The 67,095-nt window shown below is 33.9% G+C and overlaps 7 protein-coding genes across 8 annotated transcripts; all 7 read right to left on the bottom strand.

Annotated features, from left to right (window-relative positions):
* Positions 1 to 12,999: 12,999 nt before the first annotated feature.
* LOC107175010 (uncharacterized) lies at positions 13,000 to 15,833 on the bottom strand. The gene is made up of 3 exons (XM_015526310.3): positions 15,581 to 15,833; positions 15,439 to 15,482; positions 13,000 to 13,318 (listed from the first exon to the last, which is right to left on the bottom strand). Exons 1-3 carry the CDS (start codon positions 15,786 to 15,788, stop codon positions 13,181 to 13,183), a joined length of 390 nt encoding a protein of 129 aa, XP_015381796.1. The 5' UTR covers positions 15,789 to 15,833; the 3' UTR covers positions 13,000 to 13,180.
* Positions 15,834 to 24,945: 9,112 nt separating this feature from the next.
* On the bottom strand, positions 24,946 to 27,764 carry LOC102616379 (ETHYLENE INSENSITIVE 3-like 3 protein). Its single transcript, XM_006494662.4, has 2 exons — positions 27,552 to 27,764; positions 24,946 to 27,018 (listed from the first exon to the last, which is right to left on the bottom strand). Exons 1-2 carry the CDS (start codon positions 27,584 to 27,586, stop codon positions 25,269 to 25,271), a joined length of 1,785 nt encoding a protein of 594 aa, XP_006494725.1. The 5' UTR covers positions 27,587 to 27,764; the 3' UTR covers positions 24,946 to 25,268.
* A 2,021-nt stretch (positions 27,765 to 29,785) lies between these two features.
* On the bottom strand, positions 29,786 to 35,761 carry LOC102618132 (uncharacterized). The gene is made up of 2 exons (XM_025094140.2): positions 32,812 to 35,761; positions 29,786 to 32,616 (listed from the first exon to the last, which is right to left on the bottom strand). Exons 1-2 carry the CDS (start codon positions 35,455 to 35,457, stop codon positions 30,019 to 30,021), a joined length of 5,244 nt encoding a protein of 1,747 aa, XP_024949908.1. The 5' UTR covers positions 35,458 to 35,761; the 3' UTR covers positions 29,786 to 30,018.
* On the bottom strand, positions 35,474 to 37,600 carry LOC127900033 (uncharacterized). The gene is made up of 7 exons (XM_052434396.1): positions 37,399 to 37,600; positions 37,107 to 37,309; positions 36,567 to 37,014; positions 36,130 to 36,489; positions 35,875 to 36,053; positions 35,601 to 35,787; positions 35,474 to 35,553 (listed from the first exon to the last, which is right to left on the bottom strand). Exons 1-7 carry the CDS (start codon positions 37,598 to 37,600, stop codon positions 35,474 to 35,476), a joined length of 1,659 nt encoding a protein of 552 aa, XP_052290356.1.
* A 5,534-nt stretch (positions 37,601 to 43,134) lies between these two features.
* LOC102615790 (FT-interacting protein 3) lies at positions 43,135 to 46,988 on the bottom strand. 2 transcript variants are annotated; one of them, XM_006494660.4, is made up of 2 exons: positions 46,739 to 46,988; positions 43,135 to 46,136 (listed from the first exon to the last, which is right to left on the bottom strand). In XM_006494660.4, the coding sequence occupies exon 2, from the start codon at positions 45,757 to 45,759 to the stop codon at positions 43,441 to 43,443; it is 2,319 nt and encodes a 772-aa protein (XP_006494723.1). In that variant the 5' UTR covers positions 45,760 to 46,136; positions 46,739 to 46,988; the 3' UTR covers positions 43,135 to 43,440. The 2 variants fall into 2 exon arrangements, with proteins under 2 accessions (XP_006494723.1, XP_024949907.1); XM_025094139.2 differs by lacking the exon at positions 46,739 to 46,988 and adding an exon at positions 46,535 to 46,686.
* Positions 46,989 to 51,011: 4,023 nt separating this feature from the next.
* LOC102615486 (hypothetical protein) lies at positions 51,012 to 56,113 on the bottom strand. Its single transcript, XM_006494659.4, has 12 exons — positions 55,769 to 56,113; positions 55,536 to 55,676; positions 55,391 to 55,439; positions 55,209 to 55,226; positions 53,984 to 54,099; positions 53,802 to 53,915; positions 53,366 to 53,416; positions 52,373 to 52,461; positions 52,217 to 52,277; positions 52,058 to 52,135; positions 51,824 to 51,928; positions 51,012 to 51,396 (listed from the first exon to the last, which is right to left on the bottom strand). The coding sequence occupies exons 1-12, from the start codon at positions 55,883 to 55,885 to the stop codon at positions 51,268 to 51,270; spliced, it is 1,068 nt and encodes a 355-aa protein (XP_006494722.1). The 5' UTR covers positions 55,886 to 56,113; the 3' UTR covers positions 51,012 to 51,267.
* Positions 56,114 to 57,144: 1,031 nt separating this feature from the next.
* On the bottom strand, positions 57,145 to 62,769 carry LOC102615212 (DNA topoisomerase 6 subunit B). Its single transcript, XM_006494658.3, has 19 exons — positions 62,585 to 62,769; positions 62,430 to 62,482; positions 62,162 to 62,259; positions 61,981 to 62,086; positions 61,571 to 61,708; positions 61,362 to 61,413; positions 61,157 to 61,221; positions 60,463 to 60,569; positions 60,211 to 60,313; positions 60,025 to 60,110; positions 59,702 to 59,898; positions 59,076 to 59,191; positions 58,846 to 58,931; positions 58,603 to 58,675; positions 58,312 to 58,403; positions 58,044 to 58,182; positions 57,874 to 57,968; positions 57,618 to 57,792; positions 57,145 to 57,486 (listed from the first exon to the last, which is right to left on the bottom strand). The coding sequence occupies exons 1-19, from the start codon at positions 62,658 to 62,660 to the stop codon at positions 57,340 to 57,342; spliced, it is 2,004 nt and encodes a 667-aa protein (XP_006494721.1). The 5' UTR covers positions 62,661 to 62,769; the 3' UTR covers positions 57,145 to 57,339.
* Positions 62,770 to 67,095: the final 4,326 nt, after the last annotated feature.

Raw genomic sequence — 67,095 nt, 5'->3', positions numbered from 1 at the left:
AGGCATAAGGCCATTCCGGCTAGAGGTCGAGAGGCGAGGAGACCCGGTTGACGGCAATTGGCAAGACATGCTCTCCAGCCCGAGAATCTAAACCACGACAGCCACGCTTTCCCCAGAACCGTGGTGTAACACGCAAGATCCCACGTTTGCCCATAACGCAGCATAACGCAGCAGTCGGAGTCCCATACCGTCCCCCAAAAAAGCGGAAACAAGATCTCACAAACCAACGACAGCCACGCTTTCCCCAGAACCGTGGCGTAACACGCAAGATCCCACGTTTGCCCATAACGCGGCAGTCAGAGTCCCATACCGTCTCGAAGAAAGCGAAAAACTGGGATTCAGAGGAAGCCTATAAAAAGGTAGCCAACGAAGGTAAAGAGGTTAGCAATTTTGATTCTAAAAGAGAGAAAACAACCTAACAGCCATAAGATTTGTGGCAAGCGTTCCCCGAACCTTCATATCTGACTTGAGCGTCGGAGGGTTTGCGCCGGGGAAACAACCGGCGTACTCTGACTTGTCTGTATGCGCATGAACCTCTGGAGAAGAAGCCTTGCGAGGAGACCCCCTGGTCGTGATGACGTTGATCGAGCAGAGATCCTGGTCGTAGAACGAGGAGAACCGGAATCCCGCATCAATAAGCTTCCCACCAAACAAATTTAATGATGATGCAGGGATCTGAGATCTGACCAACTTATCCAGATTTTGGCATCAACATATATTTTTCCTCATTTACACTTCTGTTGATGGAACAAAGTTTCAATGAATTTTTAATACATTTGGATAAAAGCTTAATATTGGTCGAATTCCTCTTGACTTCCACCATCTAATTTCATCACTTCCAATTTCTCTGAACTTGATAATGAATTCTCTTCCCAGTTAGTAAGCTTTCTTCTATATAAGAAAATGAAAAAAAAAAATGCAAGAACGGTTGCAATTACTTGAATTTTTATTTACTATAAATATATAAGTAATTTTGTTTTTTTTTTTTAATTCTTTAAGGACGTGTTTTGTACATTGTATTATAAGGTATTAAACACTGTTCACATTAAAATAATACCAAATTCATGTTTGGAACAAAATTGTAAAGAATTAGGGTGGGGGGCTAATGCGTCAATTAGCTAAACCCGACCGTGACGCATTAGCTTTGCTCTTTTTTTTTTCCGTTTTGCTTTTGCTTTTGACTTTTCTTTTTGTTTTATTATTATTATAATACTAAAATAATAAATAAATATAGTTTTAATATAATATAATATTTTTATTTTATTTATTTTTACATTATAATTATTAATAAATTAATAATTTATCATTCAATAATATTATTTTTTTATTTTTACATTATAATTTATTAATAAATTTATAACTTATTATAACTAATAAAAATATTTAAATTTGAATAATATTAATTTAAAATTAATAATAATATAAATAATAACATAAAATATTAATGCAATTTAAATATATTAATATAATATAAAACATTAATATAATATAATATTTCATTTAAATTAATTAAAAAATAATACAATACAATGTAGCACGAAACATTGTACAACATTATTATAATACAGTGCTAATGTAATACATCATAATACAATATACCAGCATTAAAATAACGTAATACAACATAATATAATATAGTGTGCCAAACGCACCCTAAAGGTATTGCTCTAGACACATGAGATATCAAGGGAAAACACCAACTAAAAAAAAAAAGAGAAGTTTAAGAATTTAGGATAAACTAGTGATGGGTAGAAGTCCATAAATGAAGAAGAAAAGAATGAAGGAATGGACAAACGGTGTGAAAATAAAATGAATAAGAGAAATTATAATAATTTAGCTTAATAAAATGGGTTTATAAAATAAAATTGTATATTTTAAATTTTAGAAATGTGTTTATTAAGTAAGTGCATATAATGAATAGTTTAATAAGTTTAAATAGCCCAACTCTTTAATAGTTATCTAATTTTTAACTTGAGTTATCACGTAAGCCCTAGCTACATTTTAAAAAATATAATAAAAAATGAGATAGTGAGGTGTAAGTAGTAAAGTTTAAAGACACATCTTTTGGTTTTGACTTTACTTTTTCCAATCTAAAATGCCTCTCTCTCTCTCTCTCTAAAGCAACTCCATTCCATTATTAGACTACATTATTATTTGTTTTTTTTTACAAACAATTGGCAACAATTATTTTAAAAAATATATAACATCATCAAACTTTCTTTTGCATTAGACAGAGGCGTATGTTAACAAAAGACTTCAGTATTTAGATTAAATTCATCTAGAAGGTCACTTTTAAAAATAATCATTCGAGTAATAAAAATAATTAAAAAAAAGAGTAAAAGACTTTTATTATTATTATTTTGACAATTGCGGGCGGTCATCGCCCGTCATGCCACACCATTCACCAACTCTCCATAAATTAATACAAGCTCTAGCTAATATACGGCAGTGATTTTTTGACTCATTAATTATCATGGTCAAACTAATCACGTGGTGATGATTTGAAATTCGTCGTCCAATTCAAAGTAAACTAACAGAGAGACAAGAATTCCGAGAGTACTATATCATTTGCTTTAAAGAGAATTTGATTTGCATTCTGGCACGTGCTGGTTGTGTCAATCGACGGCAACGGCGACATGAAGTCGGCAGTGCCAAGGTTTGTCCATTTCTTTGTTTATTTCGAACTTATATTAACTGTGTAAAGAAAACTAGCTAGCATCAGTCGCCTGTACATACAAGTGGCTACGGCTAACATTTCTTCAAGAAAATTTAATATGTCATCTCTTACAAATAATAATTTGATCGACCGATTTATTGCGAAAAAATTCAGGCTAATCAGGCAATGTGAATTATAAATTTCTAGAATTATAAATTATTTTTATAAAACAACTTTTGAGGGTATTTTTATATTTTTAAACTTGGATCGTTTGAGTTGGTCACTGTAGAGCAAGTGGTGCTTTGCAGTGTTATACAAGTATGACATAGTAAGAAATAAAAAATGGGAGGATAAATAGACATCCGAATCCATAGTCTATAAATATTCTTTCTTTCCCTGTAGGGTTAATTTTGTCTTTTAGCCCAAACGTTTTGACAATTACGATAATCCCTCCTCGTTTTAACTTCTAGAAACATCAAGTAAACTTGGCCGTTTACTTGAATGCACAAAGACTTTATTATACATTCAGGAAATTAAAATAAAAAGAAAAAAGTAAACGGCCAAGTTCTCAGTCTCAACATGGAGTGATTCTTTAAATCACATGATAAAACAAGGCGGTGGCTACAGTGGAGATGCGCCACCGTGTAGTACCGATAATGATCGTTAAATCATAACAATCCTTTAATTAAAAAATCATTTTATTAAAGATTAATAGCATACTAGCGGACACAATCCTTGCCAATCTCCCACAGAACTACCGTCAAAGATTCTTTTTCAATCCTCTCATGTCTTCATAGAACAAAATATATGAGCCACGACGAGTTAAGGGTCTCTGTCAGAAAAATAAGTCATTCGGTTTTTTTTTTTAAAAAAAAGTTAAAATGGGTGTTGAGGTTAGAAGAAATAAATTTTATAAAACGGGAAATTCCCCGGCGTTGGTGATTAATTTCTTAATGAAGAGACGGTCGCCGACAAAAGAAAGTGGAGCTAATGGAAACTTGGGAAGATTCTAAAGCTCCATTTTTTGTAAAGAAATTGATTTAACACCACTATCTCCGCAATCAATAATGAGAATGATGCACTCAACTCAACGAATATTAAATTCCACCTAAACCCACACAACCACCGTAAAAAGGGGGATTTTTTTTTTGAAAGAATTTACTGAGAGGATGAGATATTTAGGTGTCATATGAGATGGTTTTGTTACAAATCGGCATGTTGTATGTGATAATTATTTATTCTGATGGCAAAAAAATTGTTAACCTCGTTAAAAAGTAGTAACAAAATTGTCATTTTTCTGAAATTTTATTATTCATTGTTCTCTTTAGTCCTCCAAATTTCTTTCCATTTTCTCCATCAACAAAACGGATTTCTATTAAAAGACGAGAATTATTACTCATTTCATGAATAAATCTTATCACTTAATATTTTTTTAAAAAAATTTTAATAAAATTTAATATTTGGATTAGATTTTGTATGTATATAAAGTCTTCTATTAAGCATCCTTGCACATGCTGGATGGTCAAATTTGGAGACCATTATATCATTTGCTATTAAGAGAATTTGATGTGAATTCCAGCATGTGACGACAACGACGACATGAAGCCAGCGGTGGTGACTGCCGCCGGCTGTTCCGAGGTTTGTCCATTTCTTAATTTATTTTGAACTTAGGCTACTCTTGGGAGGTAGGGTTTAAGTGTAAGAATGGACTGATTTTTGAGATAAAATATTAATCTTATATCTGGCATACTTACTTAGATTAGACTAATGGACGAAATTCAAATTTTAATCTTAAATTTATGGCATTAGAAATCCCAATTTTCATGTGGGTTTAGTTAGGATTAGATAACGGAAAGAAAAATATTTACTCACTTATGATATCTTCCATAATTTATTACACTATTTTTATTTATAACTTAAAATTTATTTATTTATTAATTGTTATTACTTAAGTAATTTATTTTTTGTTATTCATGATTTACTTAAAAATTATTAATTAATTTACTACTTGAATAGCTTTATTTATTTTATTTAATAAAATTATATCTCATATAAAATTACTTATAATTTAAATAATATTTTATAAACTTGTTCAAGGGTGCACAATTACATTAACTGGATCTAATGGTTGAAAGCAACTGTAGTACCATGCCACAATTGCAACATAACTGGACCCTATGTTAATACTGGAAAACACAATTAGCGACCTCGAAACACAATATTGTGTTTCTTCATTCTTTTTGGACGAAATGACTCACAATCACAAAAACAATAGAGGAGTTGTGTAAACCCTCTAGAGTTTCTTTCGATATCAACGTTCGACCAGAAGATTATGCACGGAGAAAAAATTAGAGCAGACGAATCCTATTCGAATCGAATTGTAAATGAATTGGGTCAAAACTCTATTGATTCGGATTCGATTCGTAAGAATAGTAAATGAATCCAGATTCGATTTGATTCTTTTATTAATTTTACTAAACGAATTAAATGAATCAAATCAAATATTCATTGGGTCAAAACTCTATTGATTCGGATTCGATTCGTTCATTCAATGAATATTTGATTTGATTCATTTAATTCGTTTAGTAAAATTAATAAAAGAATCAAATTGAATATGGATTCATTTACTATTCTTTTATTCTATAATGAATCCATAACGAATCGAATTGACTATGAGTTCGTGTACAAAAATATAGTTAGTAAACAAAAATTAAGCAAAATAAAATATAAAAAGATTACAAATTTAACGTCCTACAAAATATGAACTTATTATCATTTATAATTATTATATTAGCCTTCAAATTTTAAAATTTTTCATACAAATTTAAGGATAAATAAGCAATTTAATTACATGAATTGATCGTATTCGATTTATTTATGACCCATTTATTAAACATATCCTAAATGAATAAATAAATTAATGTCCTCAAATATGAATTCAATTCGTTTAATTAAAGGAAACAAAATTTTCAAACTCAAACTCGCTTAATTCGCATTGAATCGAATCGAATAAATGAATCACGATATAAATTACCACCCCCAGTCTCTGTATGTTGAAAGGCAACTGTTTATAATCCAATCACCAATTGAGTTTGGTAATTTCGTTATTTTCTGTTTAAAATTTATGTTAAGTGTCCGATGGTCTTAGTTCCCATTTACTGGTAATTTAGTTTGTTTAAAGAAGGTTTGAACTTATTTTTCTTATTTACTCTGCCATTTGGGTAGTAATTTACTGGTAATTGCAATTTGCTGGCTGCCTGGCATGCTAGAAATTTGTCTATTTTTGAAGCAAAACAGGTGGATCCCTTGATTACTTTACCTAAGGCTGAGGCTATCATAGATTCTTACAGGAGGTTCAATATCCCAAGCTCAAACCATTTGGAGAAAAGGAAAAAAACAAGCCAGCCAAGCTGGTGCCGCCCACCAAGGGGTTTTTCGAAGATAAATGTGGATGTAGCAAATAATGCTGAAAATCAGGTTGCTGGCTTAGGAGTTGTGGTGAGAGATTGTGTGTAAGGAAGTTTTGTAGCTGCTGCAGTAAAGAAAGTCCAATTCTTTGGGGATGTTCTGCAATCTGAAGCAATCCTGTTGCCTGGGGAATTCAAATGGCTAAGCAGAACTCCCGTTTTCTGGGTAATATCTGATATTCGAGATCAAATTAATGAGTTCACTGAGTGGTAAGTTCACTTTACTCCCAGACGCTGTAATGCTAGGGCTCATCAGCTAGCCAAATTTGCTTTGGAGTATGAAAACTCTGCCATTGGGGTGGATTCTTTCCCAGCAAGTGTAGTGTGTATTCTTCAAGTTTCGAATTAATGAAGGTTATAATTCCATTTAAAAATAATTAATGAAAAGAACTTATTTTTCCGAAACAAGAAGGCAGACCAGAGTTATAGCTTCTGTAGATGATAAGCTAAGAACAACATTTTAAATGCCCTCATCAAATTTTCTTTCAGAATTCCCCTTTTTTTTTACTTTTTTTTTGGCCACGCTTCTAATTTGTCTCTTCAAAACCTGCAGATTTTACATCGTCGGCCGTCCATGTGCCCTCTCCATTTGTTGCAAGAAAATGGTGATTCATTTTTACTGGAAAATCAGGTTCATCTTTAATATGTAAAGTGCTGAAATACGATATATCCATTATCATAAACAGCAGCTTAAGTCTATGCTCAATGCCAGAATATTTTCTTTTGCAGCTTTAGTACTACTCCCTAATCTTCTTTTTCAATCTTCATCGCTTCCTATTTCAATACAATTTTTTTTATGAGCTCTATTTGTGGTGTTGTAGTTGGCAGCTGGAACTTTTCTAATTAAGACTTAAATAGTGTCTGAAATCATACACACCAAATTGTGTCTAGAATGAACTAATATGTCAGTTAGGGCTATTAGATGCTTGGATTTAATTTATAAGAATTCATACATAATTTGCAAAGAGGAAAAGATCGTCATACTAGCTTTTTGTATCTTGCGCTTCTTTCAGCCCCAATTACTACTCAAGAGTGATCTCAAAATGGAACTATTGCTGCCATTGATCTCACCTGTTCGAAAATGTTGAATTGTGATCAGGTACTCCCTTGTGACTATATATATTCTGGTATTGCTTCTTTGTGGTGGGGATGTGATTTATTGTTTTGGAATTTCATCCTCATAGTTTTCAATTGCGGGTAATAAAATTGTTTTATAATATTAATGATTCAAGCTTGAGGTTGATTTTAAGTCTCTGTCATCAAGCATAAAACTCAACTCAGACATAACTCGGCCGGCCATGAAAGTGCTTTGCACCCATGGTCAGCCTGTTAAGCAAGCTGACCAAGATTACCAAAAGGAAAGTCATCAACGGTCAAGTCAACAAAGGGTTTATCACTCCACACAGCTTGCTCACGTCAAAGCTATTTGTCAAGGAATATCTCCAGCACGATTTTTACACTTGAATGCCAATATCATGTAGGAATATTTCATTCCTATTTTATAAAGATATTGTGCAATAGTTTAGGAAGTTACTTATTTTTCCTTTAATATTATTAAGCCTTTCAACGGCTACTTTGTCTTTATTTTGTATAAATAACTCTGTAAATTTCATTAAAATGATAGAACAAGAATTATACTCTTCATAGAATTTCTTTCATGGTATCAGAGCTAGCCATGAGTACTAGCAATATAACCTCTTCATCCTTTATCAAAGAGCCAAGTCTAAATATTCAGTCTTTTCATCAATGCTCAAGTCTTGTGTCCATTAAACTAGACAACACGAACTTCTTGTTGTGGCGCTCACAGGTTCTCCCTTTGGTCAGAAGCCTTGGCATTCTGCACCATATTACAGATGCTGAGAGACCCGCAAAAGAAATATTATTGTCTGATGGGGAAAAGGCTGGCAACGAAGATTTCACCATGTGGATCAACAATGATGGGCTGTTAACATCTTGGTTGTTAAGCCTGATGACAGAAGAAGTGATGAGTGGAATCGTTGGAGTAGAAAATGCTCAACAAATTTGGTCATCTTTGGAGGATCAATTACTTCCGATGACTAAGGAAAAAGAGGTACATCTCATGGACAGATTGGCAACATTAAAAAAGGGATCTCTATCAGTTGAAGAGTATGTGCGCAAATACAAGCATATTTGTGATTGTTTGGCTGCAATAAATAAACCAGTGAATGACTTAGATAAAGTCTTTGGTCTTGCAAGAGGTCTTGGCTACAGGTATCAAGACTTCAAACTTGCTCAACTTTCAAAACCACCTTATCCCTCATTTAAGCAGTTTGTCATGGCCCTCGAAAATCATGAACAAACTCTTATTAATTTTGAAGAAGAAAAGAAGAATACAATCAATCTGGCTCAAGCCTTTTTTAGCCAACGAGGTAAGGGAAAAGGTCGTGGAAATGGAGGTTTCTTTAACTCAAAAGGTCGTGGTTTTACAGCAGCAGGAGGACAAAATTTGGCTGATTCAAGTGGTCAAAAAATCAACTACAATGGTGGAAAAAGTTGGAATAATAATGCAAGTCAGTCATGGCAAAAATCAAACAATAATCCAAGTCAACAAGGGCAACAATCATGGCAAGGAAATTCGGGACAACAGTGGCAGCAACCTCGGCAAAATAATTCTGGACAGCCTTGGCAGAAAATTCAGAATCAATCCAAACAACAAGCTGAGGAAGTCAATGAAGAAACTGTCATATGTCAAATTTGTCATTTACCGAAACATACAGCCATTGAATGTCGACGTAGGTATGACTACTCACATCTTACTGAGGAAATTCCACAAGCCTTAGCTGCAATGAACCTGGATGCAAATGATGCCAAATTATATGCTGACTCAGGAGCAACTACCCATATGGTCAATGATCCAGGTAAAATTTCTGAACTTAAACCTTATGAAGGGAATGATGCCATTGTTGTTGGAAATGGCGATTGTCTTAATATTTCACATATAGGAAACACCTCCATAGACACTGGCATTAGTAAACTATATTTAAAAAATGTGCTTGTGGTTCCAGGCTTGAAAAAGAATTTACTTTCGGTAGGGCAGCTCACACATGATAATTCATGCATTATTGAGTTTTCATCTAACAAGTTTGTTGTTAAGGATTATCAGGGAAACATCTTGGCAAAGGGAACTAAGACAAAAGGGCTTTATGCTTTAGATGAAGGACATCATGCAGCCCTATACTTATCTGAAGGCAGGAAAGCACCTTACAACATATGGCATCAAAGAATGGGACACCCCCAAATCAAGTCCATTAAGTTTTTGAATAAAAACAAACTTATTGATATTTCAAATTGGATTACGAAAGATTATGTATGTTCCAGTTGTCAAATGGGAAAGAACTGCAAACTTCCTTTTAATTTTTCCAATAAAATTTCCAGCGTTCCTTTGCATAAAATTCATTGCGACTTGTGGGGTCCTGCTCCTATTTCTTCTGTTCAAAATTTTAGATATTATGCTGTCTTTGTTGATGACTGCACACGTTATACATGGCTATACCCTTTGAAAAATAAATCAAATTTATTTGATGTTTTTATCAAGTTTCAGAAACAGGTTGAAAATCGATTCGACAAGAGGATAAAATTATTTCAAAGTGATGGAGGAGGTGAATTCATATCAAATGAATTTCAAAGTCATCTCAGTCAATGTGGAATACAGCATCAATTGTCATGTCCTGCAACTCCTGAACAAAACGGTGTTGCCGAAAGGAAACACCGACATATTGTAGAAACAGGTTTGACAATGCTCTTTCATGCAAATATGCCATTACAATATTGGGTTGATGCTTTTTCTACTGCTGTTTATGTTATTAATAAGCTACCTTCGTCCACTTTAAATATGAAGACTCCCTTTTACAAACTTTTTGGTATAAATTTTGATTACAAAGGGCTTAGAAGTTTTGGGTGCCGATGTTTTCCATATCTACGTATTTATAGGAAAAATAAATTCTCACCAAAAACATACCCTTGTGTGTTTATTGGATACAGCCCTTCACATAAGGGGTATCGATGTTTGTATCCACCAACAAACAAGGTGTATATCTCACGTCATGTAATTTTTGATGAGAATTTGTTTCCCTTTAAAACTAATAGTCTGCCAAGTTTACCTATACAGGTCAGCCAAGAAATTGTTACATTTCCTGATGTTGAGAGCTGGACTAAAAAGGAGAAAGCAACAAACAAGCCATATCATACACATCGTTGCCATGATATACTTAGTTTAGATGAAAATAGCTCCCCATTTCAGCAAGCCCAGCATGAGTTTCACGTAAACCAACAACAAGTTGCTCATGCAAATCCAAACTCTATAGGTCTTCAAAACACAATGAACTCAAACATGCATGACTTGGACACAAGCCAACAAGTCCCACGTGAAATTCATGATATAGTCATCCACACCGATTCATCCTCTACAGATAATCAAGCCAGCTTAAGCCCTAGCTCAGCATCATTTGAAGAATTTGATATCACTTCAACTGAGCAAGATTCAGAGAACAATATAGGAACAGGCAGCACTCATTTGGAGTTAGAAACTAATACTCCTCAGTCAACTAAAGGCATTGATATATTTGTAGATCTTCGTATTCCAAAAGAGCCGGAAACAAGCAACACTCATCAAATGATAACTAGACACAAGTTGCGTCATCACCCTGAGTTGGTTGATAAAATGGCTCTTACTACAACAATAGAGCCAAAACACTTCAAAACCGCCATTCGACAACCTCATTGGCGCACAGCTATGTTAGAAGAGCTTGATGCTCTCCATCAGAATAATACATGGAGTTTGGTACCAAGGCCAGTGAATACAAACATAGTGGGATCAAAATGGGTGTATCGAACTAAGTTTAAGGAAGATGGGTCCATAGACAAATACAAGGCGCGTCTTGTAGCACAAGGATACACACAAATTCCAGGTTTGGATTTCGAAGAAACCTTTAGTCCTGTGATTAAACCTACCACAATTCGGTTAATTTTTTCTCTTGCTGTAACATTAAATTGGACCATGAGACAACTTGATGTTAAAAATGCTTTTTTACATGGTTTTTTAAAAGAAACTATTTTTATGGAACAACCTCCTGGTTTCTCTAATCCTTTATATCCTGATTATGTGTGTAAGCTTAACAAGTCCTTGTATGGTCTTAAACAAGCACCCCGTGCTTGGTTTGATAGGCTTTCTCATTATTTACTTCAATTGGGTTTCATATGCAGTAAAGCCGACTCTTCCTTATTTATATTTCATAATAATGACTCATTAATCCTAATGCTAATTTATGTTGATGATATAGTGGTGACAGGCAACAATACTTTTTTAATTGACCAACTTATTCATCAACTAAGCATTGAGTTTGCTTTAAAGGATTTGGGACAGCTCCATTTCTTCTTAGGACTTGAGATTCGGTATTTCTCTGGAGGTATTTATGTTTCTCAAACCAAATACACCAAAGACTTACTGACCAAAGCAAAGATGCTAGAAAGCACTAGTTTGTCAACTCCTATGGCCATCAAAGAACAAGCCAACCCCATTGATCACAAGCCCGTCAATGCAACCGAATATAGACGATTAGTTGGAGGGCTCCAATATCTCACTCTAACAAGGCCGGACATCGTTCACGCAGTCAATAAGGTATGTCAACATTTTCAAACACCCACTGAGGCTAATTTACGTGCTGTTAAACGTATTCTCAGGTACTTAAAAGGGAGCTTGGATTATGGGATCAGATTTCTCCAACAAAGCTCTCTTAATATTACTGCCTTTTGTGATGCTGATTGGGGAGGCTGTCCAGACACTCGGAGAAGTACCACGGGATATTGTGTCTATATGGGTGCAAATTGCATCTCATGGTCTTCAAAACGACAGCCAACTGTCTCTAGATCCAGTGCTGAAGCTGAGTACCGAGCCCTTGCTTCTACAGCAGCAGAACTCACATGGATCACATACCTGTACCGAGAAATTGGCATTCCTCTTGCTCAACCTCCACAACTTTTAAGTGATAATTTAAGTGCCTTGCATATGACTATTAACCCAGTCTTTCATGCTCGCTCGAAGCATATTGAATTAGATTATCACTTCATTAGAGAAAAGGTTGCTGATGGTGCCTTGGTTACGAAGTTTGTCCCTTCTTCGTTACAAATTGCAGACGTTTTTACTAAGGCTTTGTCAAAAGCCATGTTCCGCGATTTCAGATACAAGCTTGGCGTTCATCAAATGTCACTTGCCAGCTTGAGGGGGGATGTTAAGCAAGCTGACCAAGATTACCAAAAGGAAAGTCATCAACGGTCAAGTCAACAAAGGGTTTATCACTCCACACAGCTTGCTCACGTCAAAGCTATTTGTCAAGGAATATCTCCAGCACGATTTTTACACTTGAATGCCAATATCATGTAGGAATATTTCATTCCTATTTTATAAAGATATTGTGCAATAGTTTAGGAAGTTACTTATTTTTCCTTTAATATTATTAAGCCTTTCAACGGCTACTTTGTCTTTATTTTGTATAAATAACTCTGTAAATTTCATTAAAATGATAGAACAAGAATTATACTCTTCATAGAATTTCTTTCACAGCCGAGTTTAATTCACAATATAGATGAAAAGGGTTAGTGTTTTAGCGGGTGAGGTTTCACATCCCCATCCAAATGGTTGCTTTTCTGGGCTGTTTCGGAACACAGCCCAAGGACAGCTGAATGAAGTTGCTCAGGAGCTGCTTTCTACATAACAGCCAGGAACAAAAAGTGGCTATCCTGGGCTGTAAATGCAGAAAACAGACAGAAAATCTGCAGAATGTAGTTTCAGGTGTTGTTTTCTATATAAACATCTCAGAACAAACATTGTTATGCAGAAATTAGTCAAAATACTAGTAGTAATACAAATTAAGACCAACTTTTAATTTAGAAATCAACTTTCATCAGTCTCAGAAACAAAAAGTTAAACTTAACATGAAATTGTAAAAACATAATAAACCCGTTCAAGACAAATACTAATAGAGAGATGATAGCTAGCTTTTAGCTAGCTAGAGTCGAGTTTCAAGGCAAGGCAGAGTGCTCAAGGTTCAGATTCAGGGGCAGGAGGATGACTAGCAGTGCGAATGGCAAAGTTATGTTGGATTGGGTTAGGACCCGATGCCACTGGTCTCGCACCCACAAAAGCTGCTCCTCCTGAGTTGGTTCCTTTCTCAAAGTCCTTTAAATTCCAAAACACAGAAAGATAAATAAATAAATAAAGAAAATGAGAGATATATAGGAAAATATAAACACATAAGAAATCACTCACCCACCCACAAACCATTGAAATGCAAATACATTATGGGTTTCCAATTCAGCCAAGATAGCAAACAACTCTCCAGGTCTCTCTCTGTAATCAAACTCAAAATAGACTACATTCAAACAACTCCAAATTCAACACCCCACCCCCTATCCCAACCCTTCCAATTGAAATCAAACTCTTCACATCTCTCTCTATAAACGAACTCAAAATTGAGAAACAATCCACCTTTTTTTCTGGTTTCCAAAGAACCCAAACTCACGCGCCCCACAGGCCTCAAACAAAACATACAATTCATAACCCAGATGTCATATTCCTAATATCCCTAGGGTGATGTTTCGCTATGAAAAGACTGGAATGAAATTGAATTTCATAGAAGGGGACACAAATCAATCATATTTTTCTTAGAGAACTTAGAAATATCAAACTGTTTAATGAAATGCCTCAATGAAGAAAAAAATGGCGGGAAAGCTCTCATTAAAAAGTAGAAGCTAATTGATCAGAGTCAAAAGAACAAGGGAAAGAGTCTTGAAGATTCTAGAAGTCTGGGATCAATTCAGCAAATACGAGGCCACATAGCGTTCAAATATACTATTTAGGATAACTTATAGCTCTAGGACGAGGCGCAGCAACAAAGAAAATAAAATAAATAATTGTTCACTACCAATTTCTAATAATTGAAATAAAACTGTTCCACACATTATAGGGTCTAATATTCAGATTTTCAAAAGAGAAACACTATGAACAGTAAAATAATTGATAAAATATGAAATATAAATTAACTAATCTAACAATTATATTATTGAAATAAAAATAAAATATTTCAAAATCATTTGATAACAGTTGAAATAATTTTGAACAGGTTATACATATATTATTTGGTTAATGTATTAATATTTTATAATAATTTTGAAGAACTATTAAATCAAAGATTGGCAGTATTATATGATAAAAGAAATATAAAATAATCATACGACAAAGCGATCGGAGCGGTTCATTAAGATGCGGCGTGGGTCGATAGAGGAGCATGGCCCGATTCGAGGAGTATTGTGAGATGGTTAAAGTCTTGTGACGACCTTTACGGCCATGCGAGACAACGATTTTCGAGCGTTACCGTCGCCATTTGCACCGTTGGAACCGCCGTACGGCGATATTCATTACACTCCAAAATAGACGGTGATATTTTAACCCAAAAAAAAAAAAAAGGAAACACGCGCCGCTGCGGGTTCATTCGCGATTTATTGCAAACAAAAACAACAACTATTAAAGCAAACGATGCCGTTGCATTAACACTTAAAAATTATAGAAAATAAAAAATTAATTATAAAAATAAGTTTATAAAAACCCCATATAGTTCCCCCTTAAAATGGGATTGAGAGTTGAGACTAGGCTTGAAAAAAATATAAATTAATTAATTTTAATCTTGCAAACTTATTATCGAAATAATAATAAAATAATTCAAAAATCATTTGAAAACAACGGATTTCAATAATTTCGAACACATTATACATAAATTATTTGGTTAATAATAATGTATTAATATCTTATAATAATTTTGAAAAACTATTAATTCAAAATTTGTGCAGGATTATATATAAACAAAATGGAAATATAATAAAAATAATTGATAAATGCAAATAATATAATAAAAATAAAACATTTTTTATTATTTTATTTTAAGAACCGCCGGGTGCCGATCGCCCGAAAAAACGAGAAAGCTCTTCGGTTCATTATAAACCAAAAGATAATAATACGACAAAGCGATCGGAGCGTTTCATTAAGGTGCAGCACGGTTCGATCGAGGACCATGGCCCGTTACCGCCGTACGAGTCAGCGATTTCCGCGCGTCATTGTCGCCGTTTTCGCGCGCCGCTCTTTCCAGAAACGACGTGCGATTTATTACGAACAAAAACAAAACAATGGAAGCTGCGCATGTTGCTAACACACGCTGCTGCCGATTCATTCGGGATTCGTTGCTCGTTCGCAATACGGTACAAACAAAAACAAGAAAAGCAAACGGTGCCGTTGCGTTGCATTACCTGTGCGTGTGTACTAATGCTTGTGTCCCCTCTGACACCGAAACCTGAATAGCGACCGTAAATGAATCCAGTAAGAAAAAAACAAAAATAAATTGAAAGAAAAAGAATTAACCAAAACAAAACAAAACAAGAAAATACGTACCGGGTCGAGAACAGCCGGCTAGCTGAAACGAACTAATGAGCCAAAATGAGATAACAGAGATCAAAACAATTTTGGTTGTTGCGGCCATTTTGAGATGGTTAAGGTTAAAGTGTCTGTTTTTCTTTGTTTGGTTCGAAGGAAAGCAAGAGAAATTTTTTTGCGAGAAACGTTTTGTTGAGTGATGTTGAGTCGGTTGTGAGATAAACATATTTTAAAATAAATTCGAATCGTTTTAAGACTAAATATTCAAGCTACGCTATCTTATAGCTGATTAGAAACTGTGAAAGGTCGGCTAGTTATACACTCAGTGGTTGACTAGTAAATTGTCCCTTCCTCCCCCATATCATATAATAAACTGCCACATGATTGGGTATATAGGAATTCAAATATGACCATCACTCATGTTATGATCTTCTAAACCCTAAAAAAGAACAAAAGAAAAAACGTTATTGTTAAATATTTAGTTTTATAACTTATATAATTCAGTATTTTCAAATGAAACTCAATAATTTTTCAACATCCCTCATGAATAAATAGTATAAATTTAAAGGTCAACAAACCTTATGAGATATCATGTCACAAAAATATTTTGTTAGATTAATACTTAAAGTTTAATGATTATATAAAGACAGTCGTTTGATAAATCATTTAGAAATATAAATTTTATATATAAAAGGAAAAATTGCCTTATTTTTAGATCCTAGAACCATGCTAAAGATGATCTCTCCCCTTGGATTGGTAAGCTACGGTGTGATCATTTTTGTCTTCCAACAAAAGTCACCACCACCACATAAATCCCTCGGCAACGGTGCTCCTGACAGCTCGTTGAGTCGGACCTCCACTCGTGCAAAAGAAAGAGTGAATCAAATTGCTCTTTGAACTCTATAGCTATTTAATTTAATTTTAATTGAAACAAGTGTGGGTGCGAGATACGGCACAAGATTCTTTACTGACATCTCTTGAAATAGCATGTATCGCGTAATTTTAGGAGATTGAGGCAATGTAAATATACGCGCTCTTAGATTTGGAGCTTATCACTTTACCATGCCTGATGTTATCCTTACTTTCTTTTGAATTTAGATACTCAAATGGAGATATTTATTAATGTGCCATCCTCTGTATCAATTAATGCCATGTACATATATGTACATGACACTAAATTATTGGTGACACATCCATAAGTATCCTGATTAAATATCTAAACTAAATAAGTATACAATATTATCTTTGTATGTATATGTGTGTGTGTATAGGCTGCCATAGCCCCTACTTATCTTTTGTAAATTTTAAAACCAATTTTAATATGAATGAAATTATTTGAACCTACTAAAATATTCATTAAACCTAATGTTCACACAGAAAGTTACTATAATAGATAAAACTATATAATTAAATTCTATAAAAAAATTACAGTTTTCCTCTTATAATCTTAGTTATTCACTGTATTGTGTTCACAGTCGCTAAGTTTTTTTTTTTTCTCCCACAAATTGAATATATTTTTCCTCATTTACATTTCTGTTAATGGAACAAAGTTCTAATGAATTTTTAATACATTTGGATAAAAGCTTATTGGTGGTCGAATTCCTTGGACTTGCACCATCTAATTTCATCACTTCCAATTTCTTTGAATTGGATAATGAGTAGTTCTCTTCCCAGTTAGTAAACTTTCTTCTACACAAGAAAATGAAGAAACTCATGCAAGAACGGTTGCAGTTACTTGAATTTTTATTTATTATAAATAAATAAATATATATATATATATATATATGTAATTTTATTATTAGTTGTTTATTTAAATTCTTTAAGAGTATTTGCTCTGGACAAATGAAATATCTAGGGGAAAACAGCTACTAAAAATAAAAAATAAGAAGTTTAAGAGTTTAGGATAAAATAGTGATGAGTAAAAGTCCATAAATGAAGAAATGGATGAACAATAATGTGAAAATAAAATGAATAAGAGAAATTATAATAATTTAGCTTAATAACGTGGGTTTATAAAGCAAAAATTGAATATTTTAAATTTTAGAAATGTGTTTATTAAGTAAATACATATAATGAGTAATTTAATGGGTTTAAATAGTCCAATCCTTTTAATATTTATCTAATTTTTAACTTGATTTACCATAGAAGCCCTTGCTAAATTATATATATATATATATATATATATAGTAGTTTTCTAATAAAATTAGAGATCTCTAATTGGAAAATTACTATATATATATATATTAAAGCTTTAACTTTTAAAGATACATGTTTTGGTTTTGACTTTACTTTTTTCAATCTAACATCTCTTTCTTTTTGTACAGCAATTCCATTCCATTATTACCATTCACGAACACATTGTTGTTTGTTTCATTTTTTTTTTAATTGAAAATTTCAGGATACATAAAATAAATTGAATAAGTAAAACACATATTATTTTTACTAATTATACATTGTATAACACAATTTTTATTCAATGCCTCAAAATTTAATTGAAAAAATTAGTTTAATTGAATGTAATGAATGAATTGATGTCCAAACAGGATGGAAAACCAAATATTATATTTTGTAATGTTGATAACGAGCTTATAGAAACATGTTGATGGCAGTTGCAAGGGAATGGAATGAAATATTTTAATAAATATGGATTTTAGTACTGTATTACATAGATATTTATGACTGCTATTAGAACAGACATTACACTGATATTTACAATCAGATATATAACTTGAGACTTATATTATTATATTAATTCTATGAAGTACATGCCCAAATATATTACCCTCACAGACGAGGAATATCTCTATTCCACTCGCATTTTATAAGGGAGAAAGACTTATAAATTAACTCCATATAATTTTTTATTTAATTGAGTGAGGTTGAGCTTATGGAGATTCGAATCACTATTCTCATAGTCATTCTTAACTTTAAAAGTAGTAGTTCACAACTAGGCTAAAGAAGTGGCGCTTAGGCTTGTACCTAGCTATCTAAACCTAAGTTAATTTGACCAAGCTAGAACATTGTTGCTACTTGCTAGCTAGCGACAAGCTAGTGATGTTTCTATGGGGAATATGATCTTGGCCAATGTGAAGGCAACTTTTTCTCTTTTGGATATCTTGTGGCCAATGATACACTAATGTCAAGTCTCATGGATATGATCATCATCAATGCATGACTTTGAGCTAAAAGTGTTCATTAACAAACTATAAGCAAAATAAACAAAGTAATGCTAGATGTAGAGAAGGATGAAAAAAAGATGAGAGAAATTTGTCCTCCCTCTCTCTACCCACCCACTCTCTCTCTTTCCTTTTTTTTCTTTATTTCTCTCATCTTTCTTTCATCTTTCTCTACGCCAAGCATTTTCCAAATGAATAACGCATGGAAAATCTTTTGAACAAGAGAATATGAAATAAGAAGAGTTCTTTACGGAAGGGTTTATCTTGCTGGTGAACAATGTTAAGCTATATCTTGCATTAGCTAAAAATAAAAATAAAATAAAAAATAAAAAAACAAAAAGGTTTAAGATTTGGATTCAAACATGTGAAAAAAATATATATGAAAATCATTTATTTTGACGATCAAAATTCTCGCTCAAAAATGTTAGTTATATAAAGTATTGTTACGAGGTTGACTCAACGAGCAACAATAAACATATTTTGCAATACTACTTTGAGTATTAAGTTTCTAATGCAGAGCAGCATGAACCAATAATATAAATTGTAGACTTTTGAGACAGAGTTGAGATTTATTAAATTTTCAATTTTGGACTCTTTTGTCAGAATATAAATATTTATAAACATTGAAATTGCGTTTTGTAATACTCTATGAAAATTGAAATTTTAAAAGAAGAAAATAAATATTTATCGCATACAATGAGAGAGTTAATTAGACCTTCAAGTTTTCAACAGTTCAAACGTGCATCCGCTTGCTGTCTTTTGGTGAGACTTTATTTTCTTGATTATCGTTATTTTGCTCTTTTCATGTAATGAGACAAAGGAGTTTCAAGCCAAGCTAATTAGTCAGAGAAAGCTGCACCAAGTTGAGGAAAATGACAGGGAAATATCGTAACACACTTTTCTTCTCCTTTTAGGGTCAATGCGTTAATGTTAACTAATTAATGACATAAGGATCAAGTGTGACGATCATATTTAAGTTCAAACATAAATGAAAAATAGAAGTTAATATGAATATGATATGTGAATCTTTTAAGCTGCTTTTACAATAAGTAGTTTGATATTATATATAAGAATATGGATAAATACTTATTTTATTCATATATTTTAACTTAAGATTTCGTTTAATTTCTTTATGAAAGTATTTTAAAACATCTTATAGTTAAAAATATTATATCATTACCCTTGATTTTTCTTTACTTGTAGAATAACACTCCTACAACAATATTCTTAACATTGATTAATTTATTTATAAAAATCTAATTTGCAGATTAACTAATAACTATTTATTAGTTAATTAATCAATAAATATCAATATGAAAGAACTAATTTTTTTTTGTACCTGTATAATGATCTTATTAATAATTTATTTATAAATGAATTAATATCAGTCAACTTAAAACAATGTTTAATATCATTGCAACAATTTTATTAGTAGTTATTTTATAAAATAATTAATTTACCAAATTAATTCTAAAAGTAAAATACTAATACAAAATTTTGTAGAAATTATTATGTTACTTCTAAGGCTAATTTAATAAATCAACATTTTTTCCATTAATATCCTAAAAAATGTAAGGATATTTTTGCAAGAGTATTATTGTAAAAGGAAAGAAAAAACTAAGATTATGTTTAATTTATTTAACACTAGGGATGTCTCGAGATATTTTTTAAAATATAAAGATTATTCAAGCAGCTAAGTCAAAGTGTAGAATTTAATGGGTCATTTACGTTACACTATAATACAAAGGGAGGAGGGTTAATTTTGGTCTACCCCCTTCGTGAAGTGACGATATTCAAATCGCCCCTTTACTATTGAAAACATCAAACTTTCCCCAAAACTCGTTACCTTTAATCATTGACCGCCGTTTATTCATAAAAGTACGAAAATACCTCTATCTTAATAGAATTTTTTTGTAACGGCATTGTGAGGATAAGAAAAGGTTGATGTGTGACTAGTAATTGGAAAATGAAAAAAGTAGTTGATGTATGACTAGTTGTTGAAAAATAAATTAAAAAATAAAGTGTTGAAATGACTTAATGAGCCTAAATAAATTAATAGTTTTCCTAAATCAGACATGCTAATTAAATAAATTACAAGATATGTCATGATATTTAAATTACGATAATGTTATTTTCGTCTTTTTCGTTCATTTATCTTTTTCTTTTCTTTTATTTTTTTCTCATCCTTACTCCTTTGGCTTTTCCTTCATTTATTGTTTCCTCATCCTTACTCCTTCTTCGGTTCTTTTTTTTTTTTTCGTTTTTTTCTTTTCTTTCATGACTCTAGTAACTTTTTTTTCCTTTCATTTTTCTCATTCTTACTCCTTCCTCTTTTTGTTTCATTTTTTTTCCTCATTCTTACTTCTTCTTCGTCTTTTTCTTTTATGTACATGACACCAGCAACATTTTTTTATTTTCTTTTATTTTTCTCATCCTTACTCCTTTCGTTTGTTTGATGAAAGTCCCCAGTAGCATTTTTCTTTTGTTCTTTGATTTTCCTTTTTTTATATCTATATTTTCTTTAATTACCTTTACAAAGTGAAAAAAGAATAATAATGATAATAATAAAGAGGCAGACTTATAAACTCCACGAATTTTACAATAATAATGATATTTGGGATTACTTAATATTAGATTATGAATATTATTTAATCTTGAATTAACCATATTATTAATAATAGATTGAATTTACTTTATTATTGTTTATTATTTTCAGTTTGGTGAATAAGCAAGGTATTCGAAGAGTTCTGGGTTGTGTATGATGACAATGATTTTTAGTGAGAAGGGTTTTGAAACTTTAGATTAAGTTTGTGGTAGCATTTTTCTTTGTTCTTTGATTTTTTTTATCCATATATTTTTTTAAATACCTTTACAAAAGGAAAAAGAATAATAATGATTATAATAATAATTATAAAATGTAAAATATTATTCTTTTTCATTTATAACTCATTAATTTCTTTATTTATTTTTAAAATAAAATTTTTAAATACAAAAAAATTAAAATTTAATCAATTCGGACAAAATTAGATGCATAGATGCAAAATAAAAATATTTTAAAATATCAGGGATACATATTATAAATATTTAAAATATTTGTGTGTATTTTGAAAAATTTAAAAGGATTTGGGCCCATAAAAAATAAGCGTAACGAAGAAGAATTTCCCTCTTTTTGCAATCCTTACAGTCAAACACATGCATGCATGACATTTCCACGTCCCAACCGTTCTCTCAAGTTGATGGAGGCCACACGGAGAACCATAGAAACATTTATTTTTTATTCTCCAAATTTCTTTCCACTTTCGCCATCAACAAAACGGACTTCTAGAATATATATATATATATATATATATATATATATATATATATATATATATATATATGGATTATCACTTCATATTTTTTTTAAATTTTAATAAAATTTAATATTTGGATTAGATTTTATATGTATATAAAATCTTACATTAAGCATCCTTGCACGTGCTGTATGGTCAAATTTGGAGGTATTATATCATTTGCTTTTAAGAGAATTTGAGGTGAATTACGGCACGTGACGACAACGACGACATGAAGCCGGCGGTGGTGACTGCTGCCAGCTGTTGCCAGGTTTGTTCATTTCTTAATTTATTTTGAACTTAGGCTACCTTTGGGAGGTAGGGTTAAGTGTAATATTGGATTAATTTTTAAAATAAAATATTAATCTTATATTTGGTATGTATACTTATATTAGACTAATGGACTAAATTTAAATTTTAATTCTAAATTTATGGGATTAGTAATCCCAATTTTCATATAAATTTAGTTAAGATTAGATAACGAAAAAAATATTTGTCCACTTATGATATCTTTCATAATTTATTGCATTATTTTTATTTAAAATTTAAAATTTAAAATTTATTTATTTGTTCATTGTTATTAATTAAATAATTTATTTATTTTTATTCATGATTTACTTAAAAATTATTAATTAATTTATTAGTTAAATAGTTTTATTTATTTTATTTAATGAAATGATAGTTCATATAAAATAATCTATAATTTAAACAATTCGTATTAACTGAGTAGAAGGAACAAATAGTGCTAACTAGCTAGCATCAGTCGCTTGTACGCACAAGTGGCTGCCGGCTAAGGCTAACGCTTCTTCGAGAAAATTTTAATATTTTAAAGAAACATTTATTTTTTTTTCTTTTGTGTGTCGTCCTTTTCCTTTGTACCAAAAGGCGCCGCAAAAAGGCATGGAGACTATGGTTTAGCAGCTTTAGTCAAGGAAAAGAAATATGTTTAAAATCTCGCTTGTCTCTTGCCACAACTAGAGTTGGATGTATCTGTTTTTATTTTTTATTTTTTGATACATATATATTACAAAAGAGATGTCTACTGATATTTACTTATAATTAAATATTTTCAGAAACAAAAATTTTATTAATTCTAAACTCAAATATTTATCCTCACTAATAGATAAATCGAGTACGTGTTTGAGCTTACTAATTTGTTTATTTGTTCATTAAACAAGTTATATTCATGTAGAATCAATTCATTTACAACAAGAATTCGTTTAATCAAATTAGTTATTTGCACATTTATAATTTTAAAATTATAACATAAAAATGATTAAGGTTCAAGGTAATTTCGTAATTAATTGACAGAAAAGACAAAAAAAAGGGTATAAACTAGTCCCCAGATCTCAGGGTGTTTTTTTTTTTTTCCTTCAAATTTGAATTTAATGAACCAGATTTTATCTAAATTCAATTTGATTCTTTTATTAGTTTTGTTTTAAAAAAATTAATGAATCAAATCCAAATACGTATTATTTAAATAGTTCGATTAATTAATTAGTAAAAATCCGGATTCTACAAGTCCAAGAGATAAGAGCAGGCAAGGAAGGCGCATGTCTCGTAACGCCACGCCCACATTTCCTCCGAACAACGGAAGCATGTGCAACTGCTCGTGACCGTCCAAATTTTATCTTCTTTCATCAAGTGTTAAGAACCGACATCCCATCCAAAGATTCCAGAATATACTGTAGAGTGAAGAGTTACGGGAGCTTGCGATACATACGATGAGAGTTTTTTACCTTACGTTATTATATAAGTTACATAAATTTTTTATAATTATTTAATAAAAATTTAACAGTTGTAAAAATATAAAATAATAATTATTTTATTTTTAATTAAATTTTTACCAAACGACTGCATAAGAATTATGTACCTTAGATAATAATATAAGGTAACTAAAGCCATACAAATGTAATAGTACATTTGACTCGATTTTCATTTCGTGCTTACTTTTTCCCCGATTCTCATTGCAATTTTTCCTCGAACCAGACACTACTTTTAGCTTCTTGGATTCAATCAATGGCATCAAAACACAAAATTGTCAACTGCGCTTTAATCTCCGTCTTTGTTTTACGGCTCATTTTCATTAGGCCCAGCCAACTCTGGTCGTGGCTGTAGACTTTTTTAATTTGTATATTTATTTATTTATTTATTTTATTTTGTCCTTTTTACTTGTGTAGTTTGTTCTTATTGTGGAAGATTTCCTTTCGTCAGGTTTCACAAAGTCTCAGTCTGAGTCTCAGAAACAGGCAGAGGTTACTTGATTTATCATTTAAAAATTGACACTTGAAAGTGATAGTCCATCATGAAGATATGCTACATTGACTTGGGTGGGACAGTCAGATTTTGGTGTGTTCATTCTGTTCTGCCTAAAAAAAAAAATATTTCTATTCTTCTTACTTTTGGAATTAATAGGATGAGTTTGACAAAGGACGCAGCAGCACAGGCACAGGCTCAAGCCCAGGCTCAGCAGGTGTTTTGGGGGCGAGACAGGTGCCACCAGCACCCAACCCTTTCCACCACCACGGCTTCGGCTGTCCCGCACCATCTCCCTCTGAATCTCGAACTTGAGCTTTGCTCGTTGCTTTGACTCTAAGCAGCTACCCATCAATCATTTCTATATAATCTTATTACGATCAGTCTTAACTTGTTCATAACAGAAGCCGAGGGCTTGTGTTCTTTTGTTTCTATAAATTATAGCTCTATGAAGGAAGAATATGTATGCAGAATCTCTGTAGAAAGAAGTTTAATGAGAAATCCTCCCCCTTAAAATGTCACCTTTTAATGTCTTTCATGCAGTATAATTGCATAATAATTATCAGCAGCTCTCTCTTTTTTAATGGAAGAAAGATCTATAATTATTGAAGGAAGAAGATCACAAAAAAGGCAGTGAATTGGCACATCAGGCGAGCCTAACAAATTGAATCATTTACATTAAACTGCCAGGCCTTCATTTGTTCTGAGACCAATGACTTGTAAAACAGAAAATGAAATATGTTCATAAACCTTACAGTCTTGAAATGCATGAATGATAACACCTTGACTGCATAAGATGATTGGTAACAAAATGTTCTCCACCAAGGTCAACAATGAGTGCCACATCTTTGCAACCCCGAACGTAACAATTGAACGGTAAGCTACAATAGGTCAGAAAGAACTTTGCCACCGATGAAAGATCAACGTATAAATATTCACAAACTATGCCCCGAAGTATTTGAGCAAGTCGTCATCAAAGTCATCAACTATAATGTCATCAAAAGAGCCTTCCATCCATGGCATGACATCCAGTGGAGATCCAAACTGATGATCAAAATTTCTCTCTTGTTCACTGTGAAATGTGTTGTTTATATAATGGGGCATTTCTCCTCCATTAGTAGTAATCTCATTTTCATTTCTATGAAATGCCGGAACATGAACTCCACCAACCTCTGGCCTAATCTGCGGTACATTTGTTTCAATTTGACCATGTTGCCCATCATTACTGTGCCCAAACTCAAATGACGGATTGTAGAAATTGCAAGTATCATCATGCTGCAATTCAGTATTTTGCATCATTGGATATACTGTAGGTCTCCCATCCACATACATGCTCTGAGTAGCCATTATATCGACAGAAGGAATAGCAGAAAAATTGTTGAACTCAGATGCTGAAATTTGGGAGTGGCCAACAAAACCTCCCTCCACAGGCCTCAACGCAGTCACTGCATTGTTTTGTTCCTGATTACCTTGCATGTTATAGTCAATCAACAATACATCGCTATGGTTTATATCAAGCAAAGTTTTTCTTGGTTCATCATCTTGATGCTCATTGACAGACTCTCCAGGCTGTTGATCAGCACTACTGGATGTTACGCGCGGTCTTTTTGCCCTTCGTCGTTTTTCTGGTCGTTCTTTGTCTTGGAATGAATGGATAGTTGCATTGTGATGACTTATTACTGGCTCCACGTCCACTGGTTGATTTGTCCTGTTATCTTTGGATGAGACAGAACCCACAACATCGTCAATGCCATCAACATCATAGTCGCTATCACTGCTAATAGCTGGCTGCTTCTTATTACCATGAACTCCTGAAGGCACTTCAGTAATCCCAGAAGTTCCATTGTCACTGCTAGGCTGTCGAATAAGAGATTCCTCTCGGCTCAAAACCCCTAACCAAATAGCACTCTCCTTGGCTGTCATCTTATCTTGTAAGCACTTTGATTGGCGCACATGTCTCCTGATCTTCGCAATATCAGGTGACATGTGTTTTATTACAGCTGTTAACACTCCGACTTTCCACATCTTTTTCAGGTCATGAGGCTTTTTATACGGAGGAATCTGACCCTTGGGTAGCCCTAATTTTTCCCACCAATCTTCATTGCCGGATGGCCACCAAGGAGGCGGAACTCCTTTCTCCAATGGGTACTTCCTTTGAGGGGGATCACAATGTTGCATCAAAGAAGACAAGAGAGACCCTAGAGTTGCATCTTGTAGGTCTTGTAGAATGCTCTGCGAGTTACCATTTCGATTATTATTATCAGCCTCACTCATGGCTAAACACTCTGCTTCATACTTCGCTATGGCTGCTGGTCCATTCTTATCAAATTTCACCTTTTCCTTCCACCAAGCTCTAATATTATCAGATGAACCACTAACTGGCTTACCTTTCTCAGGAATGATTCCATAAACAAATCCACGAGCTTTGCAGACCTCCATTAGCTTCAACATATACTTAAGAATTCCATCTTGGGCCCTCGACATTTTCTTCCTCCGAGCCTGATCAGTAGTTTGCTTGGGTTTTTGCTTCTCCGCAGCTTGTTGGGCTGCAAGCTTCTCTTTCTCCTTAATCCTCTTAAGTTTAATACGATCTTTCCACATTCGCCTTTCCAACTCCTCCGGTTCAATCTCTTCATCACTAACATCTTTCTCTACTAAATTTCCACACCTTTCATCAACTTCAATATCCGAGCTGTCACCCAGGGGTTCCACAAAAATCAGAAGATGGTAATTCAACAGAATCGATAACTATTATCTATCTCTAAAAGACAATTCATTAAATTGAGCTCAAACTTTTTATGTTAATAATTATTTCACTTGGAACTAAATAAAGTAGTCGAAAAACCTCTCGCTGCACTTACTCAGTCAAGTGAATGTTCAACAATCACTCACTCAAAAATCCAATTCATTTACTTTTCCTACATTTTCTCACCAACCAAACAACAAATAAATACAAATAAGACATGATCTCATATATTCTCACAAACAATCATCCTATCTTTATTAAAACAAAACCCATATCACAAAGAATTTCTGTATATTGACGTAACTGAAACTCTTCAAAATCAATAACCCTTTTTAGCAATTTGATCAACAATCAATAAGAATTTCAAAAACTCTATTCCCATTGGAAAATGAAACCAACCCAGAAACAAAAATGGAACCATGTGAAAAAAAAAAATTGATTAATATCAAGAAAAATAATAGGAATCATACAAGTCTTACCAAATATCAGCTCCAATCTCCTCAAGTTCACCCATGAAAGAACTGTTCAAATCGTAGAACTCTCCAAAATTCCTAAAAATCGATATTTTTTTTATTATCTATAATCAGCAAAATTCAAAATATTTTTATTAGAAGATGACAAAATTAAAGCTGGGCAGCGATAGATATGAATCGCCCCAAGAAAAATTATGGACCCAACAAGGGATTTTGCCAGAAAAAACGATTTCGTAAATTTATTGCGAAATTAGGAAAAACCTTATAACGTTTTGGTCCCCGTAGTTTTATGTTTTCTGAAATAATAGTGTTTTTCTATTTTGTGTTATTTAAATGGAATAGGTTCCTGTGAGAATTTATTTTCTGTGTTTCCTAGATTAGGCTGCAATTATGTATTTCTAACCTCATATATATTGGTTTATAATTAGGTATTTTTGTGAGCTTATATATTGTAAATAATTTTAAAAAAACCCTAAATAATAAACTTTTATTTATGCAGCATAATTATAAAAGTATTTAATGTATTTATCCTTAAAATCATAATGAGTGTGAAATAAGGTTATGAGGTTAAAAAATGTCTATAGGATTATAAAAATTATATTTAAATTTAGACTTAGTATTAAGTGAAAAATAATTTAATTTTATTCAGATATAATTATCAAATTTCCAATGTTAAGTTGAAAAAAAAAAGGGCTTTTAAAGCATCGGAACGGCAGAAGGTAAATTAGATTAATTTGGTCAGGTGATCTGGGGTTACTTACCCTTCCTTTAGGGACCTATTTGACAAATGTGGACAAACGTACGTGCTCATTACGAAAAAAGTAAAACGGATAGGGATCTATATGTTATTATAAAAACGTGGAGATTGTGCGGCGGCCAGCAGGAGTAACGAGTGGATGAATACATGTCAGACTTGGCCACTCGGGATTACGGGTAATCACCTGTATTTATCCCCATTGGATGCTCACTAAGCCTTACCTTATTGGGCCTTTATTGATTTTTTAAATTGAAACCATCTCCGTCATAAACGAGGATTCTCTCACCGTACGATCTCATCTTCTATTCAAATAAATATAATCATGTGATTAGTATTTCATAATGAAAAAGCAATTATACATACTATAATAGAAAAAAAAAAGATCTTTTAAATCTCATTTATATACTCGGATTACAAGATCATCCCTCGTAAAAATTGGAACTAAATTTATGAGAACAATAATTTGGGCTTTGTTGATAACTGTTTCACCGTGTGATGGGATATATCATATATCGCCGTCATATTTTTCGTTTTTATTATAATCTTGAGGCATGTACAGGTGCACTGTATCTGGTACATAAATTTGGTAAGTCCAAATTGTAAATAATCACCGTGACCAATATATTTTTATACAGATCTCATTTTATTGTTATTCAATTTATTGTCGTCCTAACAAAATAAAGATAAATTTTAAGTTAATTAAAAATTTGTTTTAGAACTTTTTTGTGTCTTTCGAAAAGTCGACAAATCTGGGTTAAAAAAAATCAAAAGACAGTAAAAAGACAAAAAAAAGGTACCGAAATCTTTAAGCAAAGAAACCATTTTATCTTGTTCTTATTTATTCTTAAGTAGTAGGAAAAAAAAAAAAAGACCGATAGTAAAGAAAAGTTCAAATGAGGGTGATGGCAAAGGAGAGTTTTTTTTTTTTTTTTTTTTAAAGCTTCAATTTCTTGAGAAAATTGTACAGGTTAATAGTGCTAATTTCATCATTAATTTTCAGTTTCATTTCCTGAATACCTAATTTATTATTTCGTTTATTTATTTATTTTTTTAAATAAGTGATCTATCTCTAATCAGTTACAATATCTTAGAAATTTCAACTATTATTTCTACAACTTATCTGTAACTACTATGTTATCTAAACATGAAGTCATTAATATTTATTAAATTTTCATCAATTATATAATCCAACCCCCCTATAAATATTAATAACGGACTAATAAGCGATAGTTATAGATAAACAGTCTTATCAATTAGAACCCTAGTGCTGCGATTTTAATGGACATTCCTACACAACTTTTTCAATTAATCAGAGAAGGGTAATTATGTAATCTTATTTCACTTAACATATAGTCAGAAAATTCGCTTCCTATTTGACCATTACATTTTGAGTAATATTTAATGTTCATTTTTTTTTTTAATCTCTTACTTAAATAACAACCAAAATCATCAACCTGTACTTAAACTTCGGTGAAAACTGAAAAATTTACATAAAAATATCTATCTTTAAAATCATCAACTATTATTATTATTATTTTTTTAGCATCCTTAAAAAAAACCAAAAAAAAAAAAAAAAGGGAGTGAATATAACTTAAAAATACTTCTTATATTTCTATAAAGGCTGATGATTTATTCAGAAAAATTAACCAGCCAAGTGTTACATTTTGATCTAAATTTGAGGCATCTAGTTAGCAAATCAAGCTAGCCAAAAACCCCTTACCTTGACCTAACAATTTCTTCTTTCATGGCCAAAGAGAGAGAACTAAGACTCCCTCCATTTTCAATTCTAACTCCAGGCATCGCCGCTGCTCTGCTCCCCACAAATCCCCCTTCACCAATTCTTATTTTCCCGAACTTCACCTTCCCTCCATCACCTTCGTAAATGTGCCCAAATAACAAAGCCTCTTTGCCCACACACCCACCATTTCCCTCCATTTCAACCATTTCAGGATTCAACACAGCCCCCATGCTGTCCACATAAGCCCCTTGGCCCAATTCAATTTCTGCGCCCATTAGCTTCATCCAAGCCACAAACAAAAATGACCCACTTGTCATTTCAACAAAATATTCACCGACCAATGTTCTAAATGCCTGCCATACTGTGTCCATGAGCACCCCTTTGCTCCAAATTTGTACACTCTCACCTTCTTTCTTTTTTCCTACAAGCACCCATTTCGCTGCTGCACATGCCAATGCTGCCAAAATTCCTGAAGATACCCAAAACATTGGGAGCAACCAATGGAGTGGAAGGATTTTGTTTTCTTTCAGGAAAAGAGTCCATTTTAGAGGAGTAAAGATTACTAGGCCTATCAGGAAATAAGGCAAGACTGTTTGTAGCAATGGCTGAGCAAAAATGGACCATAAAGTTTGATACCAGGTTCTTTCCAGGGTCACTTTATCTTCAGTTTTTTCCTCCAGAGCGGCTGCCATTGGACAGCCTGAGAGGTCCACTTTCACATCACTTTGCTCTAGGAAAATCCTCCAGGACTCCGGAAGTGGCTCACCATTTCGGAGATGTTGACATATTTCATAGATTAATGAACGGCCGTGATCAATTGAAGCACTCTGAGAGCTAGTCGTTGCTGGAATGACATCAATTTCATTGCACTTAAGATAAGGATTAAATTCAAGCTTTTCTGATTCTTCCGTTGAGAGATTTTGATCAATGCTAATCTCCCCAACGTCGATGTATGGGTACTCTGCCTCATCCCATGGCTTGGTGCAGTCTAGTGCAATGTCCTGCATAGCTTCGTCTTGTGGGATTGGCCGAATTTGCAGCTGGAAAATGTAGCGAACGCCAGAGGGAGAACTCACACGGCGTTGGAATTCATCAGCAAGGAAGAGCAAAGGCCTAGTGTCATTATCATCTCGCGGAATTGCTCCTGTTTCTGGTGGGAGAATCCCTCTAGGCTCAACCTCACCAGAATCTTCACCAATGGATTCATCATAAGGTCTCAGCTTGAATTTTACATACATTTCCTGTCCATCTGTGAACCTGAAAAGTCTGCAAATGTTTGAGTAGTAATGCATCTCAGCATACGAGTCAGATAGCCTGAGGGATTTCCAGACAGCGTCACGTATGTGAGGAACTCGCTTCACATGCTCCTCCCTTGCAGCAAGTCCACACACTAGCCATGTTGCAAAGTCTCCAATTGTGCGGGCATAGAATGCGTTGCCTGTTTTTAGTGTCAAATCAAGTAGAGAGGAGGTGTTACCATTTAAATCCGAAAATATTCTGATTGCTGCACCGCGAGCATCTATCCTTGCATCATCATCAGCACTCAAGCTGTTGCTGTGCCGAACTATGACAGGGTAACATTTTCCGGGATGGAAGATTTTGTGATCTGGCAAGCCTTGAATGTTGTCGTAGATCGTCAATTGTCCCCTCCCACTTACTCCAATGCGGTGGAAGTATCTTGATTTAACCTTCAAAGTAGTGGCAGCCAAATTTGCTGACAAGTTGCCGACAATTTTCTTGTATTTCATGTCCATTTCTTCTATCCTGTCATCCAAAGCATGCATTGTGTTCTTGATCATGACTGGGGATTGAGATCCAATGTAAATGCCTCCTCTTTGGAGAACTGAATGCATGGGAGCAACTGAAAGTGCACCGAGAATTACATCTCTTGAAACAACTGAATTTGGCAGGACTAGGCTTTGGCTGCCAATTACTGAATTGTCCTGTACCTCAACTTTCCCGAAAATAAACCCAATAGAAGAATAGAAACCAGGAATTATCCGGCTAAAGTCACCAAGATGGACCCCAGCACCAAGTGTGACTTGTTGTGGGCATGAAACTGGATTGATGGCTCTTATCGAACAATATCTCCCAATCTTTGCACCCAAAAGGCGTAAGTAGATACAGAATGCTTCCGTTCCGGAGAGAAGCTTGGCGAACCGTAGGTGGCAAGCAATGGTAATCCGGTGGCAGAGCCAAGCCTTCAAGTGGGTTTGCTTTTCCTCCTTTTTACCAGCAAGAAAGTGGGTCAAAATGCATGTGAGGTAGCTGAGTACTAGGCCATGAAATAAGTAAGCAACCGCAGTTGAAATAGCGAAGTAAGCTGGGTTTGCAGGAACACTCGCAAACATGGTGGCGTATGCAATGATGGTGAATGGAAGCCAGTGGAAGGCTCCAGATATGCAAAGAAATGCAAAGTGCCGCGGGGAAGCAGGCTTTTGAGATAGCCAAATGTAGAGGAAGTAGGTAATGGCTGCCGATAGAGTGCTGAGGAAACTGACTATGTAGATGCCTATAAATTGGTGAATGGCTTCATCTTGAGTTCTGTGAGTAGAAATTTTTGAAACTGCACCACCCTGAAATGACAGCGGAAAACATAAGGTATGCTAATTTTATAACTTCGATCCCAAGAAAAAAGGAGTACATACATGTATGTAACAAGAAGAAAGCAATCTATGATATTTCATGAATCTAATTATGTACATAATCCTAAATTAAAAGAAGTTGCCAATGGTTCAATAGAAGAAATTAATATATGTATATACACTTACCTTTTGTACATAGTTAGCGTTAGTGGATTTGAGAATAGGTTTGCCTCCTTCACTCTTTTGCAAGGGTGCGACTTCAGCTTCTTCTCCGATTACACTTCCTTTTTGGATCACAGCATACGGCCCAACTGAAACTTTTCGGGCAATTTTAATTGGTTGAAAGCTCAAGACTCCATTCTTTACCTCATGGCTCTGAATTAGAGCCCCTTCTGAAATCACAGCTCCATCTCCAATTAAAACAAGAGATGGGTCTGTTATATCGACAGTGTCAAGCAGCACTGATGATCCAAGCTTGGCTCCAAGCATCTCAAACCACCAGTTTAGGAATACTGTTCCTCTTAAATAAACTGCAAGTACTTTACAAGAAACTTCATGGACCTTGTAAAGTGCCCACCATTTAACGAAATCAGCTGACCAGATGGAAACTTCAGGATTCAATGTATAGTTTGGTCTCAAGAAAGAATTTCCAAAAATAGTTATGGAAATGCAAGTAGCAAATATGCAAAGGATCCAAGCAAGAGGAGCGAAAGTCAAGGAGAACATATAGTTCAACCAAGGACGTTCATCCAACAGTGTCTGTGGGGCTGAGACCAAAGTTGTAAAAGCAGAAACTGATAGATAAGCAGGAAGTATCAGCATGACTGAGACATAAACAAGAGCCAGCAATTGGAAAATCCAGATACCGCATTGGCGAGCTTTTGAAACTTCCATATCAAACTCATCGAAATCTGTCTCGGGTTCTGGTGTAAAGGAGGAATCTGTCATGAGTTGAGGCTGAGACTTCATGACAAGATTCTCCGAGAAGCTTGCCAAGTCTGCGATGCAGGTTGCTGTGAAGATATCAACTGCTCCAACTGGAACTCCTAGGAAATCTGAGAGTTTTTGAGCTGCTCTGACCACACCAATTGAATCAATTCCATAAGACACCAAGCTATCAGTGGCAGAGACTTTGGTAATGGGAATCCCTGTCTGCTCGGAAACCAGTCCTTTTAGGAACTCCACAATGTCTTTGTTACTCATTTTTTTGCTTGCCACAGGAGAACTCACAAGTTGAGGCCTAGGCGTTCTTCCCTCTTTACAAGTGCCAGTAGTGAATGACCTGGTCAATTTCCTTTTTGTGAAAAGTGGTTCTGGTACTGTGTTTAGAGTTCCATCAACAAACTGTTTGAGGCATTCAAATCTCTTGATTTTCCCTGATGTTGTTTTGCTCATGGTCCTCGGCTTGATCAGCTTGACAGAAGCAACAGTAACACCGTGTTCTTCTACAACGCGAGTTTTAATGTTTTCAATGACATCCTTATCAACCGGCTTCCCATCTCTAACTTCCGCAATCACAACCAAGCCAACCTGATCAGAGCCATCTGAAACTGAAATTCCTTTGGTTGATAGGACTTCCTCTGGCACACCAATGACAGCACAGCAACCTGGGCGTATATGTTCAGTTGAGCTCTCCACGGTCTTTTCAACATCAGCTGAGTAAACGTTCCTTCCTGCGACAATAATAAGATCCTTGATTCTTCCTGTGATAAAAAACTTTCCGTCGATAATTCTTCCAAGGTCTCCGGTTCTCGTGTATTTTCTTCCACGGTTATTTTGAAGCTCATTTCTGAAAGTTATCTGGCTAAGTTCTTCTCTACCCCAATACCCAATTCCAGCACTGGGGCTACTGATCCATACTTCTCCTTCCTTTCCAGGCTCTCCAATCTCCTCACTAGTCTCCGGATTCACAATTCTGATGTCAACATCTGGATCATTTTGATCTACATACCCACAACAGACTCTTCCTTGCCAGTCAAGAATTATAGGCTTCCCTTGTCCATATGCACAGCTGACAAATACACAATTTTCTGCCAATCCATAACCAGGAGCCATCACCCCTTGAGAAAGGCCAAAAGGACGAGTCAACTCTACAAATCTTTTCACTGTTGTTTGCCTTACTGGTTCAGCAGCAACCATAAGGAATTTCATTGAAGAAAGATCAAAACTCCTAACCTTGTCCTTGCTAGATTCCAGTCTTCTAACCATGAGCTCGAAAGCAAAGTTTGGGCCGGCGCTGTGAGTAGCCCGGTATTTACTCATGGTTTCAAGCCATAAAAGTGGGTTCTTGATGAATGTCAATGGGGAAAACAATATTGCTGTGCTTCCACCAACCATAGCTGTAAACAGTCCACCAATTAGCCCCATGTCATGGTATTGAGGAAGCCAGCTGACTAATACTGTCTTTGAGGTGCTCTTGTATCTCTTTCGCATTAACTTTACATTATGAATGAGCCCACCGTGAGTTATCATTACTCCTTTAGCGTCACCAGTTGATCCTGATGTGAACTGAAGAAAGCAAAGATCGTCCGGCTGAGATTCAGTAAAGCAAACTACATTTTCTGCAAGCAAGTTTTTGGAATTTTTGACCCAAGAATCTGTGTGGAGCCATGGTAGATTTGGCCACTGAGCACTGGCTTGGCCATCTTTTCCTACCAATGAGATCAGACTCTTCACAGATCCTACTCGAACTGCTGAATGATAGCCAATGGTTGATAAAATTGCCACTGCACCACATGATTTAGAAATGTTTTCAATCTTCAAAAGTGCTTGGCCACCTCTTTGCAAGGGATCTGGAGGAAGAACTGGTACCGGTAAGACTTTGGCTCTCATGCAACCAAAGAAGGCATCAACGAAATCCAGACCCGGTACATAGACAAGAAGAACCCTGTCCCCTGGCTTGATAACTGGTTTTCGGCTTGTCAAGAGCTTATGTGCAATGCGAGAAGCATTTGCATCAAGTTCTTCATAAGTACTCTGGTTCACTGCTACACCTTCTTCATTAATCCAAGTAAAGAGAGTTTTCTTTTGAGTAATTCTATGAGTTCCCCAATGCTTCAAGTAACCATCAAGACTTGACAGTTCCGGAAACTCAACTCCTGGCAGTTCTTCTAATTCTTTGAAGTTCCTAGCCCAGTTATCTGATTGCAACGGGAACAAATTCTGCAAGCATATGTTTTTAGATATTAGCCTTTGAGCAACTAATATCGTAAACATCAAACCTCTCAATATTTAGAAAGGAAAAATTACCTTAACATATGGAAACTCTGGCGTAGAATAATTATTTGCGAAGTGCTTGCACATTAGAGCCATGGAATAGGATGAATTTCTCTCTGTAAGCTCAAATGCCATAAGTCCACCTACATAGTAAGTGTTCCTCTGACCTTGAAGTTCGTACTCCAATCTGTCATAAAACCCATCCTTCATATCTGAAAAAAAAAATAGAAGAATTATTTTTCCGACTTCTAGTAGGAGCTAACGATTGAAGTAGCTAACTGAGCTCACCTTTGCTGTTAACATGTGGAAAGTACTTGAATCTTCTCTGTAGCACCACATTCTCAATCACTCCCCCCATATTTTCAACTGTCTTGATTGCAACCTCAGTGACAGTTGGTCCCGTGATATCAACAGAGTTTCCGTACGACCAGAATAAGAAAATGTCAGTGTCTGCAAAGAATTTTTGCATTGCAACAGGATGTCCAATTGTTGCAGGATCATCCATATATTCGCCAAAGTAATAAAAGCCAACTGGTAAATGTTCTAGGCCAGTAATTTTTAAGACAGTGGTGTAGTAGTCAATTGTTTGTACTTTGCTGAATAGTTCCTTTTCAAGCTCATCCATATCCATTACTTGCGTTTCAGATTCTGTTTTCAGAAATTTGCAGTTAGACAGAGCAGAATGAATTTACGAGTACACGAATTATTTTTTGAAATCAACAAACCTGTTGGTTTTGAAGTTGGTGATCTGTAAAATTTTCCATTCTTTACAGGAAAGGCTCCAGAGATGATGATCTTATCAAACTCCATAACTTCACATTCCCCATTAGAATGTTTGACATCAACGCCGACAGTAGTAGAATCGCGTCTGATTGCTAGTACTTCAGAGTTGCAATGGACTTCAGTTGGAAGATATTTGCTGAGCTTCTGCCAGAGACTTGTGTATCCACCTTTAAAACGTCGAATTTTTCCAGCCATGGAAGTCCTGGTGAATTCATGAATGTAGGCATAAGGCATGTCTTGAACAAATCCATAACCAGAAGCAGTATATCCATAAGCCACAGATTTGGGAACAGATTTGAATCCTCGATCTTCAAGGTAAGTTGGAGTTAAGTCTGAAGCCAAGTCACTCACTGCATGAACCCCAATTCGACCAGACTCCTTTGCCTTGTCCTGCAAGTAAGCAACATGGATTGTTACACCAGAATGTTGAGCTATACAATCTGGTGAAATTTTCAACTCGGTTTAAAGAAAGGTAAACTGACCTGTAGTTCCAATGTCAATGAGATAACCGACACATAATCATCAGCAACTTTGATGTCCTGAAACTCCCCTGTTGAGCCATCAATGAGTGCAAGTTTGTGTGAATCCATTTCTTCTAATTCAGCCCCGGCCTCTTTTGCCAAGTGAAAGATAACGGGTGCACTATTTGCCGCGAGAACTTGGCCACCCAGATCATAAATCCTTCCTGTTTATAGTTATGCTTAAACAGTTAACATACATACCTGGAAACTATAAATGATAGATACAAAGTAAAAATAATTGTTCATTTTGTACCTTCAATTTCAACTGATTCACACATGCCTCCAACGGTATGATACTTCTCTAACAGAGTCACATTTCTGTAGCCGAGTTTTGCCAGTGCATACGCGGTTGATAAGCCACTTGGACCGCCTCCTACTATCCCAATTCTCGTGTTCACGGGCAGGCACGGATGCAGCTTGCAAAATTGGTCATCTATTGATTTTCCAGGATCCATTTTCTGTAGAGTTTTAAGCCTCCTATAAGCAATACCTATTGGAATCAAGTAACCAGTTTGAGTCCAACTTCCATCAATAAGTATTGTACTTTTAAGGGCTATGGCTTGTGCAAACACAAAACAATTTCAAAGATTAAAGCTTATGGTTTATAAAAATGCTACTGACATTTCAGAAAGGCACCCCTTTATATATTTAACCCCAGCGGCAACAAATAACTTATAACTAGAACTACATCATTCTCACAACAAAAATCAATTTATAACACTGAGATTAACAGAGTTTTTTTTTTTTTGTAAATTAAAAAAAAAATTAATAAGGGACACTCGATTCCTACATCTCTAGCTTCTACTGCAAGAAGCCTAATCAACCGGGCTACTCCGTTGAGGCAAATCCAAGACAAAATTTTTTGAAAATGATGCATAAAAGAGCTTCGTAAGAAATTAGAAAAAAAATCTCTCAAGAATCAGTTAATGCAAGTGTATGTAAGCTGTTAACAGAAACAAACCTTAAAGAGAGAAACAATGTGCAATGATATCACAGCTTTTGAAACCTGCAGCTGCTCCCTGTAATGCCATTGTCACCAGAATCTAGCTAAGAGACCAAACACACTTGTAATACACTACATATCAAAACTAAATTAATTTAAGTTCATATATATACTTTTCAAAATGCAAAACAGTTTTAAAAAAAAAAAATTTCCGGTTAACTAAATTATACTAACCTGTGACTGTGAGGCAGAATGTGTATGAGGGTATTGATTAAAAGTGCCAAATGGCAAAAAAAGAATGACCAAAAGCCTGAGGCCGAACCTCCACAATACAAAACTGAGGGGGCTTATTCTTCGAATTTAAACACTCAAGATTCTTATTGGGTCCAAATTACAACCCGACAAAGATCAACGCCCGTCATAGTTAAAAACAACTGATTTTTCTTTGTATCCTCCGAGCATTTACAGTCTGCTTATGAAAATATTCTCTCTTCATGCTTTTTCTTTGATATTAACAACGTATGAGTGAAATATTATAAATACTTTAAGTGTTTATAAATGGTGATCATTGCATGGACTCAAAATAGAACCAATCCGAAATTGACGTTTGTAGATTCCCCATTTTAATTTGCTCTTAGAATCATCGATTACCCCATCGTCAAACATGAAACAAAAGTTCAAGAAAGATTTGAAGGCTTGGCAAAATTATAAATAATTTCATTTCCTCCTATTCTTTAAGTTTTTTATTTTTGTTTACATGACAGGACTCGGAATGATATATCGTTAGCATTTTGATCGTATTATTACTATATGGTTTACTTTTTTATGTATAAAAAATTTTCATTCTGCAATTTACGAATGAAAATTGTACATACAAAAAAGTCTTAAAAAAAATCGGCGTGATCATTTCCGAAATTAAGAGGGTCTCTCCATATATTTAAGAAAATGCTTGGAAATTTTAGTGGTTTTATCCCTAATTATATTTGATAATATAGTTAAATTAGTTTGATGATTGGTACTTGAGAATGTCCATGGATGTATTTTAAACTAAGGTATTTCTAAGAAACTGAAGCTTTCCTTTATTCATATATATATGATATGAGATTTCATAATTCATAATTATGCATCAACATATAAATACCCAATTCGCTTATCAATCACCTGGATAATAAACTATTTTAACGGTAGAAAAATTAGTTAGACTTCAAACTTTGCCTTAACTAATGTAGGACATGATCATAACGTAATCATATGGGCATAACTTTCATATCTAAATAGAGAACTTACATATATAGAAAAAGTTACACAAAATTAATAATGACAAAAAAATATTTTGCTACAAGATAATTTTTTTATCTTTAACTAATTTGTATAACCTATAAGCTTTGTAGCCCAATGAGAGCATGGCGCAGGTTTAAGTCATATAAAAGCGTGTTTTCGAAACTCACTATCATGAGATAAGATAATAAATGCTAAATTTTACGTGAATTTCGTTATATAGGACTCTGAAATTTGTAATTTTTAATTATTTTATCCTTTTTTAAGAAAAATTTCCACAAATTAGAATCAGGTGTCTTTTAATTTGTTGTCTTTATTTCTAACTAGGTATAAAACCTCCACTTCTTAAGTTTTGTCATCTTATTCTTTTCATTGTCATTTAGTAAATCAAACTGCTCTCAAAACTTAGGATTCCATTTATCTTCTCCAAATCTTTTATTTTTTTCCATCGTTAAGAATTTAAGTTTTTGAGTCAACCGATTAAATGACATATATGAACCTCACATACTCCGTCATGTTTTGTTAACTAATTGTACAAGTTAAAAATATAATAATCCTATAAGAATACGTCATTTGTATCTTAAATAATGTGTCATCAATTATATCTGATAATGTATTTAGTGTTAATTGACTCTATTTTCTATCATTAATTTGATAATATTACTCAAACTACTAATGAATGAAAGTCACGACAAATCTCACATTACTTGAGATACAAATTATGTATTCTGATTATGTAAGTGTAACATTGCTCATAAAGAACATATTGTTTGCTAAGAGAAATTTCTGGAATAGAGCTGAAATCATGTGCTTGGTTTGACAATTAGCAAGAAAGTGACCCTACTATATAATTTCAGTTCGTTTATTTGTTTTTATTTTTGGGTCATTATCTGTGCAAATATTAAAGCATAGAAACCGCACAATTCGCAGGCTTAAGGGACATTACGTCTTCATTATAGACAACTTCAAAGATAGACATTTCATGTGTCTTCAAAGACGTTGTCTAGTTATTGTTATTTGTTTCCAGCCGGATTAAGCAAATCACTACAAATGATTGATTTTCATGGAATTAATTAATTAATAAAAAAAAGGAATGACATGTTGTCATAATTGTAAATAATTAATTAATTTCCGTTTCCTTAGTTCTTTTATCATCTATAATATTTAGCCAATCATCATTACAAATGATTGAGTCTATTCTAACAAATAGATAAATTAATACATTCATAATCAATGATTTTAAACAAAATTAAACCATCAAAGGTAATTTTGTCTTGAATTTTGCTGTCTCCTACAAGGTTAACAAAATTAAACCATCAAAGGAACAAAAAAAGAAGAAGCATATTCTTTGGAAAATTCTATGATCAAAAGATTCGTTATCAACTCCACATCAACAATCGGCTTTAATTAAGCATCATTTAAAAAAAAATAAATTGACCAAATCTCCAAACGACATGAATAAAATTCATAGCTATATTTTTATTGTCGATCCATTGAGTAACCAACAAAATCTTAATTGATAGATTCAAAGTGGGGTTAAGGGTATATGGCATGGAACGTTGAGGTACCATAGCATCTTACATAAATTTATCTACGAAAAATAAAAAATAAATAAATAAAAAGAGGTTATGCTTAATCAATTGAGATATCAAATTAGTATTCTAAATGGTGTGTTATCATTTATCAATCATTTATAGTCATGTGTATAACATTAGTCGATTTTAATATCAATTGTTAACATAATATTTCACAATCCAATATATTTAAGATGTCACATTAGTTGAAAAGTTAAAAAAATATATATTTTTTTTTACTTAATGCTCAATTGACTTAATTTTTATCAATTAAATCATTAAGTCCATTTATTTTTTGAACTTAACAAAAGTACTCAGTAATTAAGTCATTAAAATCCTAATCGAGCAAACATTAATTTTTTTCCCAAAAAAATGAAATTTTAAGTTTTGTGTTAATTTTAAGAACAGTAATCATGAGTCATTTATTGTCTAGTTTCTTAAACAAATGCTTATGAAGTGTGATGCAGGATATATCTTAATTAAGATCATAATAAGTTCAATAATATATTGTTTTAAAGTGATCTCGATTGGGAATATAAGTATACAAAACCATTATTTTTTTTTCAAAAATTCACCAATTAAGAGACTTCTAATTTATACAAAAGAAAAATTAAATTAAAATTGCCGTTTATTTATTTACTCTTTTTTTTTTTTTTAGCCTGCTATTCATTTTAGGATTTCGAGTAAGAGTAGTGCCATTAATTTTATCATCTCGTGTGACGGGGAAATGCTTCCTTTAGGATTTGAGAATTTTATTTTTATAATATCAAAATTGGCTTATAATTTTAAAAGTTTTCTAACTATCCCTTGCAATTTAAGGTTTTTGAAAATACCACTTATATTATGAATATTTTTCAAAGTGCTCATCTTCAATATCGTAATAATTGTGATTATGTATTGATGTAAATTTTTATTAAAGTTTCAATAGCGCAATGGCTGACCTATTGCTGCATGTCATACAAACAAGAACACTTCACCATTAATCGTTAATTGAATCATTGTCTTCCAGTTAAAGTAAAAACAAATGAGATTTTGTACAAATATTTTTCTCTTGATCAAACGGATTTGATACTATTACATATTATTTCTTAAACTAATTGTATGATTAATCTTCCATAAATCCATATGTGACATATTTGTTCATTATTTATTTATTATTATTATTTTGACATCTAAATGCACTCTCTTGTCATGTATTTGTCACTCTTATTTTACCCCTATTTTCTTGTTATATCTGGCAAACAAACACATCCATGATTTGAACTGATTTGAATTTAGGAAATAAAATAATTTTTAAACATTTAATTGTGCCAAAAAAAAAAAGAAGGGGGGGGGGGGGGGGGAGGGGGGTCAAAAAAGCCCGCCCGGACCGGACCCGGCCCGGACCCGGCCAATCCGGTCCGGGCAAAACCCGGACCGCATGCATATAAAAACCGGATCCGGATTTGAAATTCTCAAACCCGGACATTTCCGGGCCCGGGTCCGGGTTCAACACAAAAAACCCGAAACCCGGACCGGACCCGGTTTTTTAATAAATTTAAAAAATAAATATATTATATATATGATATGTTGGATGTTATTTAAATTTATTGTGTGATTATTGTGTTGTTGAATTTAATTTATTTATTTTATATATAGATTGAATGAGTTTAAGTTAGAAATTAGATGAATTTAGGTATTAGAAAGTAGATTGAAATAATTTTTATTTATCATTTGTGCAAATTTTGCATTGTTAATGTGTTATATATTTGTATTTGACTATTTTCTTTTTTAAAGTTTGAGATTGAATGAGTTTATTTGATTATTTTCTTTTTTAAAATTTGCATTGTTAGAGAAATGAAAAAAAAAATTGAAGAAAAAAATTGAAAAAAAAATTAAAGTTATCACATGCGGGTTTAAAAAGCCTGGATCAAAACCCGGACCCGGAAGGTGCCGGGCTCAAGCCCGGACCGCACCCGGAAAAACCGGGTTTTAACCCGGGTCCGGGCTTGCATTTCTCTCATCCGGTCCGGTCCCGGGCAACACCAAAACCCGGACCGGACCCGAATTTTGCTAAGCCTAGGGGGAGGGGTTCTGTAAAGATAAAAACAAGGGGTTGAATAGAAATGCTCGTACTTAAAAACATAATACTTGCATTTGTAGACTAAAGCCTGATTATGAAAATGGGTTTTGTGTGGATACGAAGCACAACCAAGACGAGCAGTTAAATTATATTACTTGCACAGAACAATGTAGGTGGCATAATTTAGGTGACAGGTTTGCATAAACTAATTAAAATTAGAGTTTACATATTACAAATGAACAGAATCAAATCAACTTGAACAAGCTGCCTGCTGAGTTTTCATGAAATTTACCAGATTGTGCAGATAAAAATTACATCACATAAAGAAACAGAGAGATGTTGAGTCGCTGGTGCAGTACATTGGCATGCTGCTTCAGAATCTGGGCGGCTAAATGTGAGATCCAAAGACAGCAAAGGCCAAGCAAAAGTTGGCTGTCCTTATAGCATGCTGTCTGACCTTGCTGGCAACCTCCTGAAGAAGTTGAGAGGAACCGATGGAAGCTTGTGGCGAAACCTGGGATGCCTTAGCACGTAAATGCCTGCAAGGAGGGCAACAACTTGGAATGGAGTAACATAGAGGACTATAGCAGCAATCAAGCAGAAAGTGACAAAAAGAGTGGTTGCTCTTGGGTCTCTCCAGCTTATCAGAGACTGAAACCTTTCCCCTTGAGTTGCAAGGTCACCAATCACTGTCTGAACCCTCCCTGCTATGCTTCTCAGGCGGTCATATCTCATGCGAACAATGTCTGATCCCTTGGTAGTGGGGAATGTGTCGAATTCTTCATCTAGTTCATCAGGGTGAGCAGCTTCGGCATGCGACAATCGAGTGTCCATGTGAGGAGGGTGCCTTGGCCTCCAACGGAAGTTCCAAATGCCAATCAAGAAAAGGTAGAGAAATACGGTGGGGAGTATGAGCTCAGGATAAAGGACCAATATGATGAAAAGGATGTGAATCAAAATGGTTGTAAGAGGGTTTTTCCAATTGCAGATTTGATCGAACCATTTACCAACAGAAATCAACGAACTTAGAACACCCATTATTCTAAAGAAATTAGCCTTGCTTCTCCTCATACTCCACATATGAGAGTCTACATCAAGCATGTACTCCACAACCTCTTTCCTCAATGGTGGCTCAGCTCGGTTCAGCCTAATGGAGACAATCTGCATAGCCTGGTGCCTCAAGCTATCAAGCTGAATAACAGACAATGGATGAATGTAGTGCATTTTGGGCAGCAATGGTTGTGAGTACATATGCAGCATGTTAATCAAAGACGAGCAAGTAAACCTCACGGCCAATTGAACCTCGCCCATTTTCCTCACCCCTGAAGGATGCAAAACTAAAAGAGGATAAGAGTGTGTGTAAACCCTATCAGTTTCAAGTGTTGATAATCGAATCCTCACTTTACCAATTCTTGAATCCTTCCCACCGCCACCTTGTCCATGGATGTGGCCATTATCAAATACCCCTACAGTAATGACAGTACATGGGTCAAAAACTTCCCAAGTGTACTGCTCATTCCATCGTGGCCCGAAGCTGTCAACAATTGTCCGTGTTCGCACCCATTTCTGCCCATATTTGGCCACACAATAAGCATCTGTGGTTCCTCGTCCATCTTTTGTCTTCATTGGCGTCAGCCCATGAGCACTGAGAACGCCAAGCTCCAATATTCCAATGCTGGGTTTCCACAACTGTTTTGCAGTTGGCCTCAGATCACTGCTGTAGTGGGTCGATTCATCCAAAACATGATATCCACCATCCAGACATATCCTCAGATGAATTCTGCTGGAAAATTTAGTCTCTTTCTTTTCCCCGTCTACAATAACATGCTTCTCAAGGTTAAACCACCTAGTGTTCACAGGCTTATGGTCCAACCTCCTCTGCACTGCCTGCAATGGGATCAGACACTTACCTAACACTTCATCCTTGTTTGGTGCTACCCTATCTTCGACGGTCAGAATCAAGGGTTCCTCAAAAGGCTCGGCTGCTACAAACATCAAATCTTCATTCCACATTGGGTTTATAGTCTTACTTGGAGAAATTCTAGTTCTCGATGCCTGATTTCCGAGGATAGCCTTCACAAAAACTTCAGGAAACCTACTTTTATCACTAGGTAGCAGGTCCTGAGCTTCAATAATGTTGACCCTCACATACCAAAGCTTGGGGGATAGATATACCTTTGATCGAATATTTGCAACTCCTTCACCGCTGACTGTTGCTGCATCTGAGTGCCATGCATCAGGAAACGCCTCATCTGCTTGAGTTCCCATCCAAACAGCCAACATCAGCTCTCCAGTTTTAACCTTATCTCCCTTACGATCTTCCAATCTGTACCACTGGGGTGCCAAAGGACTGTCTGGAGGAATCCTTTTCGGCACTTCATTGAGGTCAAACATTACCCTGCCAATTAAATCATCCAAAACAACATCCTTGTCCTTCACCAACACTTCCAAAACTGAAGCCTGAATCCTATCTTTCGAGAAAGCAAAACACTGATTCCATTCAGGATTGGACTTCTTCTCAAAATGCTTCGTAGTTCCCTTATAGTTTCCGAGTTTTACTTCAACATAGGGATCACAGCTACCAGTAACATCTTTTCCAGGTAAATCCTTTGCCTTGACAACCCGGACATAAAGGTATTGCATTTGTTCGACAAGGTCATAGGTGCATGAAAGCTTATCGCCTGTGATAGACCCCGCACCAATCTTGGGGGAGGTTTCCTTCAGAGCAAAGTCTATAGCTTGTGGAGACTTCTGCATCTTCACTAATATGTAATAACAAAACCAAGGCTACCCAGAAGAATATTACAGTTACACAAGAAGAAACAAAGATTTTCTAAGTCAAGTTCAACCTCACAATGAATGTCTCCAATGATCGAAACCCCAACTCTTTTGTTGTAGCTAGTAGGCTATTGTACAAACCAGAGATCAGAAAGTTGAGGACACAAGTGTAATGAAGCTAAAAGATATGATAAGGCATAAATCAAGGAAAGAAAATCAAACATAGTTTCTGGATTCTAAATTTCAGATCTCTAGTGCATGATGAGAAAGGAAAAAGATTAAAGGACCTCGTCAACCATAATAGAGTAAACACTGGGCACTTCAGTCAATGCATTTGAGCAGAAAGCACCAAGAACCTGCAAAATCAGAACAAGAAAAACAAGAGCTACAATTAACTACAACTCATACCTGCCATTTAGGTGCAAATCAAAACTGATATAGATGAAAGAAAATGAGAGTTTGAGTGTCAAATTCGACTTCCTAAATATATACGGCCACACATGAATATATCATTACAAATTAAACTCAACTGAACCCAATATTCCTTCTTTTTTTTTTTTAATCAAGCTCAGCTGAGCAGCATATCTAACCCATGTAATGTAGACTCCAAGATTTATAATTTTTCCAATTACATCATAACATTTAGTAGCCAAACAACGTAAACACCCCACAGATTTGTACCAACAGATCTAATATAAAAATAAAAATGAAAAAATCACAAAGAGTATATGTTAAAGACAAAACGGGAAGTTACCCAAGTTCAGTAAAAATGTGCTAGCTTTAACTTTCAAAGCCATCAAGAAACATATACTACAAAAGAATGCATTTTCTTGCATTACTTGAAAGAGCAAGCAAAGCTAACCAAGTTCAAACTTTCAACAACTACCAAGCTAACCCCAACAAAAGCTAGAGTCGTGAAGCAAAGAATTTTTCAAAGAGCCAGAAAAGAAAAATGTACCTTTAGCACAATGTGCGTAATGCTCAGCTAAGTTGTGAAGTTGCAGCAATGAAAAATCAAAATCCTTTTTTTAATTTTATTTTATTGGGTGTTGGGAAATGAATAATGGGCAGTGAGTTATGAAGCAGTGAAGAGACAAAGATAGCTAGTGAAGACTGAAGAGTTGAATCATGTAATAAAAAAAAAATGTGAGATCTACGGAAAGAGACTGAATCTAATCTATAAAAAGCACACAGAGAGCCTACTCAGCCACCACCAACTTTTTTTTTTTTTTTAATTTATTTATTTTAACCTTTTGTCTGGTTCATTAGCTACGCACATTGTTTATTAATTTTTGGTTTCTTTAAGACCAATTCAAAAGAATTAAGATATGAAATACTTATGATTTTTATTTGAAATTGATTAAATAACAACGCAAAATTCTGACAATCTAACAATGCTCAAATTATGGGCATGATATTATAATTAGATCCTAAATATTCAATTTTATTGATACGTTAGTGAACAATATAATATTTATTATTGAATTTTGATAAAATTTTGAGAGAAATTTCTTGTGAATTTTGTATAATTTTTATTGATAAGAAATTTGTTTAATACAGGTTCTAAAATCACAATCTCAAGAATTTTGCAACTGCGTCTTTACTCGACATTAAGATACTGAATAGAACATAAGGGCAGATTCGATATTGTCTCTTAATATTTTATTTTGAATTTATTAATTGGCACAAGGAACAGGGGCACACGTGCGGGGAAAGTGGTCGGTTTTGGCACATGCGGGGTGGGTTTGTTGGTTTGGACTTAGGCGGGCTTGTAGTTGGAGACCGTGCCCTTCTTGCTCTTGGAGACGAGAAAAACTTTTCATTTTTATCTTCTTGGTTTTCTCCTGATATTTTAATAAGTTCGTTTTACATACATAGGCTTTTTGGGCCTACGAGGACCTTTAAGCTTACCACTACCAATGACCCGTCAAAATATGTACTTTTTACAATATTAAATGTGATAATTACATGACAAAAAAATAAAGATCGTTGTATTGTTACGTTTTCGTGATTTATTACTTCAAATTATTGTAATGTTGTTGTTCTTTACCCTAATTAAATAATAAAAAAGGTAATTTATCTTTTACTTTTAATAACGATAACATATAATATTTTTCATAGAATAAAATTCATAAGTCAAGTCATCTTTAATGAAATATATTTTAAATTAGAAAATTACAAATTTAAAACTTATTAGTTGAACTCAAATTGCTTTCAGTTCATCCTTTGAACGCATTTGAAATGAAAATAAATAAATAAATAAATCTTAGAAAGCATGTTTTTTCTATTTATTCATTTATGGGGTACTGTAGAAATTATTTTAATTTTATAAATCTCAAAATTTTTAAAAAAGTTTTGGAAAGTATTTTCTCGTAGCAAGTGTCAAAATATCACCAGTAGACTCGTGTGAAAATTCCGTAGACGATAAAATCGTCAAAAACAATTAAAACAAAACATACGGTGTACGGCCTCCTCATTGTCATGCGTGGGCAGTGTGAGGTAGTCGCGTACAGCTCACCAGCACCGGTAACCGTAAGTCCCAGTTTTCAAGCAAGAAAAAGGTGATAATACTCTGTTTTATGATCTGATATTGATTCAGTAAGTCCTCATAATTTTGTGCCAAGCGTCATACTCTGACGGATAGTCAGATGGCTTTTGGGCCATTGGCTGAGCTTAAGGGATGTAATCTGTAGGGTGTGTACATGATCCTGCTTCCCACCACGTATGCTACGCACTCCCTTCAGGCAGTGCACACATTTTCAGGAGTTGTTAGATATTTGGACGATGTCTAACTCTGTGTCTGTGTGTGTTTTATTATATTTACGGGTCCAGTTATGATGCCACAGTTGTATGGTATCACAGTTAAATTGAGTTTTTGGATCCAATTCTGGTGATAACTGTGGATTAGATTCAATAATTGGATCCAGCTGTGGTAACATGCAACTGTGGTACTATAATTTTGGCCTATATTTAGGGTGGCGATCTTTGACACGTGTAAACTTGGTACGGAGAAACATGTTTAAAATTAAAGATCTTTCTAAATTTGTTCATCTAACTATGACACACGATTAATTATTTGGATAATTGTAGCTTCCTTTGGGACTGATGCGCCTACGTATTATTATGATCAATATGAAAAGAAGTGTGAAATTGTAGATGATATTGATTGGATTCAAAATGAGCAATTAAATTCGAAATAAGCACAAGTGTTTTTGTTCTCCTCGAACGAGCCTATACGAAACTCGACAAGGGTTCTTCATTCGTGAGATAAAAAGGTTGGTGCAAAAGCTACAGAGATAACCAAAAATGTTTGGGAAAACCATTGCCAAGACAGCTTGGCAAATCCCCAAATGGAAGAGGCAATTGATTTCATTTTGGCACCGAGTGCTTCAATTAGGTCCATTCTCAAAATTGAAGTTTCCATGATGGGAAGTGGCACGGGGACAAGAAATTGAAAATTTGAAAACAACATGCAACTCCTTGTGTTTATATATATATCATTAATGTTCATTTTCTTCGTGGCCTGATGGGAAAAGTGAAATAGTTTTTGTCCAATCTTTTGCAATTGCGGTTGAGAAAATAAAGAAACAGATGTTGTGGTAGGCACAGTTGGTGTGAAACAAAGTCATCCTTTTCTCTACCCACCTTCTTCTTCCAACTTAGACCAATTTCATTTTTCTTTTTTTGAATAGAAGTATTGGTAAGACTAAAGGTAGAAATTGTTACCTACTATATTATTACCGTACGTAATTTTAAAATTATTACCATTAAATTATTTAATAAACACTTGTTTTTATTTAATATACCTTTAACATTTACTAGCTAACGAATTATTGAACCAATAGTAATTGTGAAGTTAAAAGGCACAATACCTCAATCTCAAATATACTTCCATTCTCTTTAAATGAATTAGGATATGAATATTCTTCAATTTAAAGATATTAATTGCTAAATAAATCAACAAAAAATTAATGTACGTTATCATAGGGTTGTGATTCTGCTTTGTGTCTATAGTCATATGAGTTCGAATAATAATATATAAGAGATAACAAAATTCATTTTAATGGGTGAAATTTCTCATTATTATTCAACCCTCCAAACAAAAGAGTGTACATACAACTTGATTGATTTGACGGGGAAATGGGATTTTTGAAGCGTTATCATGCAAATGCTACTTCTTAGGATACATCAACATGCAATGTTTAATATATAAATTCATTTTGAAATGGATTTTTAGAGACAAAGTTTTGCTTCCCCTACAAAATGGACCTTTCATGAACTTGTATTAATAGGCATGTGATGTGAAGCACGTTTCTTTCTTCAACTTCTGTGAATGCCATCCCAGAACTTATTGCTCACCATGTGAAGTGGTCATGAGCAAAAGGACATTTGACAATATGCAAGCTTCGCTTCGTCATTTTCTTTGGCAGCAGCTGTCTCTCATGATTGTGACTCAACACCAAATGGGTGAGAAGCTAACTTCCCTTTGCAGAAGTTTTAGATTTTCTTCAGTCACGTCTAACTCGGAAACATTAATAATGCGCTTCAACATGATAGAAATTGACAATAAAATGATGGGATCATTTTTTTTTTTTTTTTTAACTTTCCATTATATTAGGAGGCAGTTTTTCATTTTTTCCAAGCTGGATAGGTTTGATCAATCAATATAGACATGTTCCATGTGTGTGTGATGAACTTTCCTTCGGAGCAGGGCATGCCTCAGAACATTCTGAAAAGGAAAATGATAGCATTAAATAGCTAAGGGCCCCATTTGAAATTATAGTACTTTGTCGTCTTTATAACTGCCGGTCAAGTAACAACACCTTAATCTCGTAGTACTAGTACATCTCCTTACCTCTGTCGAATTATTGCATGACAGCACCGACAACACTGAAAATATCAATAAACTCGATTATTGTAATTGCTCAGCGATACCTTTTTTTTTCACTTCTAGTTAATTTTTAAAATCCATTTCTTAGTTCAAGATCCTCTCAGTAAATCTGTTCAAACAAAATGGGAATGGTCTAGGTCCCCATTCAGGTAACTCAAGTGGTTGTATACTTGTATTAGTAAAATTACTAAACATTTTAAAAGTAAGAGCAGATTTTCCGGCTGAGTTCAAATAGATTAAATAACAGTAATGCAGTCCTTTTAGGGTACATATACTCGTAAGCTAAAAAACTCGGCTCTGTCATACAAGAGCAAGCACTCGTAAAGTTGCACAGTCCTCGTGTAAGAATTTTGATGATAAATCTTTATTGAGCAAAACTTGATTGATATAATAGTAACAGCAAATCGATGGCTTCAGAGCCAATAAACCTGCTATGAGTAGGTGAGCATCTGACGGTTCTAATTCTCGTGACAGCTATAGTCTAAATGAACAACTGAACTAAGAACAATTAGAAAGCATCGAGCATCTGAATCATATTTCCGAGCTCAAACAATGATGTAGCCAAGCCTAGGACATAAATCCTCAAGGACCCCAACCTAGAACTTTTTCACGTGAACTAGGGCTCCTTGTTTTGATCCAGATTCAAGCATTGCCTCTAGAAGAGCAACGTCCCTAGCACCTTCCAGAAAAGAACTGCGTGGCTCAGGTACATGGTTGATTCCCTTCTGCAACAAAGCAGAAGAAAGAATTTTAAAAAAAAATCATAATATCAAGAGGTAGCCATAGCACCCACGAGAAACTTAATTTTATTCAGCTAGAAAAGACAATAAAAATAGGGAATAAACTACCAAGAAGCCTGCTAGGACGCCAATACAGCTAGAAAATGAAAGTGATGGAAGGCTTAAAAAGGCTTTTAAGCTAAATTAATTAGGAATATTTCAAGATGCTGCAGGGAAAGTTAGTATCAAGCAGAAAAGCTAGGTTTGATGATTAGAATTCAGATTAGATACATTAATGAGAAGTTGGCCAAAAAGGCATGGCAGTTTGGTTTGTGGAATTCTACTGTAAACACCATGCACTGAATGGAAAATCCTAGGCTGAAGAAACTAAGTTATTATGGTCCGACTAAATTATGGAAGTCACCTATATTACCTTAGCCTCTGAAATGTCATGAATAAAAGCTTTTAATTCTTCAGTCACTCCACTGAATGGGTAGAACATGCTTTTACTCTGCCCATCAGCACCATATTGTGTTACCTGTTGTACATTCCCAAATTGATGTAGCAAAGAATTTAGTCTCAAGGTAAAAAGAAAATAAACAGTTGAGGAGTCTTAAAGGTAACTAAATCTCACAAGTACTACAACAAAAGTTAAATTTCAGTCTACCAGGTAACCATGGCGTCCATCTTGGTTTCCACGCTCAACTTGTAGTGTTCCCTTCATGCCAACAACTCGCCAGAATATCTGCAGTAACAAAGGATATGAGTAAAGAATAATAAATGGACGTGCATAGAGTTCAAAGTAAATTATAACTTTACCACATGCCTTGGGTGATCTACTGGAAACAACCATCACGAAAACTCCAGAGCATCCGTTCTCCAGTTGACTGAGACCAGGAAATGTGATATTCTAATCTTTAGAATTCCAAATATATGGTTAAAACTTTCTCAAACAATCAACATAATTCAGAAGACAACTTACAAATTAGAGGATATGTTGTCAGGGGGAGGTAAAGTTTTATCTATATGAGAGGTAATGGCTGACACGGAAACAACCTCACACCCTGTGATCTTTTTACAAAGACAAGCAAATCATATTCAGCACCAAACTTCAGTAACAAAGTCTTCCAGAAGAAACCTATTTATTTAAATATGAGCCTCATAATGCTCTGAATAATGTAGCTCAGGCCAAATGCTTCAAATCATTTTGAAATATTCTGTCTTTGACTCAAACGATACATATCTATCACAATTCTTTCCTCAAATAAAAGTTTGAAATATAGGAAACTTTCAGGATGCACAACAGTTGTTTATGGACATTTAAGAACTTCAAGTTGTTAATAGAAAACACATTTCAAAAAGTTGATGTTATTTAAGGATGAAACGAGAATTTCATTAATGCAAGCTCATCATAGCATTTTTCTCTTACTTCCATTTAAAAATCTAATAGTTCTCTTAATTATGTTGGGTATAATCTTTTACGAAATGGGAAGAGGGAAGGAGATAAGGTTGGTTTCAAAATTGACAAAGTGGAAAACAGAACGTAGGATTCTTTACATTGAACACCGTAGGCACCGCATATTATTGACTTAATTTTATTTTTGCATCATAATATATTGATTGTCTTTCTTACCTTATAACTAACAAGTAATTGGTCTCATAAACAAACTTGAGTTTTCTAGTTCGCATAGGGATAAGATACTCAAATAAGAGGATGTCAGAAGAAAGGATTAAGAAACCAGAAAAAGATAAGGCAGTTTCATAAGTGTAGAATTTCACTTCTTGCTACAGAGAGATGGCCCAGCCAAACCGGTGTTCTGTGAAGTGATTAGATCTGATTCCAGCTTTCGGCAATTTTGCATGGAATGGTTGATATAAGAAGAGAAAATAAATTGAAGAAAATACAAAGGCATGATATTATCTATAAACCAAACCATAATTTGTTACCATTGAGTGTCAGAGAATATGAGATTACCATCCTCAATCCAGCAATGAAATGGACCCCCATATCTAGAATGAAACCTCCCTGTCAGAGAGGAGAGTACAATTGTCAACATGTGGCACGAAAGTATTAATTCAAGTACACTAAGAATGTAAGAGAACCTATTTCACAAACAATTAGACATTCGACAGGGATTAAAACTATGACCAATAGAGTTTCAAATTCCATCCCAAACAAAAATTTCTTTCATTGCCCCTAATCCTCGACATAGTTTCTACCCCTAACCTAGCCAATAAGTCATCAAATCAGTATCAGAACAGTTAAGCCCTCAATCATAGTATCAACTAATTCATGAATATTGAACTAAAAATAGGTTGCATGAAAAATTATTAAACACATGTTTTTTTGGCACATGGTAGTGTACCTATATAAGATATTTGAACGCTGAAATTTACTATGAAATACATACAGTAAAATTTCGCCTCCAAGAGCTGGAGAAGTAAGGATTTGAACTGTTCATTGATCCTTCCACAATAACTTGGACACTCATCATGTCGCCAATTTCAGCTATTAGTTTCTTGCACTGCAAAAGCAATACTAAGCCCTTGCAAGTCATAGATGGAATAAACCACATATGGCATAAACAAATACCTCCACAAACGCAGGTTCAAAACGATAATTTTCTGCCACAGCCCAAATTGGTTGACCAGGGGGATCCGGACAAATAGAATTGTATCTTGACAAGGCATTTTCTATCTCACTAATATCTGCATTATCAAACAACATTTAGTGGCTAAAAAATTAAAATTTCATCAACAGTAACTTATTTATCTTACAATCAAGGTATAGTTTGGGAGCAACAACAGGTGCAATATTCATAAGCAATGTATCAAGAGCACACATTGCAGATATCATGCTGCAGACAGTTATGACATAAATACGGGAGACAAAATGGCTGGTTAGCAATAAAATATCATATGCTTGTCAAAAATAAAATTTCAAGAAAGTACTAACGTGAGATTGAAACCTCCAGAAGAGTTAAGGACTGAAATTCTGTTCATATCACTCTGAAATGATATCATGAGCTTAAATGAGAATCCAGATTACGAAGATTGAGATCAGACAGAAAATCGGATTCTATCAGAATCCTTCTACCTAAAGCCAACTAGGTAAGCAATTAGCATGACCGAGTATATCTACAATAAGGCAGTAAAGTCACATCCAATTGGAGAATTTAACAAAAAATATGACTCCATTTCTGTACATCACTTAGTTCTCTGTACTCTTTCTATTGGGGAATCAGTTAACAACTAATCTATAGCAACGCTAGCGCATTAAATTCGTATTAAAAGAGACCAAAAAATTTTGCATAAATATAATTCTTTAGTATCTTGTGGGCAATTGTATTGAAGGAAAAACATTTTCTTTCAAGGCAATTTGATTGTCATCCAAGTTACATTGGAAGCAGTGGAATCTCCTTTCCTTAAAGAAGAAGGTATATCACACTTTCTGGTTTTTAAGTTCCTCGTAATAATGCTCTCCATAGAACTTGAGTTACACCAATTGTTTTTGAAGATTACATCGTGATCCGAGTAAATCTATTCTGCAATGGTGAATTGAGAATATGAATAGAGCTCACTAAGGGAGAGTCAGTAATTTTTACTGAATAGATTTAATGGAAACCATGTGATCAGACTTTCTCCATGTCAATGGTCCCAAAATTTAAATTTCTCAAAGAATCACTTTTCAGGTTAAACTAGAAACTATAATTAACACATCAAACTTTAAAAGAGACAACAATCATGCTTATTTCTGTAAAGAGAAGATAAAATAACCAACTAACAATGCCAATTAACTGAAAACACATTCAACTTACTAGCTGCAGCAGGCTTTTCTTCAGATTCCCCAAGTCAGCCAAGCAAAAAGTAAGGCACGAACAAACAAAAGAGAAATTTCAGTACATTCCACAATGACAATTACAAAACACCAAAACCGACAATATTTTTTTGGTTTAATTTTATTATAACATCTGAAATTCAATTATCGAAAATGAATTACCTTGAATGACATGCTTGCCAGCCTTTAGAAGCTTTAGTGATGTATCAACCTGATAAAAAATCAGTTCATTTGTAGTTGTAAGTTAAAAAAATAAAACAAAACTAATAACTACAAGCGAATTTCTTTTAGAGATAGAAATTAAAACCTGAGCTTGTCCAGCAAGCACAACGGCGACACCAAGGATTGAATCCTCTTTAATAATCTGTTCAAGTCCGTTATCTCCCCAAACACACTCCACGTCGGCAAAATGCTTACGTGCAACCTCCGCCGCACTTTTCGCCGATTCCTAATTAAAAATAAATAAATAAATAAATCAAATAACGAAACGTATAGCATAAAAAATGAACTAAAAGTGAGAGGAATTGAAGAATGATTTACCTCAGAACGACTCCAAATGAATTTAAGGGAAACGAGATCAGATATCTCTGCGAGTCTTGGAATGTACTGCGTTTTGACGAAGATTCCAGCTCCGAGAATCGCGATTCGCGGTGCCATTCTTTGTAGTTGTATTTGTGCAGTTCGTACAATTCAATGCAATGCCTGCAATTTCTGTAATTCAAAACTAGGAGATTTGAAATCTTTTGGATTCGCTTTTCAGAATTTCCTATTCTGAAGGAATTTTAGAAAAGAAAGATGTGTGGAGAATCTGAGAGAGGGTGACACCTAAGCTCTCGGGGAAGAGTGACTGAACCTTTTTTTTTTTTTTTCGATTACAGAGTGACTGAACTTATTTAATGATATAATCACTTATTTTATCCGCAGATCAACTGTGTCGAATTAATTCTGATTCGAAATCGGTAGGACTGGTAGAAAATTATCCCAATAAATATTTAAAGTAGTTATATTTTTAAATTTTGAATTAAGTGTTTATTTGGTATGACTTATTTAAGAGTCATAAGTGCTTATTTAATTATATAATCATTTTTTTCAAAATTTTATAGTATTTGGTTATTTTTTTAATAAATTTTTTTTATTTTAAATAAGTTAATTTAACTCTATTAGCAAAAGCTCAAAATTTAAACTTTTGGGAGTAGAGATTATAAAGCTTTTCTAAAAATATATAATATAAAAAATATCACACAGTTTAATGGTTTAAAAGTGTGATTTTTATTGACAACCAAACACCTAATGACTTTTTGTTCAAAAACTCTATTAGTATAAACTCTACTGCTATAAGCCCTACTGTTATAAGCTCTATTTAATAAGTTGTACCAAACAAAGCCAAAGTATTTTAGATTTAATCACTTATTTAATCATTAAATTCATATAATTATTTTTCTAGTAGAATTTTAAAGTTTAAATAATATATTTTATAAGAATAAAAGTTTAAATTTTATATTTTTGAGAGGGAAGATTAAGAAAAATTTTTAAATATTTAAAATATCTTTTATTTATTTTATTATTTTATTTTTTATAATATAATTTTAAAAATTTTATTTCTTAAAATAATTTCATAAATTTTTTATTAATAATTAAACAATAAAAATTTTATTCATAAAAACTCTATTAATAAGAACTCTATTTAAATAAAACTTACATGAAAAGTTATAAAAAAATATGGCTGCGAAACAAGTTATTTTATTTGAAACACCAAGGAACCTTCGGAGAAATTTACACGTGTCCCCCTTGAAATTTCGTAAATACGACGTCGTTTAAATGGGAGTCAGTAATTTGGACAGCTAACCGCTAAAAGTGATGTCAGATCTCAACAGCATTCTAATGTAATTGTAATTTGGAAAAACATCGCTGAAAAGTAATCATAGAATCGCCTCAATGACATTAATATCTTGATGCCGCAATTGGAATTACATTTAGCTCTCAAACGTATCGTTTTCTAAATTTTAATACATGGGAACCAAATAATAACATGAACTATATAACAAATACTTGTTCAAAAATATCGGAAATCTAATTGTTAAAAAAAATAAAAAGCAAAATTTGACATGTTCCTACTGTATGAATCTGAAGACAAAGTTGGAACTGTGCAAGTCAGTGAAGTTATATCCATCTTCAAGTGCTTGTATGTATATAGCTTCCCTTGGTTCCTCGTTCACCCCGCTTTGTGTCGCATACTCCAATGCCATCTCGTAGTCTACCTGCAAATTTACCGAGAGTTCAACAATCAGATACACTAATGCTTAAGAACACATAGTGAGACAACGCCATCTCATAGGCTCATCAAGGTTTCTCGGTTATGTATAGAACTAGAGTCGTGACTTAGACTCACCTTTTCAACATATTGAGCAAGCATTTCTTTCAGAGTCTCTTTTGTGATTGACCGAGACTGGACTTTCCTAAGAACATCTTCTTCTTCTTCCTCGTATCTCCTCTTCTTTGAGGCATGGAATTTTGAAATTTCTTTCAAAACGTCATATACAGCGTATGTAGCATCAGGTACGTACCTGCCGTTCAATAGGGATTTTATTAGAATGTACCAATGACAACAATAACTGAACATAGAAAGAACTGAGTGGTTGGTTTACCTGCTCAAATTTCGCTTTCTCTCCTGCTGCTCACGATCCTGAATTTTTCGCACTATTTTTGATTTTAGCTGGATGCAGCACTGTTGAATAGCAGACTGGAGAAATGATGTTGTTAGCTTACTTGTTAAATTTGTAACAAAGAATTTGAGTACAAGAGGACAATGCCTCACCTTGACTGCTGAAGCAATCTCTTTGGTATCATCTCCAATGTACTCCTTTCCAGTTCCTTTGAATGGGATTTTGGTACTAACAATACTCACGAAGACACCAATTTTATCCTGTGTTTGATTGATCTTGTAACTACTCCAACTGAAAAAAAAAAAAATCTCTTTATAAAATTCAAATTAAAATTTTGTAGCTTTCCTTAGGGCCAGAATTATGAGCCCAATGTGCTCTCTCTAAGACAGAAGAGAAAATGTTACTTCTCCTGAATCTTACTTGATTCTCTTCATGGCAGTTCTGGTGACAACATCTCCACCTTGCTCAAAAAGAAGTGGGATCCTGTTTGCAAATCGGAAAATATTTAAGCCCTGCAATTTATAAAACCATATGACAGATGTTAATCACTGGAAAATGACTGTGAAATGGAGAATCATATCCAACTAATAGTCAACGCAACCCAACTTGCTTAAAAATAGATTGGTAATTTGACCTTATTCTTTTATTTAATGAATAGCAATGGCAGTGTTACCAGTTAAAATGAATCGTTGTCAATACAGAGGTACTTACTTGCTTAACATCTTTTCCACCCACACTGACACCAGCTTCCACAATGAATGGATGCCCCTCGAAAACTTGAGCACTGCATTTATTTTAAAAGAAATAATAAAGACTTTAGGAACCAACTTTTATGCATAGAAGAAAGTATAATCTAGAATTTTTAACACCGATTATCTTACTTTAAATACCAATCATTATCTTACAAAAATATATAACAAGCAGATTTAACAAAAACCGGATTTAATACACAACCTGCCTGAATAGGTTGCTACCATGTCTGGATGAAGTTCCTTTATAATACCTAGACGAAGATTGTATTCCCCTGCAGGACTAAGACACTGAAAACAGTTGTAATGATGTACCAAACCATGAGATATGATATATTTTATTCTGGGATGTACACTTCAGAAAAAACTAACTTAAACAGTAAAAACTGTTGACAACCAAATAACAATAAGAAAATTTAGGAATAAGTAGCTTACACCACCACTAGGGTCATCAAATTTAGCTTGACGAAACAACTGATGGATACGAACTATTTGCTGAGAAGTTAAAGACTTGACAGCCATTTTTGGGCTAAACTCAGGACCCATTTCACCTAAGAGAGAATTATCAAATTAGGAATCAAGTTGACCATCCAGAGACTGTCATAGCAATTATAGGGAGTATATTTATTACAGCTTTTCAAGAACTGGCTGGAAAGGAAAAATCTGTAATTCAGCACAATCTCAAGAGTCATACAATTTCAAGAAAATGTATTTAGCATGTTGATGTGGATACCCCAACCAATACAGCAAAAGTTGTGAGGTAAAACGACCATGATAATCATGTCCATTTATTTGCCATTTTGAGTTTGAATTCAAATTATGCACTATAGAAATGGCAACTTCCTTAGCAATAAATAAGTATGTGAAGTAAAACTCACTTAACATAAAATAATTATCAGAGATTAGATGCATACTGCAATTTAAAATATAAATGCATGCTCCACTTTACATCCCACCCACTAACGTAATAAAGTAACATTTCTATCCACTTCAGTGAAATTGAATGGCCCCATTAAATTATCACAGCATTGTAACAGAAAAAATTGCTCACACATTCTCACCAATTAACCGTTCAGCAAGGGACTTTCCTATATTTACAAATTCATGCTGCAGAAACTGCAAGAGAGTCCCTTTTGAAGTTTCTGCAATAAGGCCTTTGATTAAAAGTAAATCTACAGAAGAGGGGTGGTGCTTTGTCTCAACAGGAACTGGAGGCATTACGTCTGTTCTCCGTGAAAATCTTATAGTGACGTTTTTTCTGCACAGAAATGAAATGAAAAGCATAAGGAAATAAATATCAGAACAAGCGTGTGTCTATTGGGGGGAGGGGGAAGGGGGGAGGGGAAGAGAGAGAGAAAGAGAGAGAGAGAGAGAGAGCACATACTCGGCCACTTCAGATACAAATTTAAATAGAAATTGGGCATAAGGAGTGATAACAGCCATTTGTCGCATGTAATGCAATATCTTAGACTGCACATGCAGACAAAAGAGAATTTAGCTCAACAAAACACCACCAACAAGCTACAATGAACCTTACAATCAACTGCTAGAGCCAATCATATAGACTTACACGGTAAGTTGTCCAATTTCCTTCAATGACCACTTGGATTTCAGCTCCATGCCACCTATCCTTGTTCTCCCGTTTTTCATGTAAATGAACATGAGGAATGTTTCTGAAAATATGCAACTCAGCAACTTTACAATAATCTCCAAAGCCATCATTTAGTGCTCACTTTATCTAAGAGTGTGAGTAAACAGAATTTTCGGGTTTATGGGTTAATCTTAAACATTCAATGGCTTGTTCCTTTTAAGCAAGTAATACCTATGAATATCTATATCTAGCTTGCAAAACGAAATGAAATTATGGCTTCTCATTGACGATGAGATCTCTATTGGCAGACCTGTGCTCATCTTGGACCAAATTAGTGCCTGCAAAATAAAAACGGATAAATTACCAAGTTTTCTTTATCCCAACTATAAAGTAAAAGCATGGGAACTGGAATATAATTTAAGCCTGAAGTGAGACTTTTTTGTGTTTTTTCTTTTTCTTTCTTTTTTTTTTTTAAGCAAATGACTGGCAAATAGATTCCCTTCCCACAAATGTGAGTGGGGTTTCGAACCCAAGGTTTCACTTAGCTAAAGTAGTCAGCACTCATAAAGAAGGGAAACTTAATTTCTGCAGCACTAACAACTGAAGAACTTTCAGTGAAAATATTTTTAGTTGCATTTTATAGCAATACAGAGGAAATATTACTTCCACCTAATTAAAAGTTATGTACAGATGGTGCCATGTTTTCGAAGGTTACATTGTTCAGATCTTGGGTGCTTATGCAAGATACTACATTGCGTTTTAAATTCGACAAGACAACTGAATGCACTCCGCTAATCCATCCAAGCACAAAAGACAATTGAATTTAGTATTAAAAGGAAATCACATACTGTATAATCATTTTTGTTGTGTATGAGTTATAGATTCTGTTAGAAAGATGTAAATTCATGGCTGTTGGGAACATTACCATCTTTGCACCAAGACCAAACTTCCCTCTTGTCTGCTTCAATCCATATTTAGTCCCAGACAAAACTGCATCAAATTAAACTAATATGAAGCTCAAAAAAATGAAGTGAATTTTTAGTTCTTGATATTCACATGTTACTGGAAACAATCCGCAAGCATATATTCACTATGAAATGGAGTCTTGAGTTGGCAAGCAACTACCATACCTCGACCAAACATATTTGGGATGTCATCATGCGGCATACCTTTCCCGTTATCCTACAGTAAAAATCAATTTCAATAATGAGAATCATATGTATAAAATAAGAAATGGAATCCTTTGAGACAAGGGACTGATCAAACAAGAAAAAGTTAAACACATATCAAAACAATAAACTAAACCAGAAGAATCCTACTGTGGAAAGTGAAATCACACCTTGCACGTGACCCTGTAAAATGAAGCCTCACCTCGACCCTTTGCACCCTTTGTAGCTGATGGTTCTTTAACTTTCTTCCCAAGGGCAGCATTCTTAGCTTGTAGTTCCTGAGCACGAGCTTCCTTTGCTAGCCGTCTCTACATGTCACAAAACAACATCATAATGAAATGAAGTTTTAAGCATAAACCAAAATTCTTTGTCTTGTTTCTCGATTACTGTGCAATGAACAGATTCAGTCACATGCAGTGCAATCAAAAGCATCCAATTAACTACAAATAGAAACTGAAGAAACTTTACAAATGTAACAACATCAAACTCCTAACCTCAAAACCAAGTTTGAAATGTTCTTTTCAAGAATAATGCTGACGAGATTAAAAACAAAAAGAAACATGGCTAGAAGTACAAATACCTCCCGAGCCTTTTCTGTCTCATAATCATCATACAGTTTAGTGTCAACACGTTCCCGATCAACAAGACCAATCATGGAATTGAACTTGCTTTTACCTATCTCTTCACTGCAAAATTCAATTCAATTAATTATAATACCAAAAAATCAAAACGATAAATGTTGCATACAAACTGAAACTTACATTGTAATTTCTACAACAGGAAGCTCAGATATGGACTCAGCTGAATCGAGAGAATTCTCAACAAGCTCTCTCACAGTAGTGTAAAGAGACTTTCCAGGCTGAAATCAACCAATGGACAACATCATGCCAACAAATTATTACGCATTTGTAAAATTAACTCTTGAAACTATCTCTATTCCTTCAAATTAAACACCAAGTAATTTCACATTATTCAACAAAAATAACAACAAAAAAATAAAAATAAAAATAATAATTCAAGCTCACTCACATTATCGAATCCAGCAATGTTTTTGTTCTCAGCAAAGAACTCAGCTGGAGATTCTGCACGATTTAAAATTTAAAAATAATAATAATCTTACTCTTAGCAAAATCAACTACACGATAAATGAAAACACAAAGAGAAAGAGAGAGAAATTCAATAACTTTGCTTGAGAGCGCTTTCGTTTGGTGTTTTAGGAGATTTCGATTTGCGTTTCTTCGGGTCACCGTCATTCCCCATTTCTACAATTAACAGATTTTTGTTTTTCTGTTTTTGATTTTCTTGATTTTCACGAATCGAAGTTTGGGATCTAGCAGCTAGCTAGGGCTTTAGCCATTGTACTGAGAGTGGGGAAGTTTGACAATTAATAAAATAATTCGGTGCGGGCGTCTGTATCGGTGATGGTTGCTCGTCTCCGTAGATCTTGGCAAACTTTTGTCCTGTTTTCTCATCATCTAAAGGGCAGGATTTTCTGTTTCGATGAAATGGACGGCTTCGATTAGAGTTGTATGCGTGTGTCGCGTGTGATGTGATGTCAACGAATATTCCTTAGCTCTGAAAGTATTCCAATTTTCCCGCCAAGGTTTGGGCTTAGGACTGACCCACTGAGGACAAGGAGGCCCAGCTCGCCGCTCATAAAACGGTTGGCCGGCCCATTTTTGTTAACATATATCCACTCATCTAGGATTACGCTAGCTACGGCCTAAGGGTTTGTTTGTCACAAAATGTCTATTGTTGATAAAAAATTATTCGTTGTACTTTTTATGTTTCGATATAAGACACGAGTTTGTAAATGTAAAGCAAATTTTCTAGATATACAATAAAAAAATCTGTGGCGGTTATAACATATAAAAAATAAAACTATAGATTCCTAGTGACTATAAATTTTTTAGATCTATAACCATTTAATTTGTGACTTTTAGATACATGCGGGAAATTAAACTATCTAACAATTTTCATAAAATGAAAACTAACCATATGACAGAATTTCTTACCATAATAGCCACTTACAACCATTTTGGACTAAATTACCCTTAAAATAACTTGGTTGGTTGCTGGCAATGGGAGATAGCAGCTGTGTTGGTTGCGGACACGTTAGAAGTCATCAGCCGCATTGAAAATCATCACTCGTTTTGGTTATAGGTGATGGAGACGATCGTCCACGAGGGATGGCAAATGATGGAGCCCAATGCCCACGTGAAGGGAGCTCAACGGCCCCAATTGGCATACTTTGATTTATTTTCTTGCACACTTGACAATAAAATTGAAATAATCTTCTAGGAGACATTTTAATAAACAGCTAATGTGTTTTATATGACATAATCTAATCTTAACAAAAATAAGTTGAAGGCTCGAAGGAAGCAAGCTTGCCGTCGATGGAAGCCACTATTGTCGAAGGAAGTCATTGTCAAAGCTAACAAAACCGTGAAAAGATATGAGGTGGTTTGGGCAATGTTGTGCTTGTGGTTTTAGATTTTTTTTTTTTTTGTTTTAAGGATAATTTAGTCTAAATTGAGTATATGTGGCTATTATGGTAAGAAATTTTGTTATATGATTAGTTTTGATAATGATTTTATGAAAATGGCTAGATAGGTAAATTTTTCAATATATATATATACGGATTAATTGAGTAATTGTCTCAAACTCAAATTTGTGATTGTCATATATATATATGACATAGATCTTTTGGGTAATTTTTAAAAATATAGTGATTAATTGAGTAATTGACTCAAATTATAGGGACTAAAAATGTATTTACCAAATATCTAAACTGATTTACCAAAACTTTATTACACACAAGTCTGACAAATCATCATTCATTGTAATAAATAGTTAAACAAATCTGTATAATTTAATTGATTGAGTGGATCAAAATCAAATCACACAAATCGGTGAAAATAGACTTTAATTATTATAAATTTGATAAGAATTTAGTGTTGAGCTGAGTTTTTGTCAATGACTGTTAGATAAGAGAAATGAAAAAAACAAAAATAAATAATAAATAATATCTTTAATTCAATACTTAAGAAAAACTCGATTCAACACTGAATTCCACTTCTTAATTACCTTTCTACCATCAAAATTTATTCTACTAACTAAACTAATACAATGAGTATCTTCTACAATCTATGAGAGACTTCGGAAATATTAAATTGACAATTTTATAATAATGCTACATTTTTACTATTAGGCACAAAGTCAAAAAGGAAAAAAAAAAAACTATTATGTAGATTATAGGCCCCCTATAGTCTCACAGACTACTACCGTTTTGGTCTTGGATCTAACTAAAAGGATCATTCATACGCGGGTGATGACAATCCAATGTGAAATAATTGGCCATGCAGTCTGATTATCCTAGCGAAGGATACAATTAATTTGCCATCCACAGGACAAATTAATAGAGACATCACACAAGATTAATTGGGGCCACACACGTCAAATTCAAAAATAGTGGACAATAAAATAAATATAAGTTTTGTTTTTATATTTAACACGTTTTACTGATGGGCTTGTTCAACTCAATCATCATCGCCCAATTGCATTGAAATGCCAAAATAATGCGCAAAAAAATCAAAACTTTCGTTTCACAAATTAAATAGCAAAAAGAAAACAAAAGAGACTATTGCTCGTGATAAAGCTTCGAGGAAGGAAATTTAAACTTAATCTTTTTAAATATTCGAAGAACGTCAATTATTTTTATTTAAGTTTTGAAATTTAAAAAAAAAAAATTTAAATTAAACATCTACAATACATCTGCGGAGATTGAAATTATTTTTTTTTATAAAAATGACTATAGATACTTGGGCCAAGCCCTAATGGTTCTTTCTATTAAGTGTCTTTCTTTTTAAAAATCAAATCTTTCCAAATAAAAATACAATGACATCAAAAATATTTTATATTGTATGCATGTGGTCCATGCTCTAGAACTGCATAGTGCATGTACCAAATTTTGTGGTCCGTAGATATACATTATGCACGAGTGGGCCTTCCAATGACTGATCAGACAAACAAATTTATGAATTCATTTCATGGTTTGAAAATGAAAAATGAATAATGCGAATATTTTTTTTTAACTAGAAATTCTACAAAATTACAAATTTAGTAGTCCTTAGAGATTAAGAAGGAAGATGGAGAAAAGAAGATGAATGATGTCTGGTCTTGATGACCTCATGGTGGTACTTACTGATATTGTAGAGTTTTTTTTTCCTTTTTTATTTATCATTTTTTTTGTATTTTATTTGTTTATTTTCTGCATTTGTACTTTTGCTAAATATATTTAATAATCTAAAATTTTAATCCGAACCGAACCGGATTCAAATTTAACTGGATTGAATTCTCCAAACCGAATAAATTGTAAACCAAATCGAAATCTGAAAAGCTCAAACTGAAACACAATCACCCGTTACTAGAATAATGCAAAGTAGGAAATTGGAATTGTTCTTTTTATTTGATTGAGTTTGGCGTAATTCTAGAGATGGATAAATTGATTGAAAAGTTAGAGCATAAATACAGTAGGTTGGTACAGGAGGTAAGATGTAATTTAAGGGCTAATCTTGTCCATGCAATATTTATTTTCCAAATTTGAAAGAAGATAATGAAGTCTGTCGATCTGTCAATTAGAATTGCTCTTTATAAATTGAGAAAATGTGACTAGCGGCAGGCAAAATGCATTTTTATTATGACCCGAAAAATGATGTGGACCTTGTGGTGCTACTTCATTGAATGAGCTAATTAATTAATAAAGTTTAATTATTATTTTCAGTGGTCTGTAATTTGAGAAATGTTGGAATATCTTCGGGTACTATATTAGTCATATAATAAGCATATAATATTATGACACGTGTATATTTTATTTTGAATAATTAATATGTTAAAAATTCAACTACACATATTATTCATGCATTAATTAACTATATTATCTATCTAGACTAGCTATCTTGCAACAGTTGCAAGATACCACGATATTTTATCTTTTCTTGATTTCAGTCTTTTACCGTTAGATTTAGTGAAAAGATAGTTTTAGAGGTAGAGATTTTTTCTATTTGAATATTAACATTACACTTTCCTGGTGTTTATTAAAACTATAAACAAGTTAAAGAGTTGAATTTTTTAGCACATAAGTCCAGATTGTTTCCAATTTATATTGTACTGAGAGAAGTAAAGCTTGATGATCGATAGAATAATTCGGTGCGGGCGTCCGCATCGGTGATGGTAGCTGGACTTCGCGGATCTCAGTAAACATTTTTTCTGTCTTCTCGTCATCCAAAGGGCAGGATTTTCTGTCTTCTCGTCATACATGAGAAAGAACTAAAAATTTAAAAATATATATATAAAGAAATGGGTTCAGTTCAATTTAGATAATTATTTCCAAAAAACCAACAGTTTAATTTGATTCAAAATACCGAATCGAATCATTACCAACTTCAACTGCAGTATTTTTACTCACGCTTTTTCCACATTTTGATGGTGTAATTACAAATTCGTTCTTCAATTAAAAAAATAAAAAATAAAAAATTCATTAAAATAAATTATTTTCATTCAATAACCTTTAATTACTAATTTATCTTTAAACAAAATTACATGTAAGGACGAAGAGAATTTAATAAACAGAGAAATGTTGACAAGACAAACACTCAAATCACACAAATGAGAAGCAAAGGAAACATATGCTGAT

Source organism: Citrus sinensis, chromosome 2 (assembly GCF_022201045.2).
Source record: "Citrus sinensis cultivar Valencia sweet orange chromosome 2, DVS_A1.0, whole genome shotgun sequence".
Classification (NCBI taxonomy): Eukaryota; Viridiplantae; Streptophyta; class Magnoliopsida; order Sapindales; family Rutaceae; genus Citrus; species Citrus sinensis.
The sequence above is the reverse complement of the archived record's forward strand: the minus strand, read 5'-3'. Positions and strand labels throughout refer to the sequence as shown.

Bases quoted from the DNA above. Each gene is read 5' to 3' on its own strand.
- LOC102615212 (XM_006494658.3), bottom strand. From the start codon at position 62,660: ATGGGGAATGACGGTGACCCGAAGAAACGCAAATCGAAATCTCCTAAA. The intron at 62,087-62,161 runs GTAAGTTTCAGT...TGAATTTTGCAG, and splicing joins CCTGTTGTAGAAATTACAAT to TGAAGAGATAGGTAAAAGCA. The intron at 57,793-57,873 runs GTAAACCAACCA...ATTGAACGGCAG, and splicing joins AGAAAGCGAAATTTGAGCAG to GTACGTACCTGATGCTACAT.
- LOC102615486 (XM_006494659.4), bottom strand. From the start codon at position 55,885: ATGGCACCGCGAATCGCGATTCTCGGAGCTGGAATCTTCGTCAAAACG. The intron at 52,278-52,372 runs GTAAGTTGTCTT...TCCTGGTCTCAG, and splicing joins GACAACATATCCTCTAATTT to TCAACTGGAGAACGGATGCT. The intron at 51,397-51,823 runs GTAATATAGGTG...GCTTTGTTGCAG, and splicing joins ATGACATTTCAGAGGCTAAG to AAGGGAATCAACCATGTACC.
- LOC107175010 (XM_015526310.3), bottom strand. From the start codon at position 15,788: ATGTTTATCTCACAACCGACTCAACATCACTCAACAAAACGTTTCTCG. The intron at 15,483-15,580 runs GTACGTATTTTC...GTCGCTATTCAG, and splicing joins AGCCGGCTGTTCTCGACCCG to GTTTCGGTGTCAGAGGGGAC. The intron at 13,319-15,438 runs GTAATGCAACGC...TGGAATTTAAAG, and splicing joins GCATTAGTACACACGCACAG to GACTTTGAGAAAGGAACCAA.
- LOC127900033 (XM_052434396.1), bottom strand. From the start codon at position 37,600: ATGGATCCTGGAAAATCAATAGATGACCAATTTTGCAAGCTGCATCCG. The intron at 37,310-37,398 runs GTACAAAATGAA...AACTATAAACAG, and splicing joins TGAATCAGTTGAAATTGAAG to GAAGGATTTATGATCTGGGT. The intron at 35,788-35,874 runs GTAATTTTTCCT...ATATGCTTGCAG, and splicing joins CAGAGTTTCCATATGTTAAG to AATTTGTTCCCGTTGCAATC.
- LOC102616379 (XM_006494662.4), bottom strand. From the start codon at position 27,586: ATGGGTGAACTTGAGGAGATTGGAGCTGATATTTG. The intron at 27,019-27,551 runs GTAAGACTTGTA...CCTGGGTGACAG, and splicing joins GAGATTGGAGCTGATATTTG to CTCGGATATTGAAGTTGATG.
- LOC102615790 (XM_006494660.4), bottom strand. From the start codon at position 45,759: ATGCAGAAGTCTCCACAAGCTATAGACTTTGCTCTGAAGGAAACCTCC.
- LOC102618132 (XM_025094140.2), bottom strand. From the start codon at position 35,457: ATGAGAGCCAAAGTCTTACCGGTACCAGTTCTTCCTCCAGATCCCTTG. The intron at 32,617-32,811 runs GTAAGTGTATAT...CTGTCATTTCAG, and splicing joins ACGCTAACTATGTACAAAAG to GGTGGTGCAGTTTCAAAAAT.